The sequence below is a fragment of the Crinia signifera genome, chromosome 5 (assembly GCF_055691185.1).
Source record: "Crinia signifera chromosome 5, ASM5569118v1, whole genome shotgun sequence".
NCBI lineage: Eukaryota > Metazoa > Chordata > Amphibia > Anura > Myobatrachidae > Crinia > Crinia signifera.
Window position 1 is genome coordinate 65,059,648 of NC_139221.1, and position 72,089 is coordinate 65,131,736.

General features: G+C 43.6%; 1 protein-coding gene across 2 annotated transcripts; it reads right to left on the minus strand.

Annotated features, from left to right (window-relative positions):
- Positions 1-2,742: 2,742 nt before the first annotated feature.
- On the minus strand, positions 2,743-56,720 carry LOC146080280 (carbonic anhydrase 2-like). 2 transcript variants are annotated; one of them, XM_083187360.1, is made up of 8 exons: positions 56,616-56,720; positions 55,283-55,574; positions 53,997-54,194; positions 19,744-19,862; positions 16,066-16,158; positions 12,084-12,146; positions 10,373-10,528; positions 2,743-3,462 (listed from the first exon to the last, which is right to left on the minus strand). In XM_083187360.1, exons 2-8 carry the CDS (start codon positions 55,314-55,316, stop codon positions 3,343-3,345), a joined length of 783 nt encoding a protein of 260 aa, XP_083043486.1. In that variant the 5' UTR covers positions 55,317-55,574; positions 56,616-56,720; the 3' UTR covers positions 2,743-3,342. The 2 variants fall into 2 exon arrangements, with proteins under 2 accessions (XP_083043486.1, XP_083043487.1); XM_083187361.1 differs by having other exon boundaries at positions 56,543-56,634.
- Between the last annotated feature and the right edge of the window lie 15,369 nt (positions 56,721-72,089).

Consider the following 72,089-nt stretch of genomic DNA (forward strand, 5'->3'; position numbering starts at 1 on the left):
AAGCAGAGATGGGCAGGGAAGCCGGTCCAGCTCAGGATATCTGGCGATCCTGCAGGCTGGGTGACAGGCGCTCCATCTGTAGCTCACACATATTCCGCAGCGCTTTACAGAATATTTGAAAATTCACATCAGCTCCTGCTCCGGTGGAGTTTACAATCTATATTCCCTACCACAGGTACATGCACAGACATTCATTCTAGGGTTAATTTTTTGGTCAAGCCAATATACCAGTATATTTTTTTTATTGGATTGTGGGAGGAAAGCGGAATACCCAGATGAAAAACACACAGGCACTGGAAGAATATACAAACTACGCACAGTTAGGGCCATGGTGGGAATCGAACCCATAACCTCAGTGCTGTGAGGCAGTAATGGTAACTGCCTCACACCATCTGTGCCGCCCCACCGAATGGGTGTGTTTCCACAATGGAGCTCAGCACATTGCATAAACTGTAAAAGCCAGGTGAGTCTTTTGTATCTAGCACAAAATGCAAGTACACACTGATTATGCTGGCATAATAAAGTAGGTGCATACACAACCCACGTCTCAACATAGTATGGCTTTGTATATGGGCGGAAATGCGCTACTTTTCTTTTACATGCCAAAAAATATTTACACTGCCTGATGAAGCGGCCATGATTTGAAAACATTGTATACAGTACAGTATGTAGTGCATTGTATACAGTATGTAGTGCGAGACATTTGTAACATATTCCATATCTCCATTCACAGTGACCCCCTGGAGAATGCCCATAGGACATACAAAATGTAGATAAAGTTATTAAGTATTATTTGTAAATTATTAATATCTTTAAAATGAAAGAATGTAAATTGGGGAGGCCATGTTTTCCAGGTTACCCGGCAGGTGCATTGTATATCACCAACTGCCAGAGGTGGCCTGCACCTCCCCGCAAGCTCTCTCACAGCCCCCATTAGCTGCCCGCACTCCTTGCCCGTATCCCTAAAACAGAGATGGGCAGGGAAGCCGGTCCAGCTCAGGATATCTGGCGATCCTGCAGGCTGGCTGACAGGCGCTCCATCTGTAGCTCACACATATTCCGCAGCGCTTTACAGAATATTTGAAAATTCACATCAGCTCCTGCTCCGGTGGAGTTTACAATCTATATTCCCTACCACAGGTACATGCACAGACATTCATTCTAGGGTTAATTTTTTGGTCAAGCCAATATACCAGTATATTTTTTTTATTGGATTGTGGGAGGAAAGCGGAATACCCAGATGAAAAACACACAGGCACTGGAAGAATATACAAACTACGCACAGTTAGGGCCATGGTGGGAATCGAACCCATAACCTCAGTGCTGTGAGGCAGTAATGGTAACTGCCTCACACCATCTGTGCCGCCCCACCGAATGGGTGTGTTCCCACAATGGAGCTCAGCACATTGCATAAACTGTAAAAGCCAGGTGAGTCTTTTGTATCTAGCACAAAATGCAAGTACACACTGATTATGCTGGCATAATAAAGTAGGTGCATACGCAACCCACGTCTCAACATAGTATGGCTTTGTATATTGGCAGAAATGCGCTACTTTTCTTTTACATGCCAAAAAATATTTACACTGCCTGATGAAGCGGCCATGATTTGAAAACATTGTATACAGTATGTAGTGCATTGTATACAGTACAGTATGTAGTGCATTGTATACAGTATGTAGTGCGAGACATTTGTAACATATTCCATATCTCCATTCACAGTGACCCCCTGGAGAATGCCCATAGGACATACAAAATGTAGATAAAGTTATTAAGTATTATTTGTAAATTATTAATATCTTTAAAATGAAAGAATGTAAATTGGGGAGGCCATGTTTTCCAGGTTACCCGGCAGGTGCATTGTATACCACCAACTGCCAGAAGTGGCATGGAAAACATGAGCTGTGTTGGGTTGTGAGGACTGAGTTTGAGTAGCACTGGTGCAGCTCTTCCCAATGCAGCCACAGGGGGCAGTGTTCTATTTGTTTATAGCAGTGGTCAGGGAACTGGGGTAAATTACCCCAAATGGGGTAAAAATGAATTTCATGGGGGTAATGGACGGTCCCGCTGCCGAGACACACCGGGGCATGCTTATGAATCTATATGCATGCCTGTCTGTGTCTCGGCAGCGCGACCGTCCATTAGCCCAGTACAGTCTGTGTGTGTTACAGTACTGTAGTGTACCAGGATCTGACGCGGTGCAGTGCGTCAGGCCCTTGTGTATAACACGCTTCCCTGGACCCCACCTCCAAGTCTGCCTGCTTCTTCAGTAGAGTCGACTAGTTGCTGCACAATCTCGGCGGCGCGCAGTCTGTACTGCCACTGCGGCGCCGAGTTTCTTTGCCTGCCTGTAAAGGTATACCCATCTCTAGTCTAGGCAAAAAAATGCATAGACTGTCACTATATCATCTTGAAATACTGACACTAATAGTTGCCTGAACATCACATTTTCAATGGCTATACTACACACAGCCTGGCAGCCAATGATGATGATTACCATGTACAGTATGGCTGACAAATTTTGTACCACACACAGCCATATATGTTATCCTCATCATCATCATCAATTGCTGCCAGGCTCTGTACCGTACTAGCAGGATCCATTTCTGGGGGTACAGTGTGTATTACAATTATATGATTTCCTTCCTAGGGGGTAACGTTGGTGTATCTAAATATATTTAGGGGGAAATAAAGTTCCCTGACCCCTGGTTTATAGGAATAATATTTCACACCAGACGCATAGCAGCAGGAGAATTATATCAATGTTTATTACATGTCAAACAGTAATGTATTTAAAATATATTAACATGACTTTGCAATAGGTATTTTTAATTTATGTATCCAAAATACAATTATAATATTCTATTTCTTTATACCTAAGAAAAAAATAAGCACCATTAAGACCTTTCATATAATATATATATATCTATTAAAATCAATATATCTTTAATCTCTGGAACAATTATAACACGCACCAGTTCACATTATGTAATACATAGCATTGCATGTACCTCAAGTATTTCTTTAAGACATAATTCCAGAAAATAAAATGGGGGAAACAGTCCCCTTCTCTTTACATGAATGCAGCATTATTTGTGGAAGAGAATCACTAGTGACTATGTTCTGTTTACTTATAAGCAAAAACTCACATTTATCAATGATTAGTCTACAGAAGCGGACGTTCACATTTCATTAATCAGATCCTAATACTCACAGAGGGATTAGAGATTCGGCATAAAGGAGGGGAGGGGGGGGGGGGCTTCCAGTTTGCAAAACACCAAGAGATAATGAAACATAAGCGTGTGGATTCCAAGCTTGATCACAGCACACACAGGGATTCTGATCCTATTGGAATGAAGCTTTGACCAAACGCCCCTTTAATGGCTGTGGCGGACGATAGTTGTCAACCATGTGGCAGGGACTTTCGTTTTCATCGTTGAAGTAAAGGCTTCTGAGTTTTGCCAGCTAAAAACAAAAACAACAGATTAAACAGAGCTATGGTAGTATTTTGTAACTCTCAGAATATTAGTAGCCGGAACTGGGACAGGAGATGCGTTGCCATGACATTGAGGGGGTGTGGCATTACTGAGGAGGCGTGGTGCGTTCCTAGTACTGAAAAGCCCTAGTACAATCATAATACAGTTTTATTATACTCTGCATAGAGCACCTGACCGCAAAACAATTTGGTCTCAAGCTGTGATGATGTGAGACACTAACCTATTCTTAATGGTGTTACCATTGGTCATTATTATAATAAAATTCGTTTTGCCAATGGGGGTCAAGCAGCTGTGCTGCTGCCTGCGCTCAGTGCGCTGAAGGAAGCCCTGCTCCCAGAGCGCAGGCTTCTAGACCTCCGGATGCCGGCAGCTCACGTACCGGCAGCTGCTCTGATTGGCTAGAGGTACGCGAGCGCTGATTGGCTCAACAGCCGGTGCCGCATTTTAATTGGCTGCCGGCATCCAGGAGCAGGGCTTCGTCCAGGGCACTGAGCACAGGCAGAACAGTGGAAGGGAGTTGGGACCCGAAGCCGGCCGGTAAATGAGAGGGGGGAGGGGGAAGGATTTAAAATCAGTCCTGGGCCCCAAAATTCCTAGTGGCAGCCCTGCCCAGTAGTATAGTATGAGTGTAATATGGAGGACTACAGTCTCATTCACAGAAACATTTATGCTACATGTTTTCATTTTTTGCATGATTTAACAAAAACAAAATAATAATAATAATAATTTTTTCCATAATGTTATTATCACTGTTATTATCTAACTCGCTTCCATAAATTGGAGATCATTTTTATTTTACAGTTTATTTTTAAAGTAAAAAAAAAAAGAATACCAGGAAAGATGTATTATTCAGAATACAGAACATACAGAACACAGATCACGGTGCCACTATTAACAAGTACTCTATAAAAGCCTTTGCTAAGCCGTTGGTGACCTTTTCTTAATGTACTGTAAGAGTCAAATGCACTGTGCTTTCCACCTACCAAGGATGGAACGTTCGGTTGTGCTGTACAATGACTAATTCACTAATCACCCACTTACAGGGAATTTCTCAAGAAACAAATACAATCTCTTTTTATAAGCTTTTAACTATAGAGATGTGTCCTGTTATCAATACTACAGCATTAAAATGTGAAATTAATGATTTGGGATTAGACTAGATTATTCTGTGCGTAGATCTTCTGTGTTTCTAGAAGAGACTTGCTACATTGCTAAGGTGCAGTATCTCGTACTCCATTCAAATCCCAGCCTCCTGAACGGGATGCGGTCATTTGGTCTACTGCATTATGGTCGACAGTCATTAGGTCAAATCCATTAGGTCGACATGCTAAAAGGTCGACATGACTCTAGGTCGACATGGGAAAAGGTCGACATGATTCTAGTTCGAAAGGTCATTAGTTCGACAGGTCATTAGTTCGACAAGGTCATTAGTTCGACATTGTCTATGTCGACATTCACAAGGTCGACATGGAGTTTTTCACTGTTTTTTGAGCCAACATGTGCCGACAGGCGGTATTTCATGCCCTACCATCCACTAGGGCGTGGTGGGAGAATAAAATAGTGTGCCGAGCGTAGCGAGGCACCGTGCCCGACGCATAGCGAGCGCAGCGAGCGATGCGAGGGGATGCAGTGCACTTTAAACTGTGTCCATGTCGACTGTGTTGACATTCAGGTAAAAAAACAGTGAAAAACCCCATGTCGACCTTGTGAATGTCGACATAGACAATGTCGAACTAATGACCTTGTCGAACTAATGACCTGTCGAACTAATGACCTTTCAACCTAGAATCATGTCGACCTTTTCCCATGTCGACCTAGAATCATGTCGACCTTTTAGCATGTCGACCTAATGGATTCGACCTAATGAGTTTCGACCATAATGCAATAGACCAAATGATCCCAACCCCACACGTAGCGATTAAGGGGTATTGGGTACGATGTATCAAACTTTAAAAGTTATAAAATGGAGAGTGATAAACAGCCAGCCTTGTGAGAGTGATAATCAGCTCCTACCTGCGATATTACAGGCTGGGTTTGAAAAATGACAGGTAGCAGGTGATTGGCTGGTTGTTTATCACTCTCCACATTATCACTTTTTGAAGCTTGATACATCTGGCCCATTGTCTAAGCGATCTCACTAGATCGCTTAGAAAATAGCCCTACATTGCGTTCTAAGCATCGCATAGAGCACTAATCGCTACATGTGTAGGCCCCTTAAGGGCGGGATGTGCTAAGGGAAAAATGCAGTAAAACCCCATTTTAGGGGATTTAACAGCATTTTCAAATGTATGTAGATCTGGCCGCCGTATCTTCACCGGCCAAGGTGGTAGCGATACCCTAAAGAAGCCTATGGGCTTCTTATCACCACATGCCACAGACGCTGACCCCACTCCTCCTCCCCGGTATACACCTACGTCAGACTCCTCCCCCCCTAGCAATGCAGCCAGAGGTCCTTCCAGCTGCAGGGGGGGAGGAGGTGGCGCCGGGGACAGCCGCTTCCCGTACAGGGAGAACTTGAAGAAGGAGAGCCCAGGGATGTGATGGAGACTCCCCACAAACCAGTCGCATATGTAAGTACATACAGATAGCATCGCTGCGGTGGAATGGCGAGGGGCAGCAATGTATTTTAATAAAATCCCACACTAAGTGTGAAGACAGGTTGTTAAAGACCCAAAACATTGGTCACAGGTAGCCTACTGTGGCTGCTGTTCTTTACACCAGCAGCTTCTAATATCTATCTATCTATCTATCTATCTATCTATCTATCTATCTATCTACACCTGCACCTGCAGACACCTTGCTAGCCAGAAGAAAGGGCCATTGTACAGCAACAGTGCCACCCCCAGGGCCCTGCACTCTGTACAGTGGCACATCTTGCTGACACCTAGTACGTCCCTGCATGCATCATTTTGTTGACTGAACCAATATATAGACAAAAGCAATAGAACACTGTCAGGAACTTATTATGTAGCCCCGGGCAGAAAGCAATTACCATGGTCATTTGTTCTTCCACTTATTGCACCATGCTTGACAGTGTTACTGATCCTTAGGTAACTGATATATTGCATATTATCTCCGCTTACAAATTGGCCGTCTCCACAAAGTACAGGTGACAGGTACTTATTAAAAATGTTAACACTGATGTGCACTGTACAGTAATGTCATAAAAACATGCACGCTCTATTCCGTCAGCTAAAGTGGTTCCAGACCTTACAGCTGTCAGTGTGACTCTGAGATAAGGGCGGTACCTCACAATGAAAACTGACAGTCATGCATATGTCACAATCTAAACTCATAAATAAGTAATTAGCTGGATCTGAACTGTTATCACTTGCTGAAACATTTTGTTAACGTGCAGCGCCCACTTCATAACAAGAATATGATAAATACAGCATGGTGCATGCTGGGAATGTAGCAATTGCTGAACAGTGTATGATGGACTGTATTACTGCACATACCAAAGCATATTGGTTAGATCTAGTGAAGTCACATATCTTCGTTAAATTCATACACCATATTGATAAGATGATATGCAGGTTATTGTAGATAGACTTATGATTTTGAAAATAATTAGGGGGGTATTCAATCTCGACAATTTACACGGACACCGGCAGGCGATATACAGTCGAGCAAAATGGGTCACGGCTGTCGGCACGGATCGAAAGTCGTGACCCTGGCCCATTTTCGTTTTCCTCGACTGTACATCGCCTGCCGGAATTCAATGTCCTACCTGCCGATCGGTGAAAAGGGGGCGTGTCTGAGTAAATTGTCGAGATTCGGCTGTGATCGCGACAATTCATCAAACTGGGCTTTTAAAGTCGGCCCGTTGTGTCGATATGCCTCTTCAATGGTGTCGGGGAAGACAGCATGGAATAGGCGCCTGCCGCTATTTCCCCCATCGGAAATAACGGCGGGGAATTTAATACCCCCTAAATGTTTATGTTGGGTTTAACCTAACCTAGATGTTGGAAATGTATGGAACGTGCTAGATTAATCATAGTGTAGTTTAAACGAAAATAATGTTTTTTTTTTGTGTGCAACGCATAAATGTAACATGTAACCGCATTCTTTGCATACCAGAGCATGCTGGGATCCAAAACAATGGCGCAGTTGAAAACATGAAACTGCACTGAAAACACCACAAAAACAGCATCATCATCTGGTCTATGGGACACACCAAGTACACCTCGTAAAAGGCATCATTTAGGGCCTTATTCGAGTTCACTCTTTCAGACAAAATCCTTCTTAAATGGACAAAACCATGTGCACTGCAGGGGGGCAGATGCAACTTGTGCAGATCTAATTAGATTTGGGTGGGGTTTTACTTCAAAGTGAGATCTATATTGCAGTGTTAAAATAAAGCAGCCAGTATTTACCCTGCAAAGAATCACCAAAAAATCACCAAATCTATTTCTATCTGTACATGTTACATCTGCCCCCCTGCAGTGCACATGGTTTTGTCCATCTAAGAAGGATTTTGTCAGAAAGAGTGAACTCGAATAAGGCCCTTAAAGAGAAATGTTAGCCAAAGTTAGATGGGTTAAGCTAGAATCTAAGGGATTGGTCAGCTCCGTTGGCTGGACGCAAGCCCTCCATGCGATCACAGCCAGAGAAGCAAGTTGTTTGACATCCGGGGGTCATTTGTAGGTGGCACCCCGGCGTTTTTTCGGAGTGCCGCCTAAAAACGCAGATGGGCCTTGACGTGCCTAGGTATGGCTGCTGACCTTAGCAGCGGCCTCCATCTCTACACGGTGATCGCAGCACTGAGAAAGTCTAGACTTACTCAGCGCTGAGAGAGGGGGAAAGTCATTCGATGGTCAGTGATTGCAAATGGTTTTCCCCTGTGTGTATGGCTGCGATCGTATTTGCAGTGGTGCAAAGGGGCGGCATTTTCCATGATCGCATTGGCATCTGAGAGCTGAGGGAATGGCTTAATCATAGCCCCACGCCCTTGCAAAACACCTTAATACACTTCATCACGCAGTTATGGTTGGCCTATGTAGGGAATTCTCTTTGAATGACATCACAGAGGGCGGTCCTGTCCAATGATGAAGTGGGTGGAGTCACCTGGTCATTTTGAGAACGTAGGTGTGTCTGAGTTGGGATTGAACTAAACATTAAACACGTGAAAGAGAATCAGCAGACAATGGATTACATCATAGGTGCTGCTGTCTTTCCTCCTACTGCAGACAGCTGATACTTGGAGAGACGATTAACAAGCATTAAGTGATCTTGAGTCATGTTTAAAAGCTACTTGGGGACAGCTCTAAATAAAGTTGATCAGCTTAATGTGCCACTACATTCATTTTCAAAACATCTACACTTCACAATCACTTCTGCTTATGCCACTTTCACCTTTCACACTGAAATGCAAATTACCGGGTAAAACATTTCTACCCGATATATTGCCGTTCAACACGTGTCATTTTCTATGACTTTCTGTGTCTTTGACCCAGGATGACCCTTTCACACAGAAGAAATACCTGTGTTAATCAGCAAATTACCGGGTAGAAATGTTTAACCCAGTAATTTGCATTTCTGTGTGAAAGGGGACCAGGACCGGCAAAATGACCCAAATGCCGTGTAAAAGCTGGGATTTACAGAAAGTGCTATTAATGATGAAGCCATTTAGGCATGTGACTGAGCAGCTTTACCCTGAGAGAAGACATTAGAAATTACCTAATAACTCAGGTATAGGTCTATACTTCCAAGTACTGAATGAGACTCAGGTCTGGGGAGCATTCCTTCTAGTCATAAAGGCTTTATATATCTATCTATCTATCTATCTATCTATCTATCTATCTATCTATATCTATTTATATATATATATATATATATATATATATATTCTCTAGTAATATCCCTTTACTTAGAAGAGGATTGCAAGTCATGCATCAAAATGCCTCTGTGTCAGGGGTAGAAATCCTGGGGGTCATTCTGAATGATTCGCTCCCCCGCACATTCGCACGGGGAGTGATGTTTTCAGTTTGCGCATGTGCAGGGTCCCTGGGTAAGAGTTTGCCGATCCGTTTGCACAGGACAGTGCGGGCCTGGGGCGCCCAGCATTTCAATGGTGCGTGGGGCGGGCAACTGACCTCAGCGGATGTCAGCTGCCCGCCCTCTTCCCGCACAGGGAGCCCACAGATCTAAGACACCAGAGAGTGTGTTAGATCTGCGTGCACTGTACAAATCAATCGATGGCCAGCGACCATCAAATTATTTCGTCCCCACCCGCAAGCTGCGAATGGATGTTTATGCAAAACATACATTTGCATGCATTTCACAGCTTTGAGTGTCAACCAGAATGACCTTCCCTGTAGCACTCCAGCTGCCAGGGCCAACACTAGTATAAGTCTCTGTAGGCAGTGCCACTGCTGCCGCATGGTCCCTACATCTGACTAGTGTCATGGATGCACTCATACCGGGGGGTGCACTTTGTATGCTCCAGGCATGCACCTGACCCTGTACAGCCCCCCAACATCATTGCCAGCCCTGGTGGCTCTGGCCTATTGGCATGCCAATGCCAGCTGCTGTGGAACATCAAATTCCAGCATGCCCTGTCCCTGTTTTAGCTTGTCATTCCAGCAAAACTGAGGCTTGGCATGATGGGAAATGTAGTTGTTCCACCCTGTTTTTCATAAACTGAATTCTTATTTTGCAACTGAAGGAATTCATATTTTTCATATGGATGGCATAGAAAGCCAATGTTGTATTGTTTTTACCAGCACAGGCGTTCTAGAATGAAACTAATGAGTATATACAGTAAATGAATGAATGAACAAAATGTAGTTGAAGGAGATTAATGATTGTCGGCACACGTATTCTTATAGATGCAGTTTATGTCTAAAAAAACAAGTCATTGTAAATGTTGGACTTGCCTGATCCTCGCTAACACTGATTGGCTCTTTAAGAACGTTCCAGACGATACACTCCAGGAGAGGTGGAGTGGTCAGAGATCCTGGATAGGTCCAGAAATCCAAAGATTTTGGGAGTAGACCTGAAGGATCATAGTTAAGGAATGGAGCCTCTTTCCCCTGAAATAACAAATAACAATAAGTTGCATAATGGGAGTCATTAGTAATTATCTAATGAACTACATATACAGTAAGAGGGCTGAGCAAATGAGCAGGGGCAGAACTTTCCCTATATATATATATATATATATATATATATATATATATATATATATCAAGGTATCAAGGGTAACAGACGACACTCTCAATTCATATCGTGGCGAGTTACTGGCACTGTCTTCTCAAAGTTGTAAAAAGTTTGGCTGTCATTAAGTCTTGACAAAGGCTCTGCCTGGAGCCGATACGTTGACCCGTGATGTGGCAGCGTACTTAAATAAAAAAGTATGTTGTGAAACCTCAGTCTGGAGAGTGGCCTCCTTCTGTACCCATGTTTATATATATATATATATATATATATATATATATATATATATATATATATATATATATATATATAGGTGGGCAATGATGGGCGGCACTCGGAGGTAACTTTCAAAGGTTTAATCAGGTGCGGCAAACGACCAACTTTCGGGGTGCGGTAACCCCTTTGTCAAGGTGCTCAAACGGAAAACGCCTTGACAAAGGGGTTACCGCACCCCGAAACGTTGGTCGTTTGCCGCACCTGATTAAACCTTTGAAAGTTACCTCCGAGTGCCGCCCATCATTGCCCACCTATCCACTTCTATCCGGGAGGGCACCGGGGCCTGCTGCAACATTTAGGAGAGTGCCGGGCCGCTGCAAACCAGTATATATATATATATATATATATATACACACACTGAGGGGTGGCTGATTGGCACTCACTCAAACCACGATGGTATGCACTGGTGCCCTCCAAATAAGCAACCGTAGGTCCTTGATAACAGCGGCACTTGGTGACAGTTTAAATTTAAATTTAACCGAAAGGTAGAAGTCAGCACTTGTACAGAGTGTAATTTCTTGCCGCACATACAGTAATTGCACTTTATCTACACCCTCAGGTGAGGGCACCGGGTCAAGTTTAAATATTCTCAACGGATGAGTGCCAGATACCAACTTTATATATATATATATATATATATATATATATATATATATATATATATATATATATTTGGGTTAGGTATGTCTGTATGTATGTGTGTGTGTGGGGGGCGGAGGGGAAGGTTAGGTTTAGACACTTGAGGGAAGGCTAGGGTTAGGTTGCAGGGTGGGGAAGGTTGGGATAAGGCTGAGGGGCACTAAGGGGGTACAGTTAGGGTTAGGCTGCATGGGTAATATTGGGATGCCGCTGTTGGTCTACTGACCGCTGGCATCCCAAGCACCAGGATCACAATACCAACCCATTTAGACAATGGCTAAAATGTTTTATTTTCATTCCGTCCCCACAACTACATTATCAGTGTTGTAAGATATATTTAAAACTACTAATATGTCATTGAAGATGTTTCTTATCTCTGTCCTGCATAGAATGACACCAACTTTAGGGAGAGATAATCAGTAACTGACATCTATGGAGTAATAGCAGCATGTTACAAAAAAAAAAAAAAATCAACAAATATTTATTTAATTAAAAAAGAAAAATCAGAAATCTTACGCTTGTTGGAATTAGTGATAAGGCCTCGATCACTGGCTGCAGAGCTGGGCTGGCGTCGCCCACCTAAAGTACCAAGAAAGCAGACATGCAAGAGAGTAAATAAAATGTACATGATGCTATTTAACAATGCTAAATAAAGCTCCCAATGACTTAGACGAACAGATCATTTAGTGTTTGGCAAATGTATACACAATACCTTTGTGGCATCAAATACAAATCAACTGAACCATGGGGTTCAACAAGCATTGAGTCGACACCATTAGGTCGACATAATGAAAGGTCAACATGGGTCTAGGTCGACATAGGGATTTTCACTGTTTTTGACCCAAATGTTGACATGGTCGACATGGACACTGAAACATAGCTGCGCTCACCATGTTTTGGGCATGGTGCCTCGCAATGCTGGGCACAATATTTTATTCTCCCACCACGTCCTAGTGGATGGTAGGACATGAAATACCACCTGTCGGCACATGTTGGCTCAAAAAACAGTGAAAAACCCCATGTTGACCTTGCCCATGTCAACCTAATGATTGTGTCGACCTAATGACATGTCGACCGAGACCCAAGTCGACCTTTCAGCATGTCGATCTAATGGTGTCGACCAAATGCTTGTCGACCTAATGACCGTATACCGACCCATGTGCGCCATGCATACATTCTAGATAGGACACTGAATAGGACCCTAGATAACTGGAAAAGCATCTGGACCAATTACCACCATTACCCTCAATGTACATAATAATATACTGTACATAGCATTCTTAGAAAACAGTCAGTTTTCTCCCATGACAAGTAGGGAAGTCATTTACTGGCTGGCCAAACCTGTTTTGTTAATCTAGAAATGAGGTATCTGTATCTGAGTGGAAGCCAGGATTAGACTGTATCAGTACCATATACACACACCTCATTCCACGCACTGAGCAAACACAATAACAAAAGACAAGCAGCAACAACATAGGTATTATTTACAGTCAGCTTGTGGCCTTTGCTTACATTTACTGGAGGTTGCTGCCAGATGAAACATACTGTATATGTGTAAAGGGGGGGGGGTGTTAATCATCACTTGGAGAGTCATAACGTGGAGACGAAAAGACAACGTCAGCTCTAGTCATTTTTCTGACTAAGAAGACAGATGTTCTAAGTTGTGTAGAGTGATAAAGTGAAGAGAGAGATAAACTACCAACTAGCGTGTATGTGAATTGTGTTACATTTTTCTCTCTCCCCTCTTTGTTAAATTTGCCCCTTTTGGTTTAAAAGGGTCAGGTATGATGATGTGAATATTGCCGTACACAGAGTCAGTGTAGAGACTGTTACATTTCTGCAAATTGAGGGGTAAATGTATGAAGCTTGAAATGGTATCTATCCCGATAAAGAACATTAATGAGGCGGAGCAGGAATGGACACCGACAAGAAGTACTAACATCTTGTCCGCCGAAGCGGGGGAGCCTGGCGCGATGTCTCTGTCTGCCTGGCCGGCTCACTGGGCATGCATTATTATTGCGAGATCTAGTGCGCAGTCTGGAGTCAGCAGCAGGCCTAGCGTTGTCCCCCCAGTGGGAATAGGATAACGCTAGCCCAAGGCTGGCATAGCGACAGGGGAGGTTTAATGCCTAGGTGGCTGTTAATACATCGCCCTGTGCCGCTAATTACTGGAGGAGTTAAGGGGACAGCCCCGTGTCGAGCGTTAATCGGCAGGCTGGCCCTAGCGCAGGATAGGTGCGCTGATAACGCATTTTAAAAAACTGTATCCCCCCCTTCCCACTTAACTAGCATTAAGTGCAGCATATACTGTACACGCTAGTATGCTAGTTCATACATCTGCCCCATTCATACATCTGCCCCATTGCAAGGTGATAAGCTTCAATATGTAAATTGATAGCTGAGAACACTGAGGGGTAAATGTATGAAACTTGGAGAAGTAGGGTGAAATGTAATAGGGTGAGAGAATCAGAAAGTGAGACATTTGGTTAGGAATCTCCAGTTTTTTAAAGCGGCAATCATTTACCCTGCAAAACCAGTGTGATTTTGCAGTGTAAATGATTGCTGCTTTATAAAAACTACATACATTTACCCCTCAGTGTTCTCAGCTACTGTATCTAGTTCAAATATACATATAGAGAAATAATTGATAGACCATTGAATAACACTTGATTTATGTATTAGCATTTATTTATTTATTTCGCGCACACAAATTCTGCTGTACTTTACAGAGGCAACCTTTATTTATGTCATTTAAATGATTGTTTTGACAGTTAAAGCGGTTGAACATAATTAGTTTTTTTTAACTATACCCGGAATGTAATATGATGCTGCTTTGTGTACTGTATATACTTTAAATAGTCATCATTGTATCGTAAACTAAAAGGTAACCGTAAACCTTTGTTGTACAGCAGGATCACTATCGCTACAATATTAGGCTTGTTTAGGCACATTGCTAACACAACATTATGTCAGTCTGCACGCAAGGCATGACACAAAGATTACCGTTGTTCATGTAAACCATTAAACACCATTAAACACCAAAAAACACATTCTTTGCATTTTCCATCATTTTCCATACATCATTGTCTGTAATCATTTATGACATCAGTCGTTTCAGGTCAGGGATGAGAATTGCTATTTATCTAAAGTAAATAAAATAGTAATATTCTCTGCAAAAATATTGGCTGATGTGTATTATATATTATATGACATTTCATCATCAATGGGTTTGGTGTGGGGCGCCACTCACCTGGCTCCAAGTTGGGGGGGGGGGGGGGGGCTGCTCCCAAATGCTGGTAATAGATGCTGGATTATGTGTGCTAGTAATAGATGCTGGATTCTATGTGCTAGTAATAGATGCTGGATTCTATGTGCTAGTAATAAATGCTGGATGCTATGTGCTAGTAATAGATGCTGGATTCTATGTGCTAGTAATAAATGCTGGATTCGATGTGCTAGTAATAGATGCTGGATTCTATGTGCTAGTAATAAATGCTGGATGCTATGTGCTAGTAATAAATGCTGGATGCTATGTGCCAGTAATAGATGCTGGATTCTATGTGCTAGTAATAGATGCTGGATGCTATGTGCTAGTAATACATGCTGGATGCTATGTGCTAGTAATAAATGCTGGATGCTATGTGCTAGTAATAGATGCTGGACACTATGTGCTGGTAATAGATGCTGGATTCTATGTGCTAGTAATAAATGCTGGATGCTATGTGCTAGTAATAAATGCTGGATGCTGTGCTAGTAATAGATGCTGGATTCTATGTGCTAGTAATAAATGCTGGATGCTATGTGCTAGTAATAAATGCTGGATGCTATGTGCTAGTAATAGATGCTGGATTATATGTGCTAGTAATAAATGCTGGATGCTATGTGCTAGTAATACATGCTGGATGCTATGTGCTAGTAATAGATGCAGGGCACTATGTGCTGGTAATAGATGCTGGATGCTATGTGCTAGTAATAGATGCTGGACACTATGTGCTAGTAATAGATGCTGGATGCTATGTGCTAGTAATAGATGCTGGACACTATGTGCTAGTAATAAATGCTGGATGCTATGTGCTAGTAATAAATGCTGGATGCTATGTGCTAATAATACATGCTGGATGCTATGTACTAGTAATAAATGCTGGATGCTATGTGCTAGTAATAGATGCTGGACTCTATGTACTAGTAATAGATGCTGGACTATATGTGCTAGAGCAGGCATGTCCAAACTGTGGCCCTCCAGCTGTTGTGAAACTACACATCCCAGCTTGCCTTGCCATAGTTTGAGCACTCCCTAATAGCAAATCTGTGCCAAAGTATGACGGGACTTGTAGTTTCACAACAGCTGGAGGGTCATAGTTTGGACATGGCTGTGCTAGAGACTATTGCAGCAGTAAATATTTGATCTTTTTTTCTTTACTGTAACTTTATAAAGACAGATGTTGTTATTATAATACAACCAAGATAGAGATCCTAAATCACCAATTCATGATCTTACCTTTAGAAAAACACCAATTACCCCCAGGCCATTGCAGTGTTTCACAGCTTCACCAAAACTGCCATATTTTGTGTTCCAGTGCACTAGATGGAGCTGCCGGAAAAAGCATAAATATTGTGTGAGCAATAACACAGATGAAACAACTTTTACGGACATTAGGGTGTTTAATTGACAGAACCTTTGATTTATTTGGGCAGAATGCACCAGTTTCCATCTGGAAGTAAAAGTACAAAACCCTTTTGGTAATAATGTGTACCTTAGTTTGCAAGTGGAGTGCGTTTGCATGGCATCAGAGCAGTGCCTGTAGACAGTCGTTGCCTGCATTAGTCGATGGCAAGAGTATGGCAGAGGACAAAGTGACCAAACAATGATGCCTTCTTCTGCTTTGCAATGCATATGCAACACATACTTGCCGACTTTGGCATACTCCTTTCCGGGAGAAGCTCGGAGAGGAGTGAAAGGGGGCGGGTAGAGGCTTCGTTTTGGGGGCGGGGCACGGGTGATGTCATCAAGCCCCGCCCCCAATTTGCGGGTCCGTGGGTGGGGGTAGGGGCTAAAAATGGCGCAAAATGCCACGAATTGCGTCATTTAGCCCCGCCCCCTCCCTGTGGACCCGCGAAAGTCATAGTTTTTAGACCGCGGGGAGAGGGGGAGCCGGGGCTGTAGGGAAATGCGGGAGACTTGCTCCCCTTCCCGGGGGACCGGGAGGGGGACCTGATTTGCGGGACCCTCCCGGCCATTCCGGGAGGGTAGGCAAGTATGATGCAACAGTTGATATTGTATGAACTATATATATCATCTATATATATATGTCTAATGTCCGTGTGACTCCGGAACACTGCCATCTGTTGGCAGCAATTGAAACTGCATCTACTAGCTTTGGAAGCATTTGCATCAAGTGGGCTTACTAGTATATGTATAAAAGGCTCTATGAGGTTAAGTACCACCAGTGACCACAACTTGACAAACCTTTTTGTGCTTAAATATATCATAATAGAAAGGAAAGCATTTTTTGCAGGGACACTGATCTGTTTCAAACTTGCTGGATATGGAGAGGGAGCTATGAAGGTTGGAGGTAGGAGCATATAGAGAACGGGGGGGTGGTGTGGAGAGTTCATGGGCTAAAAACTCAAAGTGAAAGTAAAACTTTCTCAGCTCAAAGTGAAAGTAAAAAATAAAATAAAAATAAAAGGTACATAGCAGAAGCCGTCGTTTTGACAGGCATTAACTAGTTATAGAAATTATATAGTATGGTATGGAGAATACCTATTCAGTATGATATAAAGCAGGCATGAGGAACCTTGGTACTTATGTATTATCTGGGCTCCCATGTTAAATGTACCCCATTTTTTCATACCCCTACTATCCAACTACGCATGGAGTTGATTTTATATAGTGTGGCGAGCGCAGCGAGCCACCGTGCCTGAAGCGTGGCGAGCGCAGCGAGCCCCGCGAGGGGACGCGCTCTCATAAGAAAAACGGGAGCCCAGATATTACATAAGTACCGGAACCTTTGGCCCTCCAGCTTTTGTTGAATTACACATCCCATCATGCCCTGCTACAGTTTCAACAACAGCTGGAGCACAAAAGGTTCCCCATCCCTGGTGTAAAGGGTCACCAAGCAAACATTCAACAGTGTCTGGGTTGACCCCAAATGAGTGACAGGGACTAGGTCAACACAGACAAAGGGGTGACAATAGCAAAAGGTCGATGTGAAAATGATCGACACGTAAAAAGGTATTCAAAAGTAAAATAAAAAAACTCAAGTTGACCTTTTCATGTGTTGAACATTGCCAAGTTGACCATGTCGACCATATGGTCTCAATCTATTGACTGTCAGCTTATCAACCCACCACCCATTTAAAGGGGCGTTCTTACACAAAGCCATTACCACTCAGCAACATGTCTAAGTTTCGTGCCATCTTTGGGCCATAGTGTATACTTACTAACCTTCAGCGTGTCACCACCACCAAGTTCAGCAGCTTTGACTGATGCATTTTTAAAGTGGAAACATAACTGCTAAGCCAATCTTAATTCCGTTACCATTTTAAATAGATAGGTGAAAGCCACCGATCACAGGTTAGTAAATACACAAGCGCCATCCTCTATTGTAGGGGGGATTTCTGTGACAATTAAGAGTATATTTACTATTGGGCAATTTGTCAGAGCTGTCACTCAACAGTCCACTGAGTTTGCTTAACATTGATTCCTGTTGCCCGATTCAAATTATTGGTCCAAGCTACAATGATCGGTAGCTTTGACAAACCAGACATTAATAAATATACTCCCTTATCTTATACTTTTGCTGCCACAAACTTCAGAGTGTTGCAGTATATCATGCCCACTGCTGATTTGCATTGCTTATTAAGTGCACTGTGTACATTAGGCCCCTTATTAACCCACAACATTAGATTTGGATGGGTAACTCCAGGGCCCACAGTATTCTCCAGAGAAAACTTGTCAGCCGCACCATAGATTGTTCCTTCACATTCTGGCTAACTTTATTTGTAACCTGGGGCTGGTTACACTAATTAAAGTTATAGTACTTTAATAACGACATTTCTCAGTTCAATAGTTCATAGCTAACTCTTTTAAATTCTGCTGTAATGAGATAACCTTGGGGGTTATTCAGATCTGATCGCAGTACAAATTTAATCTCAAAATGTGCATAACCATGTGCACTGCAGGTGGGGCAGATGTAACATGTATAGAGAGAGTTAGATTTGTGTGAGTTATTTTGTTTCTGTGCAGGGTAAATACTGGCTGCATTATTTTTAAACTGCAATTTAGATTTCAGTTTCAACACACCGCACCCAAAGTTAACTCTCTCTGCACATGTTACATCTGCCCCACCTGCAGTGCACATGGTTTTGCCCATTTTGAGAACAAATTTGTACTGCGATCAGATCTGAATAAGGGCCCTTATTCGCAAAGTACATAAGGGTTATGTGAAGTCTGCGACTCCATCAAACTTAACCCTTCTTACTTCTATTCCCTCCCTAATTTAACTATCCACTTTGTGGTACCCATTGAAGAATTAACATCAATATATAAAAAAGTTTAAACGTTTAAACGTCTAAAGTATGTGCATAAAGCTTAAACACCGGTTCCAGATTTAATGAATGTGTTCCAAGGTTGTGAGTGATCTTGTCATGGACACCCATGGGGCTGAATTGTGTAATGTTGGTGATTGTGAGCATCTGAGTAAATTGGTGCAGTATGGGTCCCAGGGGTGTGGTACAAAATATCAATATTCAGAATTTAATGACGGACATTATGCCAACATGTCAACTGTCCACACTGAAATAATCGTGACAGTCAGCAAAACATTTCCAATTGCCTTTAACCTTAGCACAACCTAAAACTTAGCATAGCCTAACCCCAACTACAGCCTAACACTAAAAGGTACTGTCGGCATGCTTCCTGACGACATTCAGAATGATAACATATGAATGTCGACATTCAGACCATGTTGGTGTCACATTTTTATATGTCGGCATAATAAATGCATGCCAGTCCCAGAGCTTGACCATTCTGTGCATAAAAGACGGATCTATATATTTTATCAGGCATTAAATCTAGAACGTATATTCCTTGTGTTGTTCTTAGTACAATAATGATTCTGCAGCAGGATTACATGTACATAATGAATTATCTGCAGCCATGACAAGTGCCTACCTCTGCCTCGTATTTTACTCCATCCACAGTGTGCTCTGATCCATGGCCATCACAGGATCCCCAGTGAATGTGGAACTGCTTTAATCTGTAGGTTCCATCCAGAGCTCCGCCTGAGAGAACTGTAATTCCAGAACAAACACCAGATTACTGTCTACTTATCTATACCAGAGGAACGCTACATCCTCATGTTCTTTAAATAAACACTTAAGAGACCATTGACCCATTAAGTGTCTCTTCCTACCAAGTTAGATGAGGACTAACGAGTCACTCTTAATTAGTCAAATGGATGGTGACGTGTGTCTCAAGCCAATCTTCTTATACATTGTTAACAGGTTTGCTTTCCTTAGCAAGACTGTGTCAAATCTTCACTTACATGTCCCGGCTCCCAACCAGACTACAGGAAACATTCACTATATATATATATATATATATATATATATATATATATATATATATATATATATATATATATATACACAAGTATATTTTATATTCTGGCATTTACAATGGCAGATCACGATTTCTAGCTTCTGGTTTTTTTTTTTACATTTTATATTATCATTTACTATAACTATTGATATCTATTATTTTCCCATTAAATTGTATATTCTACAGGTGGGCACAATACATACTTTATGTGGTCACTCTAGAACAGGCATGTCCAACGTTGGCCCTCAAGATGTTTTGAAACTACACATCCCAGCATGCTTTGCAATAGTTTTAGCATTCTCTAATAGCAAAACTGTGGCAAAGCATGCTGGGATGTGTAGTTTCACAACATCTGGAGGGCCAACGTTGGACATGCCTGCTCTAGAACAATAATGAGGGTTATGCAGACCTGATCACTGCTCTGCTAAATTGCAGCCCCCTGTGATCAGATATACGCTGCCCAGCCAGAGTGAAATCCAATCCAGTGCAAGCCTGTAAATTGCTCAGCACGACTTGCAAAAATTAGCCAGATCAGCGTTTCGCTGCAAATCCTTTCGCAAACCACTCACTATCGAATGGTTTTTCCAGGGTGCGCAGTCTGTACGGAGCCCAGGACTTACTCGGTGATCAGAGCTGATGTCACATGACTTCAAACGTTCCCTTCAAAGGCCTGGGCATGTCAGCTTTTTCCCTGACACTCCCAGAAAATGGCCAGTCACAAAGGCCAGATTTCTGTCAATCAACTTGCGTACAGCCAGTGATCAAAAAATGAACAGGATTTTATCGCAGGATGACCTCTATCGATAATAAAACAGTCTGCGGACTCGCAGTAGTGCAATCAGGTCTGAATAATCCCCAATGCTATAATCATTACAATCTGGTGAGTACAGGAATTTAAGACAAATTATAACTTTAAGACTTTTAATATATTTTAATACTATTTGTTTTTAAATCAATATATTCAATATATTCACTTTAAAGTTGAAGCACTTGATATGCATTATCTGCATTTCCATTTAAAAAAAAAAGAAAAAAAGAAAAATGGTGTTTTACATATATACAGTGTAATACAATATGTGTGTATGGAAAGAATATATACAGTATGTATTCTAGATCCGACCCTTTGTGCTTGTAATGTTCATATAGGGCTAATAATAGAATGACCCAACCCATCTCAACGGGCTATTCACACCAATGCATTATGACCGGCCTGAACCAGATGATGGGGAATTTCTGCAAAAATGTACACTTATGTTTCCAATTCAGTGACAGTTTTAAAATACTCAAAATAGAGATAGTGTGTTTGTAAGATGAAGTGGCTTACTCCGGAGATGTTATATGCCCTCTTGGTTACCAGAGCTGGACTTTGGCACTTCTGACTTTGTGTGGCACTTCTGGCCACACAAAGAGAGATCGGGCTGGCCCAGCAGCTCAGCCTCTGGACACTCTGCTTGGCTCTCGTAGACAGGGATTAGCTGAGCAGCTCCACCATCCGCCGCTCTGCTCCACTGCCCAGCATAGAGAGATGAGGGCATGCCGCAAGACCAGCCCCGGTGACTCACGCCTGTCCCCATGAGCCATAACCAATCCACTTGTCCCCCATGAGCCATAACCTCAGTTCATCCCTGATTGCTACTCACACACAGGTGCAGGGTATTCATTGCATCCCAATAACTTTATTCCAATGTTCCTTCATTCTCTCTCACAGTACCTTGAAGTAATAAGCATGTACTACCAATAAGCAAGCAGTGACAGCCTAGCCAGAACTATGGGGTCAAAGTACTAAGCCTTGGAGAGAGATAAAGTGGACATTGGTAAAGTGGACATTGACACTGCAGTAGAGAGTGAGACAAAGGTAATGTGCAGAGTGAGTTAGATTTGGGTGGGGTGTGTTCAAACATAACCCATCCAAATCTAACTCTCTCTGCACATGTTACATTTGTCTCACCCTCTCTCCAAGGATAAGTACTGTACATAGGACTGTCACTGAACCTCACACCAGCTCACTTCTTCAAATGGACAGTGAAAATTATTTTTTGGATTGAGACCTCAACTCTACACTAGCAGTGTCTGTTCTTAGATGCAGATTGGTCGGCCCTAAAAGGAATACACCGGGCAGAGAGGATGCAATTGTGAACAGCCAAAGACGGATAAAAATCTGTGACAAGAAAGAAAAGACCCTAATACTAATACAACCCCTAACAGTGGAGTTTCATAATTAAAGTGCGCCTCAGAGTCCATAGAGGATTTATTGTTTCAACATCTTGTTGGGATACACCCTATGCGAAAGAATCGCGAAAATTGTGTCAATAACATCTGCAAACCCCTGATGAAGTCCCTTGCAGGGACGAAACGCGTTGGGAACATTTGTTTGCTATTCTGAAAAATATCTGAAGTACAACATTGAAGTTTTTATGGTCTGGAAAAAATGAAAAAAGAGACTTTTTAATAAATGTTTATTAATTATTGGACTTTGCTTTGATTTACTCTGAATATAACTAAAGGCTATTATAGAACCAATTATTGAATGTTCAAACAAGGGTGCCAACTTACAACTGCTATGTATACATATATATATATATACATAGTATACTCCAGGTGTGGCACTCGTCGCCCATTCACTTCAATAAATGCAGGATGCCTTTATAATAACTTCAACGTTTCAAAATTTAATTTTTTCGTCAGGAATAAATACAAAGTAACAAACACCAACCTTATATGCAATATCCCAAATGAGACAGAAGCCGTAGCGCGCCAACCGACGCCCACTTCTCCCTCCCCGCATACATATGACGTCATAGCAAAGAGACAAAATTGCATACAATGAAATCACCATGGAAACATATATACAAACATTTAAAAAAGACATATAAATGAGGATACTGGAAGCATTAACATTGCAGAAATATATCCATATACATGTGTATAACCAGAATTAAGTAGAATTAAGTATTCATCTTCTAAATACACTAAGAGGTAATACCTCGTTTAAACCTTTAGGTGCGAGTGCATCCAATTCATGGATCCACCACGCCTCTCTTTGCAAGAGCCATCGGGCTCTATCACCACCTCGACTTGCGGGGGGGATACCATCAATGGCTCGGAATTTAAAGCTGCTAAGGGGATGTTTATTTTCAAAGAAGTGTCTTGCGACTGGTTGGTCGCTATGACCAGTTTCCCATGCGCTCCTAATACTACTTCTATGCATAGATATACGTTCCTTAAGTTTCCTTTCAGTTTTGCCCACGTAGAGCTTACTGCAGGGACAAACAATAGTGTATACAACATACATCGAGTTGCAAGTGAAACAATTTTTGATAGCATATTTCTTTCCGGAGTATGGGTGATAAAATACATCCCCACTTAGCATAAACTGGCAATTAACACATGTACATTTAAAGTTTCCTTTCCGTGTATTTTTTAGCCACGTATGTCCAACTGGATGAGGATCATAGGAAATGTCAGTTTTTACCAACAGTTGTCTCAGATTTTTGCCACGTTTAAAACAAGGCATAACTCGATGTTTATTCAGGTTAAGTAGCGGGTCACTTTGAATAATCGGCCAATTTCTTTTAATGACTTTGGTACAGGCATCTGCCTCCTCATTAAAGACACTGATTAACGGGATAGTATTTTCTGGTTTATCTGTACTCTTATTTTTATTTTTACTATTTAGTAAATCTTCTCTCCTCAATTTGAGCACCCTATCTCTACAGTTAATGAGCTGTTTGTGAAAATAGCCCCGTTTTTCCATTTTAGCCACAAATTGGTCCAACTGTAGTTTACACGTCTCATAGTCATTATTGATCCGTCTATAGCGAACCATTTGGGAATATGGTAAGCTATTAATTAATTTGGGGGGGTGGCAGCTTTGGGGTTGTAAGATAGTGTTTCTATCTGTAGGTTTTATATATACACTAGTAATCAATTTCCCTTCATTGATGGACAGATTAACATCCAAGAAATGTGACGTACAATCTGAGAATTCTGCAGTCAGTTTGATAGGATCTGTTGACATATTGTGTTGTGTAATTAGATCTCTCAAACCCTTAGTCTCGCCCCTCCACAAAATGAATAGATCATCGATAAATCTCTTAAATAGTAAACAATGATTAGAAAAGCTATTATCGCTGAAAAATAAATCCTGTTCAAAAGAAAACATAAATATATTTGCATAAGATGGTGCTACGGCAGATCCCATAGAACAGCCGCGTAACTGTAAATAAAAAACCTTATTGTAAATAAAAAAATTGTGGGTCAATACAAACTCCATACTTAACAGAATAAACTCCCTTTTTGAAGAGGAAAAATCACTGTATTGTAACAAAAATCTATTGAGGGCTGCAAGACCACCGGAGTGCGGGATCGATGTATATAAGTTAACTACATCAATGGTAATCAAATTACTGTTCTCAGGTACATATACATACGGTTCAATGGCATTCAAGAACGCCGTAGTGTCCAATAGAAAAGTGTCCATAACCCGAATTAGGGGCTGTAGCCACACATCCAACAATGTAGCTAAGGGCTGTAACAAAGAATCCTGCGCCGCAACGATGGGTCTGCCGGGCGGTGGATTTAGTCCCTTATGTACCTTTGGTAAGGTATAGAAAACGGGTACCCTAGGGTAAGAGGGAAGGAGAATGTCCATTTCTTTCTTATTAATGACATGGTTGTCGACACCGAGTTGTAATAAATTTAAGAGTTCTACTTTATATTCATTCATCGGATTTCTGGACAATTTCCTATATGTATCAACCTCAGTGAGGTGTCGTTGAATCTCCTTGTCATAGTCAATAATATCTTGTAACACAACTCCTCCCCCTTTATCGGCCGGGCGTATAATCAATTGCTCATTAGACATTAAGTTTTTAAGTGCATACCTTTCATCAGGCGATAAATTGGGATGTCTCTGACGGGGTTTCTGCAGTTCCTCGCCAATTTCTTTATCTATCTTTTGAGCAAAAGTCTTGATCGTAGCATTGGTGGAGAAAGGCTCAAAGTTTGATGGAGGAGCAAATTTTTTAAGCTGTGTAGGGATAGTTTCTTCCGGAACAGCGTCCGTAGTGTCAGTCCCGAAGAATTCTTTCAACTTAATCCGTCTCATAAATTCATGACGTTCTATTTTCCAGGTAAATTCATCAAATTGGACAGAGGGGATAAACGAGAGTCCTCTACTGAGTAGCTGTTTCTCACTCGATGATAAATCATAAGACGACAAGTTATAAATTAATGTCTCGTCGGGGGTTTGGCTGCTTTTCCGTAGCCTCTGCCACTGCTTCCCCCTCCTCGTCCTCTGCCTCTGCCGCGGCTTCCTCCGTTTTTTGGGGGGTCGATAGGTTGTGTCGAAGTTGCGCCCACCCTTCCATGATGTTCACGGTCACTGTTGGAGCTCATCGGTTCTTGCGACGAATCTGAGTCGAATTGGTTGAATTTAACTCTGGACTTATTTCCTCGTCGGAAGAAGGGTTGTTTACGTGATTCCTCACCACTATTGCCAGATAGCCATTTGTAAATATTATGACGTTCATAGTCACCCTTCACTTTAGAGAGTTTTTCCTTTTTAAATTGGATTAAGTCCTTCTTATATGTAGCCAGTTGTGTCTTTAATTGATCAAGCCAATTAGTATCTAGATCTGTTGACAATATTGTAAGGTGTGTATCCTCGAATTTGGCAATTTTGTCTTTAAAGATTTCCAGTTCTTTTTTCGATTGTTCAATTACCAGGATCATTAGATCAAGTGAGCACCTATTCAGGATGCCCACCCATTTTTTGCAGAAAGCCGGATCATAGCGGCCTATGGTCGGGCAGTTTTTCACCCTAAAGCCGCGTGGTATCATTTTTAGACGATAGTAATCGCTGAGAGATACAGCGTGCAGGTGATAATCAATCTCTTTCTTGCGTAGTCTCAGGAGATCCCTGAACACCACTTCAGCTGTCCAAGTCTCTGCCTCATCGTCTAGGCCATCGTCCACCACTATAGCTTTCACTTCTGCATCAGAGTATGTGAAGGTATCTCCAACTGGAAAATCAAAGCGTCCCAGTATATCCTCATCTGCCATGGTGGACCCTCCGTGACTCTACAATGTATCAACGCCACCGGATCCTCACTATAGCAGGTTAAAAACAGATAACAGACAGCCGTCTGCGAACAGGTGCTCCTGTGTCAGAGAGACACTACGACTCGAAATTGTAGGGTGCCTAGGACTGACAGTAAGCGTCAGGCTAACGCTACTGACCATGTAACCAAGAGGGGTCCGGCACTCCCCGTAACTTGTAGATATCTGGCCGGTGCCTTCACAGCAAAGAAGAATGCAGGTATAGTATACTCCAGGTGTGGCACTCGTCGCCCATTCACTTCAATAAATGCAGGATGCCTTTATAATAACTTCAACGTTTCAAAATTTAATTTTTTCGTCAGGAATAAATACAAAGTAACAAACACCAACCTTATATGCAATATCCCAAATGAGACAGAAGCCGTAGCGCGCCAACCGACGCCCACTTCTCCCTCCCCGCATACATATGACGTCATAGCAAAGAGACAAAATTGCATACAATGAAATCACCATGGAAACATATATACAAACATTTAAAAAAGACATATAAATGAGGATACTGGAAGCATTAACATTGCAGAAATATATCCATATACATGTGTATAACCAGAATTAAGTAGAATTAAGTATTCATCTTCTAAATACACTAAGAGGTAATACCTCGTTTAAACCTTTAGGTGCGAGTGCATCCAATTCATGGATCCACCACGCCTCTCTTTGCAAGAGCCATCGGGCTCTATCACCACCTCGACTTGCGGGGGGGATACCATCAATGGCTCGGAATTTAAAGCTGCTAAGGGGATGTTTATTTTCAAAGAAGTGTCTTGCGACTGGTTGGTCGCTATGACCAGTTTCCCATGCGCTCCTAATACTACTTCTATGCATAGATATACGTTCCTTAAGTTTCCTTTCAGTTTTGCCCACGTAGAGCTTACTGCAGGGACAAACAATAGTGTATACAACATACATCGAGTTGCAAGTGAAACAATTTTTGATAGCATATTTCTTTCCGGAGTATGGGTGATAAAATACATCCCCACTTAGCATAAACTGGCAATTAACACATGTACATTTAAAGTTTCCTTTCCGTGTATTTTTTAGCCACGTATGTCCAACTGGATGAGGATCATAGGAAATGTCAGTTTTTACCAACAGTTGTCTCAGATTTTTGCCACGTTTAAAACAAGGCATAACTCGATGTTTATTCAGGTTAAGTAGCGGGTCACTTTGAATAATCGGCCAATTTCTTTTAATGACTTTGGTACAGGCATCTGCCTCCTCATTAAAGACACTGATTAACGGGATAGTATTTTCTGGTTTATCTGTACTCTTATTTTTATTTTTACTATTTAGTAAATCTTCTCTCCTCAATTTGAGCACCCTATCTCTACAGTTAATGAGCTGTTTGTGAAAATAGCCCCGTTTTTCCATTTTAGCCACAAATTGGTCCAACTGTAGTTTACACGTCTCATAGTCATTATTGATCCGTCTATAGCGAACCATTTGGGAATATGGTAAGCTATTAATTAATTTGGGGGGGTGGCAGCTTTGGGGTTGTAAGATAGTGTTTCTATCTGTAGGTTTTATATATACACTAGTAATCAATTTCCCTTCATTGATGGACAGATTAACATCCAAGAAATGTGACGTACAATCTGAGAATTCTGCAGTCAGTTTGATAGGATCTGTTGACATATTGTGTTGTGTAATTAGATCTCTCAAACCCTTAGTCTCGCCCCTCCACAAAATGAATAGATCATCGATAAATCTCTTAAATAGTAAACAATGATTAGAAAAGCTATTATCGCTGAAAAATAAATCCTGTTCAAAAGAAAACATAAATATATTTGCATAAGATGGTGCTACGGCAGATCCCATAGAACAGCCGCGTAACTGTAAATAAAAAACCTTATTGTAAATAAAAAAATTGTGGGTCAATACAAACTCCATACTTAACAGAATAAACTCCCTTTTTGAAGAGGAAAAATCACTGTATTGTAACAAAAATCTATTGAGGGCTGCAAGACCACCGGAGTGCGGGATGTTCTATGGGATCTGCCGTAGCACCATCTTATGCAAATATATTTATGTTTTCTTTTGAACAGGATTTATTTTTCAGCGATAATAGCTTTTCTAATCATTGTTTACTATTTAAGAGATTTATCGATGATCTATTCATTTTGTGGAGGGGCGAGACTAAGGGTTTGAGAGATCTAATTACACAACACAATATGTCAACAGATCCTATCAAACTGACTGCAGAATTCTCAGATTGTACGTCACATTTCTTGGATGTTAATCTGTCCATCAATGAAGGGAAATTGATTACTAGTGTATATATAAAACCTACAGATAGAAACACTATCTTACAACCCCAAAGCTGCCACCCCCCCAAATTAATTAATAGCTTACCATATTCCCAAATGGTTCGCTATAGACGGATCAATAATGACTATGAGACGTGTAAACTACAGTTGGACCAATTTGTGGCTAAAATGGAAAAACGGGGCTATTTTCACAAACAGCTCATTAACTGTAGAGATAGGGTGCTCAAATTGAGGAGAGAAGATTTACTAAATAGTAAAAATAAAAATAAGAGTACAGATAAACCAGAAAATACTATCCCGTTAATCAGTGTCTTTAATGAGGAGGCAGATGCCTGTACCAAAGTCATTAAAAGAAATTGGCCGATTATTCAAAGTGACCCGCTACTTAACCTGAATAAACATCGAGTTATGCCTTGTTTTAAACGTGGCAAAAATCTGAGACAACTGTTGGTAAAAACTGACATTTCCTATGATCCTCATCCAGTTGGACATACGTGGCTAAAAAATACACGGAAAGGAAACTTTAAATGTACATGTGTTAATTGCCAGTTTATGCTAAGTGGGGATGTATTTTATCACCCATACTCCGGAAAGAAATATGCTATCAAAAATTGTTTCACTTGCAACTCGATGTATGTTGTATACACTATTGTTTGTCCCTGCAGTAAGCTCTACGTGGGCAAAACTGAAAGGAAACTTAAGGAACGTATATCTATGCATAGAAGTAGTATTAGGAGCGCATGGGAAACTGGTCATAGCGACCAACCAGTCGCAAGACACTTCTTTGAAAATAAACATCCCCTTAGCAGCTTTAAATTCCGAGCCATTGATGGTATCCCCCCCGCAAGTCGAGGTGGTGATAGAGCCCGATGGCTCTTGCAAAGAGAGGCGTGGTGGATCCATGAATTGGATGCACTCGCACCTAAAGGTTTAAACGAGGTATTACCTCTTAGTGTATTTAGAAGATGAATACTTAATTCTACTTAATTCTGGTTATACACATGTATATGGATATATTTCTGCAATGTTAATGCTTCCAGTATCCTCATTTATATGTCTTTTTTAAATGTTTGTATATATGTTTCCATGGTGATTTCATTGTATGCAATTTTGTCTCTTTGCTATGACGTCATATGTATGCGGGGAGGGAGAAGTGGGCGTCGGTTGGCGCGCTACGGCTTCTGTCTCATTTGGGATATTGCATATAAGGTTGGTGTTTGTTACTTTGTATTTATTCCTGACGAAAAAATTAAATTTTGAAACGTTGAAGTTATTATAAAGGCATCCTGCATTTATTGAAGTGAATGGGCGACGAGTGCCACACCTGGAGTATACTATACCTGCATTCTTCTTTGCTGTGAAGGCACCGGCCAGATATCTACAAGTTACGGGGAGTGCCGGACCCCTCTTGGTTACATGGTCAGTAGCGTTAGCCTGACGCTTACTGTCAGTCCTAGGCACCCTACAATTTCGAGTCGTAGTGTCTCTCTGACACAGGAGCACCTGTTCGCAGACGGCTGTCTGTTATCTGTTTTTAACCTGCTATAGTGAGGATCCGGTGGCGTTGATACATTGTAGAGTCACGGAGGGTCCACCATGGCAGATGAGGATATACTGGGACGCTTTGATTTTCCAGTTGGAGATACCTTCACATACTCTGATGCAGAAGTGAAAGCTATAGTGGTGGACGATGGCCTAGACGATGAGGCAGAGACTTGGACAGCTGAAGTGGTGTTCAGGGATCTCCTGAGACTACGCAAGAAAGAGATTGATTATCACCTGCACGCTGTATCTCTCAGCGATTACTATCGTCTAAAAATGATACCACGCGGCTTTAGGGTGAAAAACTGCCCGACCATAGGCCGCTATGATCCGGCTTTCTGCAAAAAATGGGTGGGCATCCTGAATAGGTGCTCACTTGATCTAATGATCCTGGTAATTGAACAATCGAAAAAAGAACTGGATATCTTTAAAGACAAAATTGCCAAATTCGAGGATACACACCTTACAATATTGTCAACAGATCTAGATACTAATTGGCTTGATCAATTAAAGACACAACTGGCTACATATAAGAAGGACTTAATCCAATTTAAAAAGGAAAAACTCTCTAAAGTGAAGGGTGACTATGAACGTCATAATATTTACAAATGGCTATCTGGCAATAGTGGTGAGGAATCACGTAAACAACCCTTCTTCCGACGAGGAAATAAGTCCAGAGTTAAATTCAACCAATTCGACTCAGATTCGTCGCAAGAACCGATGAGCTCCAACAGTGACCGTGAACATCATGGAAGGGTGGGCGCAACTTCGACACAACCTATCGACCCCCCAAAAAACGGAGGAAGCCGCGGCAGAGGCAGAGGACGAGGAGGGGGAAGCAGTGGCAGAGGCTACGGAAAAGCAGCCAAACCCCCGACGAGACATTAATTTATAACTTGTCGTCTTATGATTTATCATCGAGTGAGAAACAGCTACTCAGTAGAGGACTCTCGTTTATCCCCTCTGTCCAATTTGATGAATTTACCTGGAAAATAGAACGTCATGAATTTATGAGACGGATTAAGTTGAAAGAATTCTTCGGGACTGACACTACGGACGCTGTTCCGGAAGAAACTATCCCTACACAGCTTAAAAAATTTGCTCCTCCATCAAACTTTGAGCCTTTCTCCACCAATGCTACGATCAAGACTTTTGCTCAAAAGATAGATAAAGAAATTGGCGAGGAACTGCAGAAACCCCGTCAGAGACATCCCAATTTATCGCCTGATGAAAGGTATGCACTTAAAAACTTAATGTCTAATGAGCAATTGATTATACGCCCGGCCGATAAAGGGGGAGGAGTTGTGTTACAAGATATTATTGACTATGACAAGGAGATTCAACGACACCTCACTGAGGTTGATACATATAGGAAATTGTCCAGAAATCCGATGAATGAATATAAAGTAGAACTCTTAAATTTATTACAACTCGGTGTCGACAACCATGTCATTAATAAGAAAGAAATGGACATTCTCCTTCCCTCTTACCCTAGGGTACCCGTTTTCTATACCTTACCAAAGGTACATAAGGGACTAAATCCACCGCCCGGCAGACCCATCGTTGCGGCGCAGGATTCTTTGTTACAGCCCTTAGCTACATTGTTGGATGTGTGGCTACAGCCCCTAATTCGGGTTATGGACACTTTTCTATTGGACACTACGGCGTTCTTGAATGCCATTGAACCGTATGTATATGTACCTGAGAACAGTAATTTGATTACCATTGATGTAGTTAACTTATATACATCGATCCCGCACTCCGGTGGTCTTGCAGCCCTCAATAGATTTTTGTTACAATACAGTGATTTTTCCTCTTCAAAAAGGGAGTTTATTCTGTTAAGTATGGAGTTTGTATTGACCCACAATTTTTTTATTTACAATAAGGTTTTTTATTTACAGTTACGCGGCTGTTCTATGGGATCTGCCGTAGCACCATCTTATGCAAATATATTTATGTTTTCTTTTGAACAGGATTTATTTTTCAGCGATAATAGCTTTTCTAATCATTGTTTACTATTTAAGAGATTTATCGATGATCTATTCATTTTGTGGAGGGGCGAGACTAAGGGTTTGAGAGATCTAATTACACAACACAATATGTCAACAGATCCTATCAAACTGACTGCAGAATTCTCAGATTGTACGTCACATTTCTTGGATGTTAATCTGTCCATCAATGAAGGGAAATTGATTACTAGTGTATATATAAAACCTACAGATAGAAACACTATCTTACAACCCCAAAGCTGCCACCCCCCCAAATTAATTAATAGCTTACCATATTCCCAAATGGTTCGCTATAGACGGATCAATAATGACTATGAGACGTGTAAACTACAGTTGGACCAATTTGTGGCTAAAATGGAAAAACGGGGCTATTTTCACAAACAGCTCATTAACTGTAGAGATAGGGTGCTCAAATTGAGGAGAGAAGATTTACTAAATAGTAAAAATAAAAATAAGAGTACAGATAAACCAGAAAATACTATCCCGTTAATCAGTGTCTTTAATGAGGAGGCAGATGCCTGTACCAAAGTCATTAAAAGAAATTGGCCGATTATTCAAAGTGACCCGCTACTTAACCTGAATAAACATCGAGTTATGCCTTGTTTTAAACGTGGCAAAAATCTGAGACAACTGTTGGTAAAAACTGACATTTCCTATGATCCTCATCCAGTTGGACATACGTGGCTAAAAAATACACGGAAAGGAAACTTTAAATGTACATGTGTTAATTGCCAGTTTATGCTAAGTGGGGATGTATTTTATCACCCATACTCCGGAAAGAAATATGCTATCAAAAATTCTTTCACTTGCAACTCGATGTATGTTGTATACACTATTGTTTGTCCCTGCAGTAAGCTCTACGTGGGCAAAACTGAAAGGAAACTTAAGGAACGTATATCTATGCATAGAAGTAGTATTAGGAGCGCATGGGAAACTGGTCATAGCGACCAACCAGTCGCAAGACACTTCTTTGAAAATAAACATCCCCTTAGCAGCTTTAAATTCCGAGCCATTGATGGTATCCCCCCCGCAAGTCGAGGTGGTGATAGAGCCCGATGGCTCTTGCAAAGAGAGGCGTGGTGGATCCATGAATTGGATGCACTCGCACCTAAAGGTTTAAACGAGGTATTACCTCTTAGTGTATTTAGAAGATGAATACTTAATTCTACTTAATTCTGGTTATACACATGTATATGGATATATTTCTGCAATGTTAATGCTTCCAGTATCCTCATTTATATGTCTTTTTTAAATGTTTGTATATATGTTTCCATGGTGATTTCATTGTATGCAATTTTGTCTCTTTGCTATGACGTCATATGTATGCGGGGAGGGAGAAGTGGGCGTCGGTTGGCGCGCTACGGCTTCTGTCTCATTTGGGATATTGCATATAAGGTTGGTGTTTGTTACTTTGTATTTATTCCTGACGAAAAAATTAAATTTTGAAACGTTGAAGTTATTATAAAGGCATCCTGCATTTATTGAAGTGAATGGGCGACGAGTGCCACACCTGGAGTATACTATACCTGCATTCTTCTTTGCTGTGAAGGCACCGGCCAGATATCTACAAGTTACGGGGAGTGCCGGACCCCTCTTGGTTATATATATACATATATATGAAAAAAAGGGTAAGATGGGCGCCTATAGTGCAGTGAATCCTTAGCAGGTTTTGTCTCCCTTCACCACATGAAGACAGACACACCCCTAATTCAAAGGTGTACCGTATAGGGTGGTTATCCACCACTGTTCTCTGAGCGTCTTTAAACAAGATCCTGGAGCCACTGCAAATCGATCTCAAGGAAAAATCCTCCACATTTCACTCCGCCAAATGTTGTATGGCATATACATCTGTGTGGTCCTTAGCTGGCACAGTGAGTGCAGGGAGCCAGCGGCTCTGGTCTGCCTTGGTTACCGGGTGCCCTCACTGGATAGTTGATACAGGAGTCTGGGGGGTGCGGCACTAACGGCTGGAAGAACGAGGCAGTACACTTTAACGATTTGTGTACTGCCTCGTTCTTCCAGCCGTGAGTGCCGCACCCCCCAGACTCCTATATATATATATATATATATATAGACAGGACTTACCCTAGCCTCCGAGAAGGAAAGGAATGGACCAGCACTCACAGTTTGATGAAAAAAGAAGTAGTTTGTATTAGCAGCTTAAAGCATAATGTACAGGCAGGCTGACCCAACAGCCGTTTCAACCGGACACCTTTCCGGTTTTCATCAGGGGTACATCACTGCATTATCAGACATGTATATATAGCATAAGAATAGGGCGCCAAACCCGCCCAGCTCAAAGCAAAGGGGAGCTGTCAATCAGCACCACACTACGGAGCATCCAGCGCCTGTCAGATGACGCTGTGAGGGGGGTGTGAGATGCGCGTCATAGGGGAGTCCCTGTGACGTGTGTCTGTAATCCAGGATTGCCTATGTACCGATGCGTGCAAAGACAATACAATACCAAGTGTGTGATTGAACCTAAGACCTCCTAGGTTGTGAAAAAATCAAAGCCAGTATCGTGTAGAAATGAAATAAAGAGTGAGTGAGTCCGTAGCAGGGAGGGATGAAGTGAGCGGCAAGAGGAAAGAGGCGCCGCTGTGAAAATGTAAGCGTCAGCCCGGGTGAACAGCCTGAACCCAAGTACACGGAAAAAAAACGTGATAGCCTGTGAAGTGAATCAAAGTCAGCACATGATATAATGGCACAGAGACATTATCAGATAGTGATCAATGATATATAAGTAGCACAGCGGCCGCAAAACTGCATCAATGGTAACAGAACTGTATGTTCCCATTGACAATTGGCAAGTCGACATAGTAGCATGTCAGCATACAATAAATCTCACAACTGATCAAATAGAGAAAGATTAGCAACTCGGCGGTCGCATCAAGGAATAACAGCAGACATATTCATACCCGTTGTCAGTTTGCTAGTCGACACACCTATGTGTCAGCATGTAACTTCTATTCATAGAGCATGCATTAAGTATCCACATAATGGCGGCAGTCATAAATGAGCAGCACGGCGGCCGCAAGTATAAACAAAATATCCAAATAGTAGCGGTAAGCTTAAATAAGCAGCACGGCGGCCGCAGGTAGCAAAGTCTGATGTTCTAGTCAATCTTCCTTCAGTGTGGAGATAGACAACATAGTCTGGCATTGCTTTCTGATGATTGGGCACGGAGGCCAGGACAATACTCATCGCTGGTAATGCAGATGAGGGTGGTCAATCAGATTAGTTGGTGCGGAAATGTCATAGATAGAATTGCGTGTGAATGCAATTAAAAATAAATGACAGCTGCTTGCTACATCGAGCCAAGTGAATTACCCATGGCAACCACTGTCATTCTGACTAATAGTTCTGTGCCTGTATGTGTCTGCTGGATGGAAAGCAGTGTAATGAGCCCATCCTTTGGCTTAAATAAGGGGTTGGGCATATGTATGTGCATAAGAAAAGAATTAAATAAAAAATAATAACAGAAGACACTGAAAAAGAAAGAAAGAAATTTACAAATTCTTTCTTTTTCAGTGTCTTCTGTTATTATTTTTTATTTAATTCTTTTCTTATGCACATACATATGCCCAACCCCTTATTTAAGCCAAAGGATGGGCTCATTACACTGCTTTCCATCCAGCAGACACATACAGGCACAGAACTATTAGTCAGAATGACAGTGGTTGCCATGGGTAATTCACTTGGCTCGATGTAGCAAGCAGCTGTCATTTATTTTTAATTGCATTCACACGCAATTCTATCTATGACATTTCCGCACCAACTAATCTGATTGACCACCCTCATCTGCATTACCAGCGATGAGTATTGTCCTGGCCTCCGTGCCCAATCATCAGAAAGCAATGCCAGACTATGTTGTCTATCTCCACACTGAAGGAAGATTGACTAGAACATCAGACTTTGCTACCTGCGGCCGCCGTGCTGCTTATTTAAGCTTACCGCTACTATTTGGATATTTTGTTTATACTTGCGGCCGCCGTGCTGCTCATTTATGACTGCCGCCATTATGTGGATACTTAATGCATGCTCTATGAATAGAAGTTACATGCTGACACATAGGTGTGTCGACTAGCAAACTGACAACGGGTATGAATATGTCTGCTGTTATTCCTTGATGCGACCGCCGAGTTGCTAATCTTTCTCTATTTGATCAGTTGTGAGATTTATTGTATGCTGACATGCTACTATGTCGACTTGCCAATTGTCAATGGGAACATACAGTTCTGTTACCATTGATGCAGTTTTGCGGCCGCTGTGCTGCTTATATATCATTGATCACTATCTGATAATGTCTCTGTGCCATTATATCATGTGCTGACTTTGATTCACTTCACAGGCTATCACGTTTTTTTTCCGTGTACTTGGGTTCAGGCTGTTCACCCGGGCTGACGCTTACATTTTCACAGCGGCGCCTCTTTCCTCTTGCCGCTCACTTCATCCCTCCCTGCTACGGACTCACTCACTCTTTATTTCATTTCTACACGATACTGGCTTTGATTTTTTCACAACCTAGGAGGTCTTAGGTTCAATCACACACTTGGTATTGTATTGTCTTTGCACGCATCGGTACATAGGCAATCCTGGATTACAGACACACGTCACAGGGACTCCCCTATGACGCGCATCTCACACCCCCCTCACAGCGTCATCTGACAGGCGCTGGATGCTCCGTAGTGTGGTGCTGATTGACAGCTCCCCTTTGCTTTGAGCTGGGCGGGTTTGGCGCCCTATTCTTATGCTATATATACATGTCTGATAATGCAGTGATGTACCCCTGATGAAAACCGGAAAGGTGTCCGGTTGAAACGGCTGTTGGGTCAGCCTGCCTGTACATTATGCTTTAAGCTGCTAATACAAACTACTTCTTTTTTCATCAAACTGTGAGTGCTGGTCCATTCCTTTCCTTCTCGGAGGCTAGGGTAAGTCCTGTCTTTAATTAACCTTAAGGACCCTGCACCCTTGTTATTGCATCTTCCAGAGTGCCATCCTGCATATATCCATATATATATATATATATATATATATATATATATATAACAGACGCATTTTGAATTCTATTGATCTGTAACTAAAAAAATATCTCACCTACAATACAGGTTAAATTATTTGGCTCCTATTTAAAGTCAAGACAAAAGAGTACCATTATCCATGCTACAAAGAAGTGATAAACCTTTCATAGGCCCTTATTCTGGTTCGAGCGGTACGGCCCGCGTGCGGCCGTACCGCCGATGTTTTCCGTCTGCACATGCGCAGAGGTCAATCTGCGCATGTGCAGGCGAATTCGCCGCACATAACGTTACTACGCCGCAAAGGGGGCGTATAGGGGAGTGAGGGGCTTCATGCCCTCATTTCCCTATGTATACGCCCCGCGTTTCATGGGCGTTCCCATGCAAACGCGGGACGTACGCATGCTAATGAGGGTATGACGCCAGTGATGGGGGCGGAAAGCTGACGTCGCCGGATGTCAGCTCTCAGCCCCCATACAAGCTAGCACACGGACGATTGTCCGTGTGGTCTCAGCTTGCGGGAGCTGCTGGGGCGTGCGGACCTGCCTTCGATGGTCGACGACCATCGAATGCAGGGGGCAGCTCCCACCATGGTGGAGGCGTACGCCTCCACCATTTTTATGCGGATCGCCAGCCGTCCGTGTACGGACGGCCGTGGCGATCCGTCTCGTGGGCGGGGATTGGTTTGTGCGGCCAGAGCACCGTGTGCGGCTCTGGCCGCACCAACCAGAATAAGGGCCATAGTCGTGTGCATAGAACATTCTAGCTTAACAGTCCTAGAGAAGCCTGGAAACTAAGATGAAATGGGCATATCTGTACCTGTGTGTGTGCCTAGTGACAGTCTATTCATTGTGTCAGAGCGCTGGCTGCACAAGCAGATAACGCCTTAATATTTGACTAAGCTTCTGTGGTATCAGCAGCCACGTACAAGCTTGCACCTATTGTTCAGATGATAAACCCAGTTACTTATCATAACTAACATACATATAGTTCTACTTAATCTAGCCCAGCCCACATTTATTTGACATAGAGAATTGATGGTGGAATGCCATCAGATATGTATATAACTATATTTGACTTTTGTACAATTTTGTACTCATATAGCATTCTTTAGTAAGGATAGAGACTAATATGGATGTGTACGAAATATAATTTATCACTTGCAGGACTTGGGAAAATACTGTGTAGACAGCAGTTTACCTTAATAACCATCATATCTCTCTCTCTCTCTCTCTATATATATATGCATGTCAAGTGTCCTTGTGTCTCCGAAACACTGCCATCTGTTGGCAGCGAGTGAAATTGCATTTCTTTCTCTCACACGCACAAACACAGAAGGTAGCAGACTAGCTTTCGAAGCTTTTTCTTTGAGTGAGCTTACTAGTATTATATATATATACTGTCTGTCTGTCTGTCTCTCTATCTGCAAATGCTGCACCTGGCACTCAATCCCAAACGATCCAGTATATATCTGGGTTACCTCCACTGAACATGAATATTCAATAGAAGGGAATATGGTAGCACTTCTAGCACTTCTTAGAATTCCAAAATATAATCAGCCAAGCAGCATCATACCTTCTTTCAATGTTTCAATTTTCATTTCAAAAGTTTCAATATAGACCAGCACCAGTCACTAGACGCAGATCAGTGACGAAACACGTCACTGGTCTGTTGTTGGTGAAACAGGGTAAGGACATGTCCACGGTGAGAATGGGCCATTGGGTCTAAACAGAAGCCTTCTATAACACCCTTGTGCAGCAATTTATTTGAATGAGTCCCTCCAGGGCTTGATCAATCGCTCAAAAGTCTGGTAGCCCAGATCATTTGGGATTTTGGCAAACTCTTTTTGAGGGCAATTGGGTGAAAACTGTTAGCCCTTAGTAAGTTTTTTTGTCTGTGGGTTTAGTGTATAGGTAGTGATTATTTTACCACCATTCAAAGTGATTTGCACATCCAAATAATTCAAAGAAGTGGATGAGGTTTGGTAAGTCAGCTTAATGGGCAAATCCCTGCTGTTAATGAATTCCATCAAGGTTTCAATAAAACAACAGGTCGTCTATGTACCTTTGTATATTAGTATGTACTGAGTTGCCCTGAGGAAGATCTGTGAAGCGTACGCCGGCCAAACAAGCCGTGCAGGCGTCTTCCACGGCGCTGCCTTGCTATCGTTCTAAATCTGTGTCTCTATGTATTTACTAGTCCTTCTTAGGACTCTAATGTATAACTAGTGATAGTGCCTAGAGCCTGTGTGTTAGCAAGCAATAATACTCCAATCGCGGCTAAGCGGTAAACTGTGCCGCTCTCTATATACTGATTTGCCCGACAATTCCTGCTCCCGCATAGGGACTGTATACTGCACATGGCAGTAACGCTTGTATATGACTCCCATCCTATTTGGAGTTAACAACTTGTATGTACTGTTTGCATATGTTTAGGCAATACCCATACCAGAACAAACACCAGCTACATATATAGCTCACATACGGGTCGACACTTAGTATGTCGACCAACTGGCACCCACTTTTTGATAGAAAGTGTGTAAACATTAGGTTCAATTTGTCATAAATACTCAGTCCCATATGGAAAATAACCCATCATATTCCTAGACATACTCAGCCACTATCTGCAGTTACTATCACAGTAGTGTATACATACTGATATACTACTAAATGAGAACACAGTTACAGTTAGGGTGGTACAGTATTAATTGATATTCATCACATACTGACCCTTGGATAGTAACAATACCAAACAGTACTGCCACATACCGCGTACTGCATTCAATCGAAGATTGAGAGACAATCGATCTGCAAGATTGATCAATCCAACACATAGACACAGATTTCACGATAGAAGATACAAATACAGATAGAGACACTTTTCCTAATATATTTTGAATTGAGTCATTTTTTATTATTTTTTCACAAATCAAACATAAACTACAACTTGAATTAGAAAAATATAGATAAATAAGTAAATAAATAAAAAAACATAAAAAAAAATAAAATTCATTACATTATAATATAAAAGACTATCACATGACAATCAATTATATCGTTACATTAACAGTATCTTATTTATGTGAATAATATTTATCTTCTTTTATAATTATTTTAAGCTAAAAAGTCATATTCATACATAACATTTTTTACATCAATTTTTCAATTATCCTAAACATCAATTATGCTAAGAAAACATGTAAGGCCACTGTTAGCTATATAAAATATGCAGGATTAAAGAATGATCTGTAAATCATTCTGCCTATAACCAAAGGTGAAAAAATTACGTAAACAAAACAAAAACACATTCTTATTTAATTAATGGAGTGTTGTGGGGATGCATATTTTGAAGTAAGCCATCGATACCAAATACGATTAAATTTGGATTCAGCCTTACGCGTAATATATAAATATAAACTTTTCCTAATACATAGATTTTTTCAAAAAAAGGAATATATAAGTGCTATCTTCAATTTATTAAATAAGCTAACTCAAGGCAGGAGCTTGTTAACCCCGCACGTGCTTTTTAACTTAATTCACTGTACTCACTTGTGTTTATGTTACATGTTGTTTGTCATATTTCGCATCTTTTTAAAGAATAATTAATAAAAGGTCATTTTTATCATTTTCGTTACTCCTGGACTGGTGCACCACAGTGACCAACCTTCTCTTTCCTAAATAAATTGTCATTCATTTTTGTCCAGTGGTAGCACACCCCTGCAAACTAATCATCACATTCTTCAAAACCACGTAACGGGGGGCCACCTAACATGTGAAATATAAGACTCTCATTGTCTTGTGCAACAGACCCCCAACTTCTACCCCTATATTAGTATGTACCCAGCAGTTTCTGAATTCTGAAAAACAAATGTAATAACAAGGTTTATACATTCATTCCCTTGTGCTTAAGTGTTGTTAATATGTTGCTGAGATTGAAATTGTCCAACCCACCTTACTCACACAATACATTACACCACACCGGTATGTCACAAGTCTGGATAGGGAATTTCCGCAGAAATGTAGACTTACGATTTTAAATGAATAGACAGTTGTACAACAAATGGTGACAACTAAGATGAAGTGATGGTACCTTAGGTGTATTACATCCCCTGATTTCTGCTCATACTGAGGCACCGGGGTTACAGTGCATTCCATGTATCAGACAAAATTAACTGATTGTGTTCTGCTTTATAAATATTTATACCTATATATTACCATATTATAGGTCACGCTAAGTCTGCAGTTATTTAAAAACCAGGGCAAAAAATGTCCTGATTTTATCACTATTTGTGAAACGTAACAATGAGACAGGTGCTGACCACAAAGAAGAGCGAAGCAGCACCAATGAGGAGGAATGTACAAGGGAATGATACGGTGTTGCCGCAGGTGGTCAGTGAAAGCAGAGAATGAGTGGCGCACAGCAGCCTCTCTCCTTGCTTGGCTTGGCCCAGCACCAAGCATATTTTTCACTCCAAATGTGCATCTTGTTCGCATAAATAAAACAGCTGGAAGTAACGTTGCTAGCAAACACTGACTGCCAGGGCTGCCAGCACTTGTACATCTGTATATGACTGATTCTGTGTAAAAAGGGTTTTAATGCAAGCAGCCACGGCTTTGCCTCATGCCAAGTTCTGTATGCTATATGTGACTTTCCACATGTGTCATACCATTTCCTAAGCGACTAAAGTTGCAGGCGAGCCTCTCTGGTATACTGCTACTCTCTCAGCAATGTGAGTAAGGTGCACAATTCAAAGAAAATTCACTACTACTTGTCTCAAAGCGTCCTAGTCACACCGGGAGCAATGGAGGAGCTGCAGCACAGTTCACAATTCAAATAGGGGAGCCACACCAACTGCCACCAACTGTCATTCTAAACTGACTCACTGGCAGTTGGTGTGGTTCCCTTATTTGAATTCTGAACTGTGCTGAAGCCCCTCCCTTTGCGGCCCCATTGGCATTACTGCCACACTGATACGAGAACTATGTAATCACATACGCTACACAGTACACACCATCCTGCCACAAGGACATCCACAGAGTAAACTGTGCTGCCAGCAAACAACATATACCACACTAACACCTTCAATAAAATAATACTACACTGCCTTTCCTCGATACATTAACAAACGCACTCCATTGTATCACCGGGCATGCAAGGATAGGGTTCTGGGTGTGCCAAGCACACCTTCATGTAGGACACAATCTCTGTGATCATCTGCAAATTAACTGGTGTCACTGGCATTCCAATGAGATGACGCTGACTGTGTATTATGGTCCGTACACACAGGCCAACCGTTCTGAGCAAAGATACTTCGCTCAGAACACTCGGTCTCTCTCAGCACACAGCACTGCACAGCTGTGTACTGAGAGAGGTGTCAGGGTCAGTGTTCTCCATTGAGAACACCGGCCTAGACCAATTAATAACCTGCGTGCATGTTCTAAATTGCTGCCTGATTCAGATTGGAGGGCCGCACATTTAAATCGCTGTGTGGTCTACACACACACACACACACAGATTTTCATGCGTTTTCAGGCATTTTCTGCATGATTTAGTAAAATTGCCAGAATATCGGCCTGTGTGGGGGGCCCATACTTGAGTCAGAGGTCTATTTACTAAGACTTGAAGAGAGATAAAGTAGATGGAGATAAAGTGTCTGTCATTTTTCAAACAGACTGCAATGTGACAGTAAGGAGTTAATTGACTAGTACTTTATCTCCATCTACTTTATCTTAGTAAATAGACCGCTCAATGACTGACACAATATTGCAATATGGTTGTGCCCTTCCCTTCACTTCACACCCTAATTATATAATTGGGAGTGAGGACAGAGCAGTCCAGTAAGATAGTGTACAGATTTATGTGGCATAATATGAATTGGGAGCATTACTGTGTGATACATTCTTGGGAGCCTGGATAGAAGATTTAGTCAGTCAGTTTGGGGGTGGGACCAGTCACTTGTATAATTGAGCCTTGCCCCTAGCGGTAAAATGCTGCAAAACATGGCTCCATGTAGAAGGGATGGGCCTAAAATTATCTTATTTAGCCCGCCCCTGCTACACAGAGCTGCAAATCCCTGTAAAATCTCCACATATACCCAGTTCTCTAGTAAGTAGGTGGGGTTTGGGAGAGCCACCTGCTCTTCCAGGTCTGTAGAGGACTACCTGAAATTCATGAAAGCGCAATTCATGCAATTTGGCCACAACAATTCCGGATGAGGGAGCTGGTGCATTGTGGAAAAAACCTAACCTATGAATCAATCTGAAATTTGGTATGGTCCAATGCATGTGGACCTAATATAGGTTGACCCAATGACCCATACCCGTTTGCAGGGTCATCTTAACTTACAGGCACACTGGACAGCATTTCAGAGTCCCACCATTATAGGGGACTTCAAGCAGGGGTGGGCTTGGCCAAGAACCATCTGTCCCTGGGAAAATCTAAATCTCTCTGGACAAGTTCACAACTGCCCCACATGCAGTGCACATGGTTTGGTCCATTGGAGAAGGAATTTGCCTTTGCAGGTAAACCAGAATAAGGGCCATACTGTATTGATTGAGCCTTCAATAAACCCTGCATGGTGTTTGTGCGATCTCTTACTACAAGTGAGACAGTTTAATGGTACAACGGGGGAATGTTACTAAGACGAGAGTTCTATTTCACATAGGATGTTGCTATGGGCAACAAATCAGAATCTACTTCTTATTTATTTAGTACCCTCTAGAACAGGGCTGGGCAATTGCGGCCCTCCAGATGTTGAGAAACTACACATCCCAGCATGCCTTGCATCAGTTTCAGCATGGCCACATAGCAAAACTAATGCAAAGCATCTTGGGATGTGTAGTTCCTCAACATCTGGAGGGCCACAATTTCCCAGCCCTGCTCTAGAAGATAATAGACAGGATCTGATTGGTTGCCCATAGCAACTTCCCATGTGAAATAGAACTCCCATCTTAGTAAATTTCCCCAAATGTATCACTAGGTATCCAATACTCTGAGGATCTGTTATATGATATCTGGATACAAAGCGCCGGTGGAAAACCAATGTCACAGATACATTATCAATAATCCCCAGAACCTGTTAAAGCTGCATTATATTATGTTACAAGAAAATTAACCTTCCATTTTATGTTTGTCACAAATATGTTGGAAGTGAGCACAAACTATAGTGACTCAGGCAATAATAATATAACACTGAGTGGGTGAGCCAGAAGCCACTTCTCAAAAGTAAAACGACAATCTCTAGACTGTAGACAAAAGGTATCTTCTGAACTAATTGTAATTGATAGACGCCACCTCTACCTGTCATACCTGGGGCTTACATACTGTACCTCCCTTCCGCCCAGGGCTAATTACAGGTGTCATGATGTAATGCAATCTTGCAGAGATTAGTGTATACAGTATGTTGTTTCCTATTACATATTACGATATGTGCTACTGCTAATACCTTATATGTATGTTACAACACTTGAGGGCTGACAAACATTGATACCTTAATGGTGTGCACACACGGTAGATGTGCCTTAAGATCCTATCCACGATCTGGTCAGATAGGATCGTGGATAGGATCTTAAGGCACATCCGATTTGCATCCTATCTTGACTATATAGTGCAGATCTGCACTATATAGACAAGGCAGCCAAGACTTTCTGGCTTCCGATACATGAACGCGCATCGGGATCGGATCGGGATCGCAAGGGTTAAAACCCTTGCGATCTGCATCCGATGTTGATCCGATGCCGATCCGATGTTGACTATATCGTCAACATCGGAAAGGAAATCGAACCGTGTGTACACATCATTAGCCTCTGACTTTGACTGGGAAATCACAGGTAGCTTTTTCGCCACAAACAGTGACTATCAGTGATCCTGAACTCAACGTCAGGGACCACATTCTGTAATCTTTAAAAATGCCGCACAAAGCACTGGGATATTGGTGGCTGAAGTGGTAATAAGGACAGAGGCTGATGTTTGGATGACAATATACCTGTTACCATAAGTTTGATTTAGTTGAACTGATGAACAATTATCACAGGGTAGAGAATGATCATTTCATCAGCCAATATTAGATAATAAAATAAAATCACTTTTTTGATTTAGGGTAATACTCCAGCGTGTGGATCATTAGGTCTACAGCAACTAGGTCGACAAGCATTGGGTCGACACCACTAGGTCGACAGGCAGCAAGGCTGACATGGGTCTAGGTCGACATGGGTCCAGATCGACAGGCCATTAGGTCGACACAAGCATTGGGTTGTCATGGGCAAGGTCGACAGTCAAAAGGTCAACATGGGGTTTTTCACTGTTTTTTGAGCCGAATGTCAACACTGTTGACATGGACACAGTTTGAAGTGCACCGTATCCCCTTGTATCACCACTCTCTATGCTTTGGGCACTGTGCCTCACTACGTTTGGCACACTATTTCATTCTCCCACCACGCCCTAGTGGATGGTAGGGCATGAAATACCGCCTGTCGGCACATGTCGGCTCAAAAAACAGTGAAAAACCCCAAGTCGACCTTTTTGACTGTCGACCTTGCCCATGTCGTCCTAATGCTTGTGTTGACCTAATGACCTGTCGACCTAAACCCATGTCAACCTTGATCCATGTCGATCTAAACCCATGTGGACCTTGTTGCCTGTCGACCTAGTGGTGTCGACCTAATACCAGCACCATTACATTATTTCTGAATACTATTATTTGAAGGAATCCACTTATCTACAGCAGGATTCTCTATATTATTATTATGGTTTATTTATGTGGCGGCTCAAGGTTTCCTCAGCACCTAACAATACATAAATGAGCAAAGAACAACAAGAAAATAATGAATCGCAGAACAAGGCACTTTAGGACAAGTACATGGTAAATAAATATGGCTGCATCAGAGGACAGGACACTGAGGCAACCATTAGGGTGGCAGAGATATATATATTCTAAGAAAAGCACATAAGGAGAGAGGGCCCTGCTCGGGAGAGCTTACATTCTAAGGGTATCTATAGAGAAACTAGCAGTACAAACCTATATCTCCCTATAGACAAACAGGCAGTACAAACATATATCTCCCTAATTATAAATAGGCATTACAAGGGCATATATCTCCTTATAGATAAACATGCAGCATACCTCCCAACTGTCACGATTCCGTCGGGACAGTCCCGATTTTCGGGTCCTGTCCCGACGTCCCACCCGCGGCAGGCATTGTCCCGCTGCGGGGGGGTGGCAGTTGGGAGACCCCCCAATGTAGTAGAATAGACGCTGTGCGCATGCGCACAGCGTCTATTCTCGTATGAAAATGAGGTCGCGGCTAATTAGCATAAGCCGCGCCCTCATTTGCATACGCCACGCCCCCTTTTCGGGTGCTCGCGCGGCTTCGCCGCGCGAGTGTCCCTATTTCTTAACATGAAAAGTTGGGAGGTATGATGCAGTACAATGACATATCTCCCTATATATAAGTAGGTAGTACAAACATATACCTCCTTATACTGTAGATAAATAAGCAGTACAAGGACATATCTTCCTATAAATAAATACGCAGTACAAACTTATATCTCCCTATAGATAAATAAGCAGTACAAGGACATATCTCCCAATAGATAAATAAGCAGTACAAGGACATACCTCCCTATAAATAAATAAGCAGTACAAGGACATATCTCCCTATAGATAAATAAGCAGTACAAGGACATACCTCCCTATAGATAAATAGGCAGTACAGAGACATATCTCCCTATAGATAAATAAGCAGTACAAGGACATATCTTCCTATAAATAAATAAGCAGTACAAACTTATATCTCCCTATAGATAAATAAGCAGTACAAGGATGTACCTCCCTATAGATAAATAAGCAGTACAAGGACGTACCTCCCTATAGATAAATAAGCAGTACAAGGACATATCTCCCTATAGATAAATAGGCAGTACAGAGACATATCTCCCTATAGATAAATAAGCAGTACAAGGACATACCTCCCTATAGATAAATAAGCAGTACAAGGACATACCTCCCTATAGATAAATAAGCAGTACAAGGACATACCTCCCTATAGATAAATAGGCAGTACAGAGACATATCTCCCTATAGATAAATAAGCAGTACAAGGACATACCTCCCTATAGATAAATAAGCAGTACAAGGACATACCTCCCTATAGATAAATAAGCAGTACAAGGACATACCTCCCTATAGATAAATAAGCAGTACAAGGACATACCTCCCTATAGATAAATAAGCAGTACAAGGACATACCTCCCTATAGATAAATAAGCAGTACAAGGACATACCTCCCTATAGATAAATAGGCAGTACAGAGACATATCTCCCTATAGATAAATAAGCAGTACAAGGACATATCTCCTTATAAACAGGCAGTACAAGGACATATCTCCCTATAGATAAACAGGCAGTACAAGGACATATCTCCCTATAGATAAATAAGCAGTACAAGGACATATCTCCCTATAGATAAATAAGCAGTACAAGGACATATCTCCCTATAGATAAACAGGCAGTACAAGGACATATCTCCCTATAGATAAATAAGCAGTACAAGGACATATCTCCCTATAGATAAATAAGCAGTACAAGGACATACCTCCCTATAGATAAACAGGCAGTACAAGGACATATCTCCCTATAGATAAATAAGCAGTACAAGGACATATCTCCCTATAGATAAATAAGCCGTACAAGGACATATCTCCCTATAGATAAACAGGCAGTACAAGGACATATCTCCCTATAGATAAATAAGCCGTACAAGGACATATCTCCCTATAGATAAATAAGCAGTACAAGGACATATCTCCCTATAGATAAACAGGCAGTACAAGGACATATCTCCCTATAGATAAATAAGCCGTACAAGGACATATCTCCCTATAGATAAATAAGCAGTACAAGGACATATCTCCCTATAGATAAACAGGAAGTACAAGGACATATCTCCTTATAGATAAATAAGCAGTACAAGGACATATCTCCCTATAGATAAACAGGCAGTACAAGGACATATCTCCCTATAGATAAATAAGCCGTACAAGGACATATCTCCCTATAGATAAATAAGCCGTACAAGGACATACCTCCCTATAGATAAATAACCAGTACAAGGACATATCTACCTATAGATAAACAGGCAGTACAAGGACATACCTCCCTATAGATGAACAGGCCGTACAAGGACATATCTCCCTATAGATAACAGGCAGTACAAGGACATATCTCCCTATAGATAAATAACCAGTACAAGGACATATCTAACTATAGATAAATAACCAGTACAAGGACATATCTCCCTATAGATAACAGGCAGTACAAGGACATATCTCCCTATAGATAAATAACCAGTACAAGGACATATCTCCCTATAGATAAATAACCAGTACAAGGACATATCTCCCTATAGATAACAGGCAGTACAAGGACATATCTCCCTATAGATAAATAACCAGTACAAGGACATATCTCCCTATAGATAACAGGCAGTACAAGGACATATCTCCTTATAGATAAATAAGCAGTACAAGGACATATCTCCCTATAGATAAACAGGCAGTACAAGGACATATCTCCCTATAGATAAATAACCAGTACAAGGACATATCTCCCTATAGATAAATAACCAGTACAAGGACATATCTCCCTATAGATAAATATGCTTTACAAGTACTACCATTTTATAGACATAAATAGTATGTGCTTATTAGATACTTGTAAGCCCGCTTGAAATAAAAGCTTTGAAAGCTAATTGCTCTGTGTGAGTGAGAAAGAGATGTAGTTTCACTCGCTGGCAATAGATGGCAGTGTTTCGGAGACACATGGACACTAGACATAGACACTGGAGGGCGGCACTTGGGAGCTCCCCCTCATGGAGCCAGTTGAGAGGTAGTGCCGCAGCGGCATCTGCGCTATCCCCACCCCCCATGGAGCCAGGTGAGTGCAGCGGCACCCGCACCATCCCCAACCCCCTTGGAGCCAGGTGAGCGCAGCGGCGCCCGCACCATCCCCAACCCCCGTGGAGTCTGGTGAGCTACAGTCCCCCCCCCCCCCCCAGCCTGGGGGACTGTACAGGCTAACTGGCTAACCATTACAGAGTGCTGTCTGGGCCACTTGATTATTACTGTATATACAGTATAGTAAATAATGATAGTTCATGCATGATAATACAATATACCCTATTCCTATAAGTACCCTATTCCTATAAGTACAACACACCCTATTCCTATAAGTACCCTATTCCTATAAGTACAACACACCCTATTCCTATAAGTACCCTATTCCTATAAGTACAACATACCCTATTCCTATAAGTACCCTATTCCTATAAGTACCCTATTCCTATAAGTACCCTATTCCTATATGTACCCTATTCCTATAAGTACCCTATTCCTATATGTACCCTATTCCTATAAGCCTTTTTCCGCTTTTATGGTTTATATTGGAGGTGTCAGCATCTCAGCACAAGCCAGATACCATGTAACCCAGGCATGTTCAACCTTGAGCCTAAAGATACATTGACATTCCAGGTTTTTGTGACATCCATGCTTGTGCACAGGTAACTTAATTAGTACCTCAGTTATTTTAATTTGACCATCTGTGCTAAAGCCTGGATATCACAAAAACCTGCACTGTTAGTTGAGGACCGAAGTTTAGAATGCTTGATATAAAAAGTAATGTAACAGCATATCAGACTTGTGTAAGGGATTTGTGTTTTAGTGGTGCCCATGTGTTGGCTGGTACTGTGGTGCCCATTTACAAATTATGTAAACCATGTGTTGGCCAAGTCAGCTATGACTGAGTATGACTGGAATATGGCAAGCCAATACATGCTTAGTGACTGCACCACCACATACAGTATATAGTTGGTCAGACTACCTAAATATCAGGGAGACTCACAGAAACAGTAATGATCTCACTGAGGGCCAGATGCACTAAGCTTCAAAAGTGATAAAATAGAGAGGGACAAACAGCCAGCTAATCAGCTCCTACCTGCCAAGTCACAGACTGTGTTTGAAGAATGTCAGGCAGGAGCTGATTGGTTGGTTGTTTATCACTCTCCAAATGTATCAGTTTTGAAGCATAAGGTGCCCATACACGCACCGATTTTCCCGGTACGATGCTATGCAATGAGATGCGCGCTCCCGCGGCATCTCATCGCACAGTACAAAAAGTATGTGCTGCACACATACTTTTGATCGCATCGTATCGCGTCCCACGCACACCACATGCACTATGCATGCAATGCGATGCGAGTTAGTACAAAAAGTACCGGGAAATCGTTACGTGTATGGGCACCTTAAGAGCACTTGGCCCAGAAACTGGCAATTCCCTGAGGCAGGGGCTCCTGTGGGAAACCCATTAGTGACATCATTACTCTCTGGCCCACCATGGAGGTACACTGGGGGTTATCAGCCCTGACATAGATCTTGCTGCTACAGTAATGCTGGCCATACATTACAGTGATTTCAGGGCCAAATGCACAATGTTGATGGCTCTCATGCAGGTGTTTTGGTATGACTCCAATCCATAGAGTGGGTCCGCGCCTCATGAGATGGATCCTAGGATCTTACGTGCCACACATATGATCTGTCGAGACCTGTTACATTGTAAGTACATCCTTAGCACATTGTGTGTCAAAATGCACCAAATCGTGACTGCTGGGTAGTTCAAGTTCAAGTTGCACTCTGATCTTTCCAAGCATCATACTGTGTGCAGTGACTGACAGGAAGAAAAGCAAGTAGCCTCTGATAATATAAACACATGTCTGAAAGTGCTGAACGAAGCCAGAAAGGTAAATTAAATATATATATATAGCACATTAGGGGTATTTTTACACCAGGACTTTAGCATCAGCAAAAGATATTTCTCCTATGAAGTGTGGATGGGACCATGTCTCATTATATCGAGTGTAACAGGAAAGAGAAGAGGAAATTGCAGGTGCTACAATACATAGTGGTGATCTCACTGAGTCTGAGGGGGAACTGCAGGTGCTACAGTACATAGTGGTGATCTCACTGAGTCTGAGGGGGAACTGCATGTGTTACAGTACATAGTGGTGATCTCACTGAGTCTGAGGGGGGGGGGATTGCAGGTGCTACATAGTGGTGATCTCACTGAGTCTAAGGGGCAACTGCAGGTGCTACATAGTGGTGATCTCACTGAGTCTAAGGGGCAACTGCAGGTGCTACATAGTGGTGATCTCACTGAGTCTAAGGGGGAACTGCAGGTGCTACATAGTGGTGATCTCACTGAGTCTGAGGGGCAACTGTAGGTGCTACATAGTGGTGATCTCACTGAGTCTAAGGGGGAACTGCAGGTGCTACATAGTGGTGATCTCACTGAGTCTGAGGGGCAACTGCAGGTGCTACATAGTGGTGATCTCACTGAGTCTAAGGGGGAACTGCAGGTGCTACATAGTGGTGATCTCACTGAGTCTGAGGGGCAACTGCAGGTGCTACATAGTGGTGTTACTGAGTGGCAAAATAATTACAACAGTACTACTAATTACAATAATAATTAGAATATGACTATGTTAAGCAAATGAAAAGTTGGAATCTGTTCTGTTAACCGGGTTTTTGCCTCGTGGACCCAGGTCAGCATCGGTGTAAAATGGGTATGCCAGGTCATCTGACCCGGCTCACGTTTACAGCAATGAGGAAGCACAACCTCCAGACAGCAGCGGAGCCGGTGAATGGATGCCTGTGTGCGGCATCCATTTACCTCGTGGGGGCAGCCCAGCAGCTTACCTTGGTGCTGGACTTGCCTCCGCGATCGGTGGTCCTGGCGCTTGGAGATGATGTAATCTCCAATCGCCATCCCCCTTTTATACTGTGGGTCATGTTCCAAATACCGTATTGGATGCGGGTTATTGGTATAAAAGAGGTAATAAATGTAACAAGATGAAGGAGGAACCCTGGGCGCTGCTACTGTTATCGGAGCCCAAATCCTATTACCCTTTCTCCCACACTAACTTATCCATTCACCACTGTGACAGGGCTTACAGTTATCCAGTTGTCATATTACTGGCAGGGGATGTTAAGTGGGCAACTATCTACCAGTTCATTGCTACCACCAGGACCTTTATATCTGTCTAGATACAAGTTGTTATCCAGACACCATTACACCACTGACACACTAGTAATATCTATTAGTATATGCACAAGAATCAAGTGTTAATAATATATTTTTAACCATGAAATCATAGGTATAAAATCACAATGTAATCCAGGAAGATCTCAGTATATTGATTTGTAAATGACTACAAATGGCAAAAATAAATTATTTATAGGAGATTTAATGCTTTGAGCTATCACCTTGACAAAGACGGCAGCAAGGTGGTTAACAACGAGATCAAGTATAGCGTGCCGCTGACTAGTATCCCTGTGCTGTAATTCTGAGTGCTCCCTGGGTCAGTAAGTCCGACAATGACACAGTAACTAGAGTAGGTCCTGCCTCTCTCTGTTCTCATGCCGAAAAACACAATGACATTATTTATTCAGTTACAAGAGAATAACACGTGTGACACGCAGTAGTGTGTATCCATAGGCACAAAACCTGCCCTGGATACACAGTAACTATATCAGACACTTATATAAACAGTATACATCAGCAAAAACAACTAAACATATGTTTTGATGGTAATAAATACTAAACGGTGTGATAAATAACTGCATTCTTTATTATCATTATCACATTCAATTTATAAGGAGCCACAAGTGGTTAGCATATATATATATATATATATATATATATATATATATATATATATATATATATATATATATATATATATATATATACATATAGCACAGAATAGAACAATACAGGGTACACAGAACTAAACATGACAATAACTGAAAATCCAAAACAGAGCACAGGTAACAATCAGTACAAGATGTAGGAAAGCAAAGGTGTTGTCTGTGTACTACCAGGGGCAGGTTGTCATTGGTAGAATGAATGGTCACAAGAGAGAAGAGCTGTGGTTTTAAATTTGAGCTGAGAGAGAGCTGTAATTGAAGTGCGAGTGAAGAGTGCTGTGAGAACAGGAGGGAAGAGGGCCCTGCTTCAAGGAGCTTACAGTCTAGAGGGAGGGGGAGACAGACAGGTGATATGAGGTGTAGGCAAGGAGGCCTGATGGCAAGAAGTGAGCATGGCAGCGAAGGGCAAGACATGAGGTGGTAAATATAGAGCGTACTTGGCACTCGGTTATGCTGAAGGGTACTCTTTGATGAACAGGTAGGTTTTGGGGTTCTCTCTGTCAATAATTGCTAAACTTTGAATGTAGCCGAGATTGCTGTCAGAGGAACCACTGCAGATTCGCCATTGGTTAACTACTCCCATAAGTTGGACAGATGCTAAACTGCTGAGGGAAAATATTTCTAGGCTTAAAATTTCTAGGCTTAATCCGTTAAATAAATATGTGTCTCTTGTCATAACTAACATTTTTCTATTGGACGCTATAATGAGCAGTGAAACTGAGAAGCCTAGAACATTCCTTGCTAGGCAAGGAATGTTCTAGGCTAGATCTGGTATTGGTAAAAAGGGTGAACGTATCGCTGTGGCCTGCATACGGTATATTTATCTACAGCATATCTGTTGCAGATAAGCCTGCAGTAACCTTGAAACACGTGCACCTGTAACCACTGAGCCGGGGCTTGGCGCGGCTCGAGTTCTAACCTACAAGGACATACAGCACAAAGGACATGAAGCAAATATCACTGAGCATTATATGTGGACTTTTAATGAAAAGTGAAAAATGCAGATTATAGACCTTCAGTGGAATCATTTAAAAGTCCTCTTGACCTTTTAAAGCCACTCAGAGGCCAGTAAGCATCAAATGCCTAATTACAGCCTGTGAAGAACTGACCTGATTTGTCCTCGGAATCCTCAAACTCTACGTTGAAGGAATGGCCATTGTTTAGGATTACTCGTGAGGTCGATGGATCATATCTGACGTTCAACGGTTTAAGTGATGGCTCATACTTTGTGTCTTCGGTTATTATATCGATAGGAGACTGGTGACTATGGAGAGCAATGGGGAAGGAATTATGCCAAGTCTTCGGTCCTGTGAAACAGAGAAATCATTTAGGTTTTATGACAATCGGAAAGGTTAAAAGTGTATATAGGACAGTACTAATATGACCAATCAATGACACTGCTCTAGCCACTGAATTGGGAAATCATTCTTATTTTTCAGCATATTGATCATTACGGCAAGTTAGCCGTCTACTGAGAGCTGAAAGGGTGTTTCAAGGTCAATACTCGGTTGCATGTTGCAAGATGATACAAGTTTAATCAGTAGCTTTTTAAAAGTTAATATTGAATTTGCAGGAGGGCAGTGCTGAACAGTCCTTGCCACGATAGTAACTCATTCGGAAAGCATTCATACACTCAAATAGAAAAAAAAATCTGCTTTGGAAAGTCTGTGCAATAAGGGGTGTGCAGTCCTTGTCCCAATATTAATTCACAGTGTCAGAATTACATTGCAAAAAAGCCGGTTTGAGGAAATGCTTGAAATAACTTGGAATTCTATCCTTGTCAGTTTTTCAAGGTCATACAAATAAAAGATGCATAGGGTTATATTTGCTTTTGTTTTTTTAAAAATAAATGACTCATAAATTAAAAAGATAAAATCTCCTAACTCTTGGGGGGAAAAAAACATTCAGTTCTTCCAATGGATGTTCTCCAGGGGCAAAAATATTAATTTGTTTTATAATGAGAGAAGTGTATTAGGGAAGTGCTTAGCAATGGTGTCCAATGTGTCATTCATATTCGGTACAGAACACTGCTGGGCAATCGAATGCAGCCAGATAAATGATATGTTTATGGAAACACTTCCAGATGCAATTAGTTTCATTTTTATCCCCACTGCAGCAATCTAGAGGTAAACTCTCTAAGTTAATGAAAAGGCAATCCAGAAGATTGAATAAGCCAGGACACAATTTACGGTGAGAGGGCAACTCTGAAAAGTGATACTAGCCCTGATACTAGCCAACAATAGAAATGGTACAGTTTAAAGTTTAAAAACCTATCTCACTCATTCAATAAACACTTTGATTTATGGTTCCCTAAATAAATGGACCTGTCATCCATCCAAAGCTCAAGACTTTAATGTAGGTGTCAAGAAGGTGGCCACTTGTCCCCATCACTCACCATTGTCCGGACCATATCCCCATGAATGAGCCATGATCTTCAGGTGACAAGTCCCTTTCCTGGGTGTTAGTGATTGAGTGTCAGCCACCAGGCTTTTTCTTGGGCACTTTATAGGGTCCCACCAACTCCATCTCACTCAAAAACACAGCAGATGGGTTTGGCTCTTAGTGTTCAGCCTGTTTTTGGGCGGAGAGTACAATTAACCCCTTCTTCACAGTGTCACGCCGATGACTTCTACTCCACCGACAGGTCCATTTTCCTGTACTCCTCCCATTCAGATCCTTAACCTGTTCTGTATACAAAGCATACGCACAGTAAGTACACCCACAACACTGCAGTCTCCACAAGACCAGCCACCTCCAGAACAGACTGGTGATCTTCAGGTCTGTCCCAGAAGACGTACAAGACTGGCAGCACACATGACAGTATGCAGTGACACCTTCTCCGAGATCACAGCAGTCACATCACACACTGGGTGACATTATAATACTCCATGGCAAAAACACAGGTATAATTACCTGAAAACCATGGCACAAAAAAAAAACACATACATGTACTGTAGTACACACAAAGTGCAGGATGGGTCAGGCTGCTCCAGACTACAGCCCCACATGCAGATCAGCCCTTAGAAGTTGTGCCTGGTGTCCCTCCATCAGTTCCCGCAGTCATATAAGGACACAGTCATGTGAACTTGAGATTGCCTATGACCAACAATATATTGATTTCCTATTAAATCACAAGGAAGCTGCAATGTAGCCCACTTCCTTCCCTTTTCACAAAATAAAGTGACTTGTTCTTTGTCCTCTGCACATTTATCACCCAGATCACCCTTATCTGAGGCTGACATAGCTTAAGCCGCAGAGATGCAAGAAGCCAACAGACCCAATGAGCTGCCTAACAGGATTCCCATACTGTAGCTGGAGGATCCTCGGTCACAAATCCCATGTTACAGGCTGCAGCACTTGTAGGAATCCCAAAACAATATATCCTATGGCAGAGAGTGTGTGTGCTCTGGATGCTGTGCTCTGCATGCCAGTCATACAGCATGTGGGCATTAGACTAAGCACAGCAACAGCATCTGACAGATCATGTGCCTCAAGTGTTTAAAAACCTGTGCCCCCCTCCTCTCAGCATCCTTCCCACAGCATGAGGACTTTCCATCTCCCAGAGCGCTGCTGTGCATTGCATTAGTGCAGTGTCCCTTTCAACAGCAGGGATGCACAACCTGGCATGACCCCAGATTATACCCGTGCACCTTACCTTGACCACCTCAGCAGCGCATGATCCAAAAATAATTCCTAATCTCACGCATTGTAATAAATCATACACTGACCTTGGCGTTCTGAGGCTCGGAGACGTGTGTAGCTGCGTTGGTGTGATCTGTGTTTTGGATTAGGATAGGATTACACGGAATATCTAGTGTACTGCTGCCCCCTCCTGGTAGAAGGTTACACTGACACATTAATGTAACAGAATACATGTTACTGTATCTGCTCTGCGGTCCTGCTCATTGACTCACCAGCTCCATCTGCTGTTTATAATGTGCCAGTTCACTTGGCATCTCACTTTCATGTCATTTTGAAGTAAATAGTATGATAATAATAATAATAATAATAATAATTATAATAATAACAACAAAAGTGTTAATAAAATAATACTCCCATATATCAGGCGCGCAAAGGTCCCGCCGTGCTGCTTTGAACGTTGGGAGGTATGGATACATAGAGCTTGGAGGTGGTGGCAAGAAGTTATGCTGTGGGGCTATTTCAGCTTGATGTACAGAAAACTCAGTAACCTGGATGGACTGGCCAGCTCAGAATCCAGATCTTAACCCCACTGAGAATAAGTGGGATAAATTTGAACAACAGATGTGTTCTAGACCTACTTGACCTTCTTGGTGGCAGTGCAAAGCTTTTTGGCACCCTAGGAAAAACTTTGGCTTCCACCACCACCCGCACACTATTAGTAAAGTTAATGAATCTCAGATGAAAGTGCAGAGGTGGCATCTATGAAGTTCAACACCTGCCATTTGCATTAAGGTAAACAAGGATCCCTCTCTCAGAGTCAACATTAATTTTGTGATAGTCATGGGCACCCCCCAGATTCTGAAGCCCCTAGGCCTTGGACATTCTTCAGTGTAACAGTTGGGCCCTGTGCTTAAGGTAGAATGGCAAAACATACCGCCTACTGTTGTCCAGAAACTTGTGGCCAGTTTGCCAAAGTACTGACGTAAATTTTTGTGCGGTATATTGCATGCAAAAGGACCGCGTGCGATATAAGGGACTGCATTCTGCTCCCAGTCCCTTTCATGGAAGCACTGCGTGCGACTTTTCCGAGGGGAGAAGTCGCCGGGGTGTATGGAGGCCTTTAGCTTCTCCCACCTCTGATGGGATGCAGGGCCGGATTAACAATGGGCCTGATGGAGCTCCAGCTCCAGGCCCACTCTCCAAATAGGCCCATATTGTAGCTGAGGGACAGGGCTTTCCAACGAGCATGGCCCCGCGTCACTAGCCCCCTGGGAACCGGAGATACCGCCAGGCAAATCTGGAATGTTTTCCCATAGGATAACATGGGACCTGCTAACATGGGCCTTCAATCTGGTCCATATGGGTTCATTGGTTCAAGAGATATTGCGGGTAAACCGATTTTTTCATTTTTGAAATGTAATTTCATGGCTGTTCATGTTGTTTGAGGACAGATTTTTCTGGAACCAAACGGCCCAGTTTCACAGGACCAAAATCATTTGAAAATCATTTGAAGCCCACATGTAAATGAGTCAGTTGGTTCCGAAGATATGGCTGGTTGTTTAAAGGGGAGGGGGGGTAGTTTTCTCTCCTCCTCACACCAGAAAATGCAGGGACTAGGCTGGTGAAAAAGGGGCTAGCCCGGGTAAATCTCTGCATTTTCTGGTGTGAAAGGGGTATTGGGGCAAATGTATTAAGCCTTAACAAGAGATAAATGCAAGTGTGATAAGGAGAGATAAATGTCCAGCCAATCACCTGCCAACTTCCATGTTAAAGGCTGTGTTTGAAAAAACTCAGTAAGGAGCTGATTGGCTGGACGTTTATCTCTCTTTATCACCCTTGCATTTATCTCTTGTTAAGGCTTAATACATATGCCCCATTATTTCAAATAGCCGGGACCTGCATTGCTCTGATTTCAGCCGGGCAGCCCCCTGCTCTCTGCCCGGCTGTCAATGGCTGTCATTTCTGCCTAGCGGCGTCTGTCCCCCAGTTACCGCAAGCATATATTCCCCCTTGGCAATGAGCATGCAATCCCACATGGCAATGAGCATGGAACCCCTGGCAATGAGCATGGAACCCCTGACAATGAGCATATAGGTAAGCAGCACTTATGTAGCATAAATTTTAATAGGCATTATGGTGTTTGGCCTAATACGTAATGGACATTATGGAGTGTGGCTTAACATGTAATGGGCATTATGGTGTAATTTTTAATGCGCACCTTTGGCACGCAATGCCCCTGTTTATGAAGCATATTGTGCATTGTTGCTCAATTTGTTTGGTATAGTGTGTATTTTGGCTCAATCCATGTGGCAAAATGTGAATTTTGCCTTAATCTGTGTGGCATAACGCATAACGTGAATTTTGACTCAATCCATGTGCCATAGTGTGAATTTTGGCTTAGTCGGTGTGAATTTTTGCTCATTCCATGTGGCATAATGTGTAAGAGGCAAGTACAGTATAAAGGAGTTACTATTGTGTTGCATGATTTGTATAAGGGGTATATGGATGTGGTAAACTAAGGTGACCACATAAAAGGTGCTGAAATGTTGTCTACCAAGTTTTGGCTTTCAGTATTTTTTTTATGACTGGAGTGCCGCCTCACCCCGCTAGTATCTTAGGACATCGGCATCCTGCGGGTGCACCTCTGGAGGGCACCCGCCAATATATCTCCCTGCATTTTTCCTATGCCAGCCCCCTGCTTTTTCCAGGCATTTATAATTAGTTGAAAGTATTTACACAAATAGAGACACACCCATGAGCAGACCACCCAACCAGAACACTGGTCACGCCCCCCCACATTATTAGGTGCTGGCCACAATCCCTATTATTGCACATAATAGGCCCTTGATAAGGCCCATTTAGACCCTAATCTGGCACTGATGGGATGCTGAATGCATTCTGTATGAATACCTTAAAATCATTCTCCTGTGTATGTTTGTGGCCCTGCATTGGGTCAAAAAGCTGACAAAGACATTTTCTAAATACACTGTAATGCAGAGCTGTGCAAAACAGCATTATTGTATAAAGGTCATTTGGTTGTGATTAACAATTCAGTGTTATAGTATCAGGTTAGGTTACAGCAAAAGTCTTTATATACTTCTGGATCTAGAGATTGTATGTACTTACTGTATAGTAAAAGTTCACAGGTGGCAGATGAACTAATATTTAAGTAGCACTTACTGCATACAGGGCGTGGAGGTGTTAAGACCAAAGTATTTGCTTTGTATTAATCATGACTTCCATTCACAGTGTCCAAAAGCTGACAGTATCGTTTTTATATCTTTCAAACTTCAAGAGATTTCAATATGAGCAAAAATGGTTTTGATTTCTCTTTTGTTTAGGAATTCAATAAAGTAAAGAGTACAGGCTAAAGTTTGTTTAAAGTCAGGCTCACAATTAAACAAGGCAGAAAAGGTTTGTTTAATGGTTTAATGCATACTTCCCAACTTTTTATTGATGTGCTAGAGGGAACCAAAATTTTGGGTCCGTTTTGCCGCTGCCGCCCCCTATGCCTGTGGAGAATAGACGCTGTGCACATTCGGGTGGCACCAGGGACTCCCGACTCCCCCCCCCTCCGCCGCGGGACACTACTGGCCCCAGGCGGGCCGCGGGAATGTCCACAAAAATCGGTACATTCCCGCAGGAAACAGGACAGTTGGGAGGTATACTTAATGGTATCTGCACAAAGAATGGGAAATGTATTATGCTGTTTAACCATAACTATAGTAGGTGTGCGGGATTCCACCGCTATGGGGTCAGAGGTTTAGAGGGCCCTGGACTCATTTTGTTGGCTAACAAATTCTAAGAAATTGGATCCTGATAAATGCCCGCCCCTGAATATATGGACTATATATCACTATAATGACGCGATTGTGACATTTTAGCTCCGCCCCCTCCTCTGAGACTCGCGGCTTGCGGCATTCAAATGCAGAGTTTGGGGGAAGACGGCCGCAATCGGGGGGCACAGTGGGGGTCCCCCTGAATCCGGGAGGGTCGCCCACCTTTCCGGGGTCCAGGGAGGGGGACCCGACCACTCAAAATTAAATATACTGCATTAATATTCCCCTCAGATATTTGCTAGTTGGTCCTGCCCCCTGTGTGGAATAAAGTGTACTGGCATCACTAAAATGTGGCATGTTGTTAACTAGGGAATTCAATATGGCAGTATATGAGTTGGTGGCATTGTACGGTACAGTGTGAGCTAGAGCACTACTATGGCGCATACAATAACTAAGGGATTATATAAGGTGTATAAAACAAACTAAAGTACTGTAAGGTGAATACAATTAACTAGCATCTATATATACTAGTGTCAAGGAGCCTCCAAAGCACTGCCATCTGCTGGCAGAGAGTGAAACTACATCTCTTTCTCACACATGCACAAACACAGAAGGTAGCAGACTAGCATTCTAAGCTTTTGCATCGAGCGGGCTTACTAGTGGTATTATCACTACTGTAAGGTGAATAAATGAACTAGGGTATTATTACTGTAAGGTGAATAAATTAACTACGGTATTATTACTGTAAGGTGAATAAATGAACTAGGGCATGGGTCCTCAAACTGCTGCCCTCCAGATGTTGTGAAACTACAAATTCCAGCAAGCCTTGTCACAGTTTTGCTATAAGGAAGTGTTAAAACTGTGGCAAGGCATGCTGGGATTTGTAGTTTCACAACATCTGGAGGGCCGCAGTTTGAGGACCCATGAACTAGGGTATTTTTACAGGTGCAGCCCATTGTTGCTGGGGGTATGCGCATGCGCCGATAATGTGCATGCACTGGTCCTGGCACCTGTCTTCTGGATTGTACAGGCACCAGAACTATGAATGGGACTGGGAGCAGAATGCGACGGCAGGTGCCGTCAGCGTGGCCAGCAGCAGCAGCCCCATCCTTCAATATGGTAGGAACTGACTGAGCTCACATCCAAATGTAGATGAGCCCCAAATCAATTAGTAATATTTTCTTGTTGGCTAAAAGACACTGATACTTTTCTGGGCTGTCCATGCGTTGCGTTATAAAAGAGGTTCCATATAAGTGGCCATGAGGAACGTTATTTGATGATGCATGTAGGTTGTGCAACATCACAATCACAACCAAACCACAGTCATTGGTAGTGATGCACCTAGAGTAGCCATCGGTTCTGGCTAACTGCATCACATGAAAGAGTCCCTGTTCTTCACACGGGCCTGCAAAGGACTGGATTACCTAGATAACCTGTTATTTCACAAACCAGTCACATGAAGAAACAAAACCCCTGTGTGTAAAATATTCAGGTTTAACAGTGTAGTCTCTAATTAGCCTTATCCAGTACGGATGGTGAAATGGTTAGCATTACTGCCTCACAGTGCTGAGGTCATGGGTTCAATTCCCACTATTGCCCTAACTGTGCAGAGTTTGTATATTCTCCCTGTGCTTGCGTGGGTTTACTCCGGGTTCTCCGGTTTCCTCCCACAATCCAAAAATATACTGGTAGGCTAATTGGCTCCCAACAAAATTAACCCTAGAATGTCTGTGTGCGCGTGTACAGTATATGTGGTAGTGAAAATATAGAGTGTAAGCTCCACTGTGGCAGGGACTGATGTAAATGTGCAAATATTCTCTGTAAAAGGCTGCAGAATATGTGTGCGCTATATAAGAAACTGTTAATAAATAAAAAAATAAATCCAAACCATCCACTTAAAATTTTGGATCATAAAAAAAAATTGAACCTCATGATATTATTTTTAATTAATAATTTAATCATTTTAAATTATTTAATAATTTTCTATACCTAGACTGTACAGCATGTGCACCCAATAAGTGGAGTGCGTCTCATCGCATGGGTGTCACTAGGCTCAGCACACTATTATAATCTCACTCTATGCCGACATGGATGGAGAAGTAAGAACAAATCAGTTATGAAAAACTGATGTTGACCTTTTCATGTGTCAATACTAGCATGTTAATATTTTGCTTGTGTCGACCTTCATCAATGTTGACCTACAGATGGAGCGGGTCTCTTCTTTGCAGGGGATGGCGATGGCGACGCCAGCCGCCATCCCCCGCCACCTGTATCTGCGAAAGGGGACGCGCGCGCACGAGATGTGCACGCGTTCCCTTCCGACGGCTTCCCCCGGGTACCCGCCGGCTTGTCGTCGGTCACCCGGGGTCCCCACCGCCTCCCCGCACCCCCCCTTAACCCTGTCCGTCTCCCTGAAGCGGAGACGGACAGGTTCCCGTCGCCCCGCCGCATGGAAACTGAGACGCGCTTGCGTCTCAGTCAGATGGAGAGCCGGACTCCTGGCGCATCCCCAGCGGTGACGTTCTGGCGATTCACCAGCAAGAGGGAGCCCGGCTCCATCTGTATTGCATTTCGACCTTTTTCATTTGGCGACCTATTACCTGTCGACCAATAGTGGTGGAACTTTTGACTGTCGACTTAGACAATATCGACCTATCAACCGGAACAAAAAAAAAAGAATTTTTCTTTATAGAAAATACCTTCAATAAGCTTCATTACCTATAGTATATGTGTAGTGGAGACACTCTGGCCCGCATTCAATGTGGCCGGAGGTTCAACGGCAGGGATCTCCGAAAACAAGCAATCCTTGCCGTTTAATCTTTGCGCTGGCAGCACACCCTATTCAATGTTCCGGGGGAACCCTTGCTGTCAGAGGATGACAAGGATTCCCCCAAACAGCAAGGCTCACAGCTAATGCAGGGAGCCCACTGCATTTAGACTGAGCCTCGTTATTTTAGCAGCAGCACACGCCTTTTTTACATTGCTGCAAAAACCCAGAAAGGTGGAAACGGCGTGTGGAGGGGGTCAGTTGAATACTGACCGTGCGAGCTGTGACGGCTAGCAGTCACCACTGCTCGCTGTCGCAGCTCACAAAAGTAATTGAATATACCCCTCTGAGATGATGTACCTTCACTCACTTTCCATCACAAACTGTTCGTAACAATTTATTTTTTTTCCAGTTGTTTATATAACGCACACATATTTCGCAGTGCTGTACCAAGAATATTTGGTAATTCACATCAATCCCTGCCCCAGTGGAGCTTACAATCTATATTCCATGTAGACGCACACACAGGTTTAATTTGTTGGGAGCCAATTAACCTACCAGTATATTTTTAGTTTGCGAGTGGAAAACGGAGTACCCGGAGGAAACACACGCAAGCACGGGGATAAAATACACACTTTGCACAGTTAAATAAATAAACTTAAAAAAGTGATAAACAGCCAGATAATCATTTCCTAGCTGCCATGTTACAGGCTCGGTTTGAAAAATGACAGGTAGGAGCTGATTGGTTGGTTGTTTATTACTCTTCACTATCACTTTTTGAAGCTTAAAACATCTGGGCCAATGTTCCCATTTCTAATTTGAAACAGTTCCTTATTATTTGCTAATAGTACAGTGCTATAATCCTGTTTTCTATAAAATAGATAGAAAAAATCCTAACTATATATTTTTCCTTACTATATATGCTGTACAAGTCAACATGAATTGATTAAGACACATTATATTATGTTCCAGTTATGTTGGGAAATGTAACAGTAGTGTGTCAGTCTTGATCAGTATGGGTGGTGTAATGGTTAGCATTACTGCCTCACAGCACAGAGTTTGTATATGTTTCCTTCCACAATCCAAAAAATTACCGGTAGGCTAATTGGCGCCCAACAAAATTAACCCTAGAATGTCTGTGTGCGTGTACATGTGGTAGGGAATATAGATTGTAAGCTCCAATGGGGCAGTGACTAATGTGAATGTTCAAATATTCTCTGTAAAGCGCTGTGGAATATATGTGCGCTATATAAGAAACTGTTCATAAATAAATATTGTTTTGCTATGGTGGCCAACGTTGTTAGTCACACAAATAAGTGGCGTAACTGATTTTCCAGAGCCTGTGATAGTCATATTAAACAAACTGATATACAGCTATTGATTAAGATTACTTAATTAAGTTGACCTTCAAATTGGAGCAAAAACCATTAGAACAATACACCTTTTCCAGCAAAATCCTGGGTCATACCCAAAATTTTTGACCTGGATTTTGATTGGTCTCCATCGACATGTCCACATTTTTACTGCCATGTTTTACCGGGTTTTCCAGGGTTGACATCGTTTCCACTGAAATGGAAAACCCGGGAAAGCAGAGCAAAGGGCGGGCAGTGGTGGGTAGATAACCGGCAGGTAGGTAGGCACCGCAAAGGCCAGCTTCCTCTGCCCGGGTCGAAAAACCCAGGTGAAAGCTGTTTCTACTGCTCATTACTCAGGAAAGACCCATTAAAAACCCTGCTCATCACATAGTAACATAGTAACATAGTTATTAAGGTTAAAAAAATACGTTAGTCCATCGAGTTCAACCTATTTGACTTGTAACTACTGACTTGAGTAAGTCATATCTATAGGGTTCCCTTAGTGGCCAAAAATGCATCCAGTTTTGATTTAATTTCATTAAACATTCCAGCATCTTACGTGTGACCTCTAACATGCATACATTCACATTTCTTACTTATATAACTAAACCTGAAATAACGACTCTGAGGTTTGGCAGAAATTGTTAGCTGATTTATTTAAAAGGTTAAGCTAGATTATTTTATTCATAATTAATTAATTAATGGTGGCCAAGAAAGAATGGCTAATTAACTAAGCTCCACCCACCAACTGCATACGTAACAAATCCTAACCTGTGAAGCTATATACGTCCAACCTACTGCATTGACTCCCCATCCCTCCGGGTGGGGGGCGCTGTCCCAGAGCGAGTGATCCAGCGAAGGCCTAAGTCAATGAGAGGCGAACGCACCGAAAACAAACCATCTACGTTGCATGATCATTCCAAGAAGAACTAAATCCATTAACCAACGCGCTTAAACACCCACCCAAACAATCACTACCCAAGGGGAGGGAGGGCGGAAAAATCCTCAAGAAAGAGAGGAAGACTCCTCCCTTTTACTGTCACTAAAGTCTCAGCAAGCACTACCATTCCCCTATTCCTTATTGGATCCCCGAGTCACATGCTTTCCGAGGTACACACACAGCCTGGGATGTTTAACCCACTACACGCCTATTGCAGGCATTACGTTAATCTAACAGTAGTTGCTGTAACCTCCCCCACAGGGCCGGCGCTACCCACTCAGCACAGCCTGCAAAGCAGGTAGGCGCCGGCCCTTGGAGGCGCTTTCTCCCCTCCTCCAATACTGTAGCACTAGGCTGCCGGCTGCCGCAGCCTGCGCCTGTCAACCTATATGGCAGGCAGCGGCGCCGACAGCAGACTTAGCCCACCTGACAAGCAGGAGCGTAGCGAGGGCGGAGCCAGTCGAGCACGTGCTCCGGACGAAGATAGTTGAAATGGCGCCGGAGCCGTGCACCCACTGCACCGCACACTCGCTATCTGCCTCCTGACTCCTGCACCGCCCAGCTGTGTACCTGCTGAAACACCCAGCCGGCTGGCCGTAGGTCCCCTCCACTGAGTGCAGCGTCAACGCAGGCATGGGGGAAGGAAGCCCGCCCCCCCCCCCAACAGTGAATGTGGTAGGGCCCGCTCCTGGCACACAGCTGCTCCGCTGCTATCCCTCGCGTGAGCGATGATGATGTCATCCTCCTGGGCACCAGCCTGACGGTGAGTGACCTGGAACAGCCTGGCTGTGCAGTACTCTGTAGAGGGGTGAGGCGGACAGGGGGGAGGGGGGCACAGGTGCTGTATGATGGGGTGCAGTGGAATGGGGGACATGTGCAGTGAGATGTGGTGCAGCAGGTGTAGCATGATGGGGTGCAGTGGGATGGGGGACAGGTGCAGTGAGATGTGGTGCAGCAGGTGTAGTATGATGGGGTGTGGGGGACTGAGATGGTGGACAGGTGCAGTGAGATGTGGTGCAGCAGATGATGTAACGAGGGCTGCATAGGCTCGAGTGTAATTAAGAGCCTGTGAATTTGCAGTAGTTAAATAAAGTTGTGAATGTCAAGATAAGGCCTGAGGCAAATAATGAGTGGCAGGTGGATCTGCCCTATGGGGTAGCTGGGGGGCGTCAGCTTAGAGAGGGGTACTTATAGGCAAGCAGGCAGGAAGGACTTCCTCTTTGAGTCTGGATTTCTGCTGAGACTATCCTGTGTAACCAAGCGCAAGGACAAACGAAGCTAAGTATTTCTACTTTCTCTGTTCTGTAGCTAGTTACTTACTTGAAGATGTCAGGGCGTCCCAAGCGCAGCGCTCCCCCCCCCCCCGTTGGCTGGCAGACGCCGCCCGCCCCCTGATCACTGTAGCAGGGCGTGGGGGTGGTAAAACGCCAGCCATGGCCCAGTACACAGAGGCCACAGAGCGCCAGCGCGAGGCTGTGCGCCCTCTCTCCCCGGCGCTGCAGCGCGGAATTGTTCCCCTGTCAGCAGTCAGTCCCAGCAGCAGCGGAGCTCACGTCGCGGGGATCACGCGGTCCCCGGCGGCTGCCAGACCACAGCGCCAGACCGCGTCTAGCGAGGCGGGTAGCACACCAACACGCGGGGGCATGCCAGGCACCTCGGCCGAGGCGCTGGCTGCCCACACTACGTCACCAGGCACTAGGGCAGGGGTACACAGAGTGCAGGTCCACCGCGAAGAGGAGCAAGGGGGGATGAGTACACCTCCTCCAGCTCCTGGGGCCCCAGTGTACGCGCTACCTTATGGGGACAGAGGGGGGCCATCTACCCCGCATACAACTAGCTCCAGCCCCATGCAGGTGATTACGGGGGGCCCTGCAAGGCTCCCGGCGTTACTAAGGGGGCCGCCACTGGTCACGCTGCAGGCCTCCCTGGCACACACTGGGGAACCTATACTGCCTGGCAGCTTTGCCCCGCAAACGGGGGTTTTCTCTGGGGGGCCACCGGCCTTAACCTGCAGCAGCGGGGAGGCCACGGGGCCTACCACAGCTCAGTTTTACCCGGGGCAGCAGGCAGCGTGGCACCAGGGCCCTGGGCAGAACCAGGCGCCACAAGGGATGTTCCCTCACTCAGCTCCCTTACAGCAGGGGCACCAGGGTTTAGGTCAACCAGCATTCTACCCGGGTTTCCAGCAGTTTCAGCAGCCCACGGGCACCACACACCAGCAGGGGGTCTGGCCTTTCCCGACGGCGGTATCCACCGGCCACACAGGGTACACACCAGTGCAGCAACCAATGTCACACCAGCCTACCTGGGGACAGCAGCCAGCCTTCCCATATTTCTACCAACACGGTGGGGCGGCGCAGGGGCCCTACGGGTCGGCTTGGCCATTATTCCAACAGCAGCCCACTCCTAGCTGGGCGTCAGGGTCGCAGCATCCCTATCAGAGTGGGGTCCAGCCCCACCCATATGGGCAGCAGCCAAACTTCACCCCTACGCGCCCTCACTATACGCCCGCGGGGAGTGCAGAAAGGGGAAGGGCACCCGGGGGAGAGGCTGTTTTTTCTGCGGCGTCAGGCTCTGGGGGTAATACCTTGCATTTGTCTCCCGCCATGTCTACAGGTTCGGACCGGGCCGGGAGGGCCTCGAGCTCGGCACAGGGTGCCACGCAAGGAATCCTGCACGTGTCCGGGTCGGGTCAAAGGTCTACCCCGGCCGCCATGGCGGTCGCAAGCGACAGGGACACCGGGGGCGCCTCAGGAGATGAGGGGCAGTCTAGCGGACCGGCAAGGCCCAGGCCTTCAGAAAAGCCGGCGCAAGAAGCAGGGCCTGAACCTGAGGACGGGGCCGAATCCACAGATGGTGAGAACACTGACAATTCGTTATGCGAATCCTCATCTTACCACTCCACAGCTAGTAGCGGGGATGAGGGTCAGTCTGGGCGCCCGCGCAAGCTTGCAAAGTTGGTTGCGCGAGCCGTGGCCAAGAGGGTCAAGGGCACAAAGCGCAAACAAAGGGACGCGCCACCCCCCCCCGTTACAGATACGGCTGGGGATAAGGTCCACTGCTCTAACACGGCCATAGCCAGGGGTCTCCGTAGGGGAGTTAAAGAGAGGATTAAGAAGGGGAAGTTTGTGGATTTCTTCACTTTGACGGCTGATATGAAAAAGGAATTCGACAAGGCCAAGAAATCCTCAGCCAATGGGGAGCTCGCATTTAAGAGCTTTCACAATTGGCTCAGGGGTTTCCTCATCTTTTCCTCGTGCTACCTGAGCACCAGGCCAGATGAGCATTTGAATGTTCTCCGCTACCTATTTTTGGTAAACGAGACATTCATCAGCTACAGGAATGGGGCATGGCGGGACTATGACGAGAAGTTTCGTCGGGCTCACGAGGGGTCCACAAACATGCCCATGGGGTGCAAGCATGTAGAGATATGGCTGGAGGTCATTGGGAAAGGTCAGCCATCCACCGAGCAGGCAGGCAGGAAGCCCTTTCTCGGGGGGAAACCCGGGGCGAAGACCCCGGGCAAAGGCAGGTGCTTTGCCTTCAACGACGGCAAATGTGAGAGAGGGGCAAAATGCCGCTACAGGCACGAATGCCGTTGGTGTGGGGCAGGCAGGGGCGGGCTGGGCCGGGGGGCAGAGTGCCATATGCCCCCCGGGCCGCTTACCCACCCACTGGCTGCGGGCCGTGCTGCGGCTGGATCAGCTTCTCCAGCCCTCCTGCACTGGCCGCGGCTTACAGAACACGGCCGCGGCTACAGGAAAATGGCCGCCGGCCCCCTGCACTGAGGACATGTTCTCAGTGCAGGAGGCCGGCGGCCATTTTCCTGTAGCCGCGGCCGTGTTTTGGAAGCCGCGGCCAGCGCAGGAGGGCTGGAGAAGCTGATCCAGCCGCAGCACGGCCCGCAGCTAGCGAGTGGGTAAGCGCTCTCCCCCCCCCCCCTCCCTCACCCCAGCATATGTGTTTCTGTCACTGTGGGGGGCATATCTGGCACTGTGTGGGGGCATATCTGGCACTGTGTGGGGGCATATCTGGCACTGTGTGGGGGCATATCTGGCACTGTGTGGGGGCATATCTGGCACTGTGTGGGGGCATATGTGTATCTGGAACTGTGGGGGGCATATCTGGCACTGTGGGGGCATATATGTATTTGGCACTGTGGGGGCATATGTGTATCTGGCACAGTGGGGCATATGTGTATTTGGCACTGTGGGGGCATATGTGTATCTGGCACTGTGGGGGCATATGTGTATCTGGCACTGTGGGGACATATGTGTATCTGGCACTGTGGGGGCATATGTGTATTTGGCACTGTGGGGGCATATGTGTCTGGCACTGTGGGGGCATATGTGTCTCTGGCACTGTGGGGGCATATGTGTCTCTGGCACTGTGGGGGCATATCTGGCACTGTGGGGGCATATGTGTCTTTGGCACTGTGGGGGAATATGTGTCTCTGGCACTGAGGGGGCATATGTGTCTCTGGCACTGTGGGGGCATATGTGTCTCTGGCACTGTGGGGGCATATGTGTCTTTGGCACTGTGGGGGAATATGTGTCTCTGGCACTGTGGGGGCATATGTGTCTCTGGCACTGTGGGGGCATATGTGTCTCTGGCACTCTGGGGGCATATCTGGCACTGTGGAGGAATATGCGTATTTGGCACTGTGGCAGAATATCTGGCACTGTGGCGGCATTTGTGTCTGGCACTGTGGGGGCATATGTGTATTTGGTACTGTGGCGGAATATCTTGCACTGTGGGGGCATATCTGGCACTGTGGACATCACATTGTGCGGTGTAATGGGCATCATGGTATGGGGCGTAATGGACATTACGGTGTGGGGAGCATTGGGTAATTGCCATCACAGTATGGGGTGTAATGGGCATCAAGGTGTGCAGCATAATGTGTAATTAGCATCACAGTGTGCGGTGTATTGAGTAATTAGCATCGCAGTGTTTGGGCGTAATGTGTAACTGGCATCATGGTGTTCAGCATAATGTGTAATTGGCATTACGGCATGTGGCTTTATGTGTAATGGGTATTACAAGGTTCGCTAAAATGTGCAATCTGCAGGTACACAATACAATCATGGTACAGGCAACGCCCCTTATGATAGGCCACGCCCCTAATTTTTCGGCGCGCCTACGGCGCGCAAAAGCATTCCTTCCGCGGGGACTTGGCTGATTATGGGCCAGTGCTCTGGACTTGCCCCCTAGGCTAAAAGTTGCCAGCCAGCCCCTGGGGGCAGGTCACTCAGGAAAAGCCTGCAAGTCTGGAAGGGCCCAGGAACAGGGTGAGGCAGGGCCTAGCAACAAGTAAGGCACACTCCCCCATAGTCCTGGACGAGTTGGCTCGCCGCCTAGCCTTTTACCCCGACAGGGAGGCGGCACAGTTCTTATTTCAAGGTTTTAAGTTTGGTTTTAAGTTACCCATACCCGAGTCAGTTTTAGTGAGATCCCATAAAAACCTAAAATCGGCCAGGGATTTTCCAGGGGTTGTGAGGCAAAAGGTGTATGCAGAGATAGAACTGGGAAGGATGGCGGGCCCCTTTGCGGCCGAACCCTTGCCCAACATGTGCTTCTCCCCTTTAGGCGTAGTCCCTAAGAAGACGCCGGGGAAGTACAGGTTGATACAACACTTGTCTTACCCCCCCGGAAGGTCGATCAACGACGCCATACCTGAATCACAGTGTAGTGTGCATTACCAGCTCTTCGATGAAGTTCTGGAGATAGTGAAGGGTTTTGGTCAGGGGGCACTAATGGCGAAACTGGACATTGAGTCCGCTTTCCGGCTGCTTCCCTTACACCCCACTTCATTCCGCTTTATGGGTTTCAGGTTAGAAGGGGGCATATATATTGACAAATGCCTGCCCATGGGATGTTCGGTCTCCTGTTCCTACTTTGAGAGATTCAGCACTTTCCTGCATTGGTGCGTACAGGAAAGTGCGAGCTGCAAAGGGGTGGCTCATTATTTGGATGATTTCCTTTTTGTGGGACCAGGAGATGACGACACATGTGAGCGCATTCTGGAAAGGGCCAAAGACATATTGACAGCCATGGGGGTTCCCATAGCAGCTGACAAGACAGAGGGTCCCACCAGGGTGATATCATATTTGGGTATCGAAATAGACTCTGAGAGTGGATGTTGCAGGCTCCCAGAGGATAAAGTGGCAAAGCTGCAGGCGCTTATCAAAGAGTGCCGGCGGAAGGGGAGGGTCCAGCTGCGGCTGATTCAGTCGCTGCTGGGATCTTTCAATTTCGCTTGCCGCATCATTCCTATGGGGAGGGTGTTCTGCAGGAAGCTGGAGAGGGCCACAGCGGGGGTAAGAGACCCACACCATACAGTCAGGCTAGGGCAGGAGATAAAGGGCGACCTAGCAGTCTGGTCCAGTTTCCTGGAGCAGTTTAACAGGGAGCTGCTGTGGCCGGCGGAACCAGCATCCAGTGTGGAGCTACAGCTATACACAGATGCTGCGGGCTCTACGGGATTTGGGGCCTACTTGCAGGGAGAATGGTGCTGCGCGCCATGGCCGCAATCATGGATAGACCGCGGTTTCACGGTCAATCTGTTACTGCTGGAGCTCTTTCCCATAATCGTGGCGGTCGAGCTGTGGGCCAGCCAGTTGGCGGACAGGAACATAGTGTTCTGGTGCGACAACATGGGAGTTGTCCATGCGATTAACAACCAGAGGGCCACATCGCCAGAAGCATTGCGCCTGCTA

What these genes read in the sequence shown, in the direction of transcription:
- LOC146080280 (XM_083187360.1), bottom strand. Translation starts at nt 55,316, where the DNA reads ATGGCTCATTCATGGGGATATGGTCCGGACAATG. An exon ending in GGATTCCGAGGACAAATCAG is followed by an intron (nt 19,863 to 53,996) that starts GTCAGTTCTTCA and finishes CTGGAATTACAG; the next exon opens with TTCTCTCAGGCGGAGCTCTG. An exon ending in GAGTAAAATACGAGGCAGAG is followed by an intron (nt 16,159 to 19,743) that starts GTAGGCACTTGT and finishes TTTTTCCGGCAG; the next exon opens with CTCCATCTAGTGCACTGGAA.